Here is a 72,089-nt window from a genome sequence, read left to right on the forward strand (position 1 = left end):
CTCGTCACGAAAAATCCTTCGTAAATACGACGTATTCAGGGACGTTTCTGCGGGTTGTTTCAGCTGGTCGACAAAGGAAATCGACGATTCGAACAGGAGAAACGTGCTTCCATGTACGAGTGCCTTGAGAATCAACGGGAGACGTTGTAATGAGAAGTAGTTCAAGTTTTCCAGCGAGAAAACTAGTTCGAACGTAAACAATTTATAGTGTTTTTATTGCTTTCGTATATAGCTAAATACGAATGTTTGTGTCCTGTGAGAGTAATCTGCGGACTGCGTCTTTATGCAAGTAATATGAATGGAATACTTAGAATGTTGAGTGAAAATTGTGTAAATTTAACGAATGGAAATTCATTTTATAAAATATCAGCAATCTAGTAATTACGAAATCATGGGCGTAGCCAGGTTATCAGTCAGGGGGAGGCGCAAAAATCGTAACACGTCGATTGCCACAGTGAATAATGCTGTACGTAGTCAGACACACTTTATTTTGTTTTTATAGTCGTAAAGCGTTAGGCTGTATGGTGAAAACCAAGTGGGGCTTAAATTATAACTTATTTGACCACCATATTGACGGGTATCGTTGAAGGAATTGTTATGGCTTCTCGCTAGTTACGTTGGGTCGTAACATTTATTTATACATTCCCTACTGCTTCCAGCTATCATATTCTGGTGGAATTTATGAATTTAATGAATTAGAAATAAGTAGTAAGTGACCAGAAGGTAATTCGTTATTCATGTGAAAAATAAAAGATGTTTCTTTTGTACTGACGTAACGAGGAATATCTCGGCAGAAATAATGTCTACTGTATTTTCCTTCATTCTCGCGGATTATCATAAAGAGCTCTTTTCTTTCGAATTAAGTGGTGCATGAACGTAACGTTTATTACGCTCTTGATATTTCTTTCTTTGTACCGTACAAAAGATTTCTCTTTACTTGTGAATGGACAAGCTGCATTGGGAGTTTTTATAGAAAGTTTTTTCCACGAGAAATAATGACATTCTGTGAAATAAATCGCTTTTTAACAATAATTTTATTTGTACCTATATCTCTATAATTAACACACTAATTTCATCCAACTTTTAGTTTCACCTTCTACATCGTACCAAACTGATCGTTTAATGTGCGAAGTAACTTTTATCTAACACGTTAACTGCGATGATCGTTACCGGTAATCGGCGTCATTAAATCGTGTAACAAGCATTTAATTTCTAGATGATAACATTACAATTTTCTAATCATAATTAATGGCAAAATAGTCACCTTGTAAATTGTAAGAAGAAGCAGAAGTACGTTCGTTTAATATCAGAATCATTCAGAAATTTCAACTCCAATGTTAATTTTATCAAGGCGACGTAAGTATGTGCATTCACATTTATTGCAAGAGACGTGTGAAAAATTCGCATGAAGTACAGTAGGATCTTTATTTCTTTAACGTACTTCGGCTCTCCATTTTCCTTTTCAAGACACGCACCGTCGATATTACCACCATACAATCTCCGCGTTGTGAAACAAAGGGAATCTTTTCATACCGACCAATTTTCACAAGGTCAGCGATATGACCGTGTGTCTGGAACAGATCGGCGGCGCGCGACCGTCGAAATCCATATGCATACCTACTGGTTCACTTTTTCCTACCCGTTCGGATTCAGTTAAACAAAAACAATTACTGGGTCACCTTGAAAAGCCTGCATTTCGTGACGTACGTTGACGGTATGATTATCATTTTCGTAACACGGTGTTAGAATGTCATTGCAAATGCTCTGTTTGAAGGCAAAATTTCATATGCAAGATCGCATAGAAACAATGTGATAAATAAGAAATTAAAAGAAAGGGCATTATGTCCCCTGTTATGTGTAATGTTTCAGCGCCCCCTACCCGTCCCACCAATTAGTATGTCACATGTCTGCTTATAACTGTTTTAAAAATGTTTAATTTAAATTGGAATCGTGAAAAATCGACATTGAAGAAAGGGTATGAAAAATGAAGAAACAGAGTTTTAATGAACATGGTTCTGTGTCGTAACTTGAAGATAATTCAGCCTGTACAATTAGAACGTGAACATCTACAAGGACTGCTTTGAAAGACGAATGGAATAACAGTCCTCAAGGGAAGAGACACGATAAGTAAGAATAATGGAAGCGAAATGAAAAGCATACAGAATATCTAATTTATAATCATCTGTGCCATTTTCATCTCCATACTTATCGGTTCTTCCATATCTTGTATCTCTTCTTAGCGTACGTTGTTTAACATACGAAATTGATTGCAGACATTAATTTTACTACCCTCTGTGGATCGATTTGACCGGAAATAATATTTGCATAAAAACTCGCAAAGAAATTGTTCTACTTTGTACAAAATGAAATTAAGGAAAAAACTATATTACTTAAAATTTTTAGCGGGTACTTTTTATGTATTAAAGATAAAGAAAACTAGGATTAACAAGAAAAATATATATTCATATTAAATCTAATGCTATTTTTGCAATCTTTCGGCCAATTTAAGGTATTTAAGGCTTTATTAAATGACAATTCGGATATCTATTTGCATGACCCATTATTTTGAGCAGTATATTTTGATCTCGAACAACGTAAAAAGAAATACATACGATTTTCAAAGCAAAAATTTATTAAAGTACAATACGTACATATTAACTCACGGTGGGCACACTGGTGCTCCTTCATATTAAGATAAAAATTTCAATAGTTGAGTATTTACGGGTAAGCGAGCATACAATGGATCTGGCTCCACTACGTTAAATATGGCTGTCCCCTACAATATCAGGTAATAAGGACCCGAGGGTCATTTACGCGTTAGTCTTCGAAGGAGTGACATCGAAATTGTGCGTCGGTGTGAATTTGTATCAATGTGCTTATAACGGTTGCTGGCTTGGTGTTTTTCCAAAATTTAGGAGAAGTGTGAGACAGTTCAACAGCTTCATTTTGCATAAAAGTGAGTAATTTTAACATAAATAGTTATTTATCTATATTTTGTGCATTATAAACAATTATTTGCTTACAAACTTGTTTTATCTGCGATAACCAGAGATCAGGACTATGCATACAATGCACACATGTAGTAAATTATATTAGATGTAGGTTTTATATGCCCCGGTTCAAAGAATATTCCGAATCAAAATATTTTGTACACATAAATCATTGATTTTCCCTCTTATCTACTTTATTTATCTTTATTATTTTATCACTTTAAAAATACCAAATCTTCAGAGTGTGAAAAAAACGAATTATCTCGTCTTCCCCGATTAACAGGTAAACGAGACGTTTCTAAGGAAGTGTTTGCACATTCGTAACCAATAAATTTCAATGGTTTCTTCCAACAGAAAATATTCACCGATCAGTGATTTATTTCGATTTATAGAACGATTGCTCAATTAAACGGAAACGTAATAAGCCACATATCTTACATCTCGTTTAATCGACAGAGTCGAACATAGCGGACAAGTGTTACGCGTATCGTTACATTACGAGAAAAAAGAAAAAAAAAAGAGTAGGCGCGATAACGAGGCGCGTGTCGGAACTTCTAGGAAAGTGCATTTGCATGAACGTGCCGCTTCCAACGTCATTAATTAACGCGTCTGATCTGCGGCCCTCATTGTTTTTATTTCTTTCTATTCTTCATAGGCTCCCCGATGTATTCGTGTTTAATCGGTATTTTCCTGATAAGCGCCGTGACATTCGTGATGCTCGTAGTTATCCTTCGATTCCGATGAATCTCGTGATATTTACCGTCACGTGATTATTCCAACACTGTCAACTAGAATTACGGATACAGTAATTTCACGTTGAACGTGACAATTAATATTCGTTTGACCAGTTGAACTGTTTACTAACAAGTTACATCGACATTATTGCACGAATTGATGTAAACAAAACTGCGCAAGGACCCACCCCTTAAGAATTTCTCCAGCCAGTAATAGCAAATCGTTGTCGAAATTAAAAATTCATCACAAGGATACCAAATCGACGCCAATCACGAAACAGTTTACTTGCATAAATTTGTATTTCCAAGATAGTTGTTTTCCTTCTTTGTAACATACGTGTCAATCAATGCAGTCTACAACATAGACGTATTCTTTTTTAACAAATATTTCACAGAAAGCTAAGTCGGTATATGAGGTAGCGAACTACATACTAAGGCAAGTCGTATTAACATTCATAATACATACCTTGTATGTTTAATAAATTTTTGATTATAAATTCATCGTCTTTGCAAAAGCTACTTGTTTTCTGTTACATTATAAACCTGCATACGTTCATATTATCCACTTTTTTACGATTGTCTCTGTAATAATTTTTCGCCCAACATATCTTTTAACAAATGAAACAAACAGCCGTTGAGTTTCTATTTTCCCGTATCCATTTATTTCAAACATGTTAATTTATGACTTCGTTTGCAAAAGCGGAATTCACTTTTTCCGACATCGATGAAAGTACCGTGATACGGACGGCTATAAACGAACCATTCATGTGATATTAATTGAGCGAATTAACATAATTTCAACCGGAAAATATTAAATCAGGACAGGAAAGCGCACCGTTGCTGATTATTGGGAAATTTATTGTTAGGCCTTGTAGATAACAATCTGACGTGGATTTACTGCTATCTGGAGAAAACTGTTGCGAGTTCCAGTAAGGATTTCGTGAAGGACGAGACGTTCCTCAGCGTATCCGAGCGCAATCCGCGGACGTTGAAACGCATGTTCGCGTTACTCGTTTTCCCGCGTCTTTTCCTCTTTTTGTTATCGTCTCGACGATCGCCGCCGCTCCTGGCGAACTTCATACCGCCTGAAATTGAAAATCGAAATGATTTCCGTGAGGAGAATCGAAGATTCGTTGAGAATGTTGGCGAGCTAAAGAGACATGAGTTGCGATTACAGTAAATTCTTGATAAATGCTCGCAATTAACTGTAGGTTAAATACTCGTCCATTAACTCATTAACAGTCGAATAAAATTACAATTTGTAATAAGAAAAATGTATACTTTAATATATAATAATAATTTAATTATATATTTTTTTTTTATATAATATAATATAGTTTTTTTATTACAATGAAACTAAACTACTTCTATGCATGATAAAAAATTCGTATAATAGTACAGACATGAATGATAATCGACCCTTTGGTTTCCCACTAGCATAACATGTCAGAAAAGTTGAAAGTCGATGGTAGTTGAGATTAACGTATATGATCCTTAGGTCATTGAATATTTTCTTAAATTTAATTTAGCACGTCCGCTACCAACAATTGCCTTGGGAATCGTATTCACATGCTGCAATATTTCCAATGTTTTATTCAGTACGATGTATCTCCTTCATGAAATGTTAAAGAAAAAGTGTGTAATAAGTAGTTTCATTTATTCTCTGAATGTTACGTCACGTGTTACGATTTCAAATAACAATATACATGAAATTCGTTTGTCTTTTTTCATGTGACATAGAAAATTGTAATTGTCACAAAATGACGTGTAGTAGTGGACATGTTAATTTACTGAATGGTGTTAACCTTTGAACGAATATGAATGAAATCATGTTGTAAATAGATGAATGATTATAAACTAGTAATTACAAAAAACAAGTGTAGAAACGATTAATAGATATATTGAATGAAATGGTTCAATCTTTTCTCACGAGGAAATAAATATCCAGAATAAACGATATGCTTGTGCATCAATTTCACAATTGACTGATTTTTGTGTGAATGAAATATAGTAACGTTACCCTAAAGCATCTGCAATATATGCATGCGTGTACTCTCACGTAATTTAAAGACTTTCTATCATCTCAGATTGAAATGCTCCAGGATACTTCAAACCGGTGAAAGTGCAACTAGAAATGCCGGGAGCGTGCGATGAAGTGACGGATAAGTGTTTTGGATAATGAATGTTATATAATTATTCAATTAGAAATCATCTGCGATCGAACTCGGACTTTCGAATAATAATTGTTTTCCTTTTGCATTCTCGTACGTCGCGTCATGTAATGAATGTGCGTTACATATAATTAAACGGTGGATCTACATGAAAATTCACAATTTTGATATGCTAATTTGAAATTGTGGAGTTTTTCTGAAATAACTTACGTCGATGGAACGCGGATTCCGAGGAGCATTCCACGGATGCGAAGTTACTTGAGTCCGATTTTTGGGGGTAAGGTTGCAGATGCAGCCGAGGGAGGCGGACGACGTTGCCCAGGAGGTCGACTGACAAAGATCCCATACTTTCGAGGCGGTGGTTGAGGCGGTGGGAAGGACGGTTCCAAAATCTTAAACCACGAAACTCGGTATTTTTAACTATTAATACACCTTCATCCCGTAATAGTACCTTCAGCTTGATAATCGAATAACTTTCCACCAAAAATTCAGTTACAGACGAATAGAAGTGATCCGTTTTATCTTTCTCAAACGAATGCGAGTGAAGAGAATGCATTTCAATTCATAATATTTCTAAACTTGCCTTCTCCCACTTTCACGTAAAATTCTCCCGGTTCAATAAATGTTTACACTATCAAGATTCACTGAAATAATTCTGGATTTGCTACACGTTGCTCATACGACCTTACAACCGTAGTGTATCTTCCTTCATATGCCACTAGTCCATTACCAACAGATTTTAGTACTTTCTCTATAAGATATTACGTGCTGGTCGATACTATATCCAGTTACCCTACACAACCGCGACAAACGAATCGCGAACTTAATAAATCACGTATACTGAATAGACAATTAACAATCGCTAAACAAACAGAGAAATCACCGTCTTGCTCCAGGACCATCGCAATTACCACCAATCAAGGATTACCGGATTCCCCATTATTCAAACCCAGACATCATCAATATCACACAATTACATCGGGTCACAATAATCCCAACAATAATACCTACTAATCCGAAACGACAACATTGTTCCTTCGTGCCTGGAACATGCTACGTAACCACTGCGGTGCGTTGAATGCGTCTTAACTAACCCCCGGAGGTCCCATGGTTGTTTCGTTCAATTTCACGAACAGACACCGGGATATAGTAACTTTACATGTCGCGTCTATCAGTCGCGCTCCGGATCGCTAAATAGAAATTCACCTGGCAGTGTTTTGCGGTTTCCCTAACGCTCGTCGGAACTGTTACCACGGGGCCCACAAGCCCCTCTCCCTTCCTCTTCCCTTGATTGTAATAGGTAAACCGCGCCCAGAGCAATTTTCCGCGACAATTACAGCGCGTCACGTTGGGCCGAAATCCCGACCAACGTCGTTTAATGGAAACTCACCTTGAGATCCTCGAACGGGGCCGTACCACATCCTTCTGTGGCCGGCGACAACAGCTCGGCTTTTCGGTCAGCGACATCGCCCGCAGAACTCTCGAACGACCTACCCGCGGACTCGTACTGAAAAGCAACTACGATCTAATAATAATCAGCTGAATATCCTCGGGTGACCCGTACTCTAAACACCACGGATAATCGATCGATACTTTTTCGATGTTCTTGTTGAGCTCCGCGATTTTCTCCATGATTTCGGCCACCTTCGTTTCCATTTTCTGCACCTGTGTATCAGGAATTTATATTCTCCCTGCAGGTTCGAATGTCTGTATATGGAGGGTGTTGATAAAAGTGTGGGACACTTGCAGGGTTGGATTCTACATAGGAAAATATGATGAAAATCAGAATAGGAAATTTCGTTTGAGACTTCGTTTTTGAGGTATTATTTTGAACGTACGGGTAGAATTAGCGTGAAATACGTTTGGCGCGATAGATGATAACTGAACTGCGGATTTTTTGCATTTATCACCATACACGATCATTTATAACTAGGTGTGTGTTAAAGAGTTTAATAAATCGTAATGAAGTTTCCATATCGTCTGGAATTCTGATAGAATCCTTAACAAGGTAAATCTCTATTTGACTTCAGTTTCGATAAATTATTTTATAATCTCTATTTGATCTCATGTCACTTGATTCCCATTTTCACCAATGAATAACTCTAAAAGAACGTACTTTTGTTACTTTCGATTTTCGTCTAAGTTTTGCATGTAGAATCCATCCTGTAAAAGTGTCTCACATTTTTATCAACACCATGTACATATATGTACGGGGTTCTGTATATTCAAACTTTAAGTTACTTCGTTGTTGAGATCCATTGTCGTCAATGCTTGCGCTTCTTTCTGGAAGATTTTCGTTGGTATTTTAGTTCCTTTTTTGAGGATGTCACGTGTATGTGATACTTTATGGACGAGCCAGTATAGCGGGATTTATATTATTATGTCTATACAGGGTGAGTCATTTAAATCGATCTCCGCGAATATCTTCGAAACCGTTGATGATACCAACAAATTTTCAGATAAGAATTAAATTGTCTCGAGGGGAAATAACGTGATGTGGGTAGTCTTTTCGACATATTTAGGTTAAATTTGTTTTTCTTTTTTAATGGAATCATGTATATTATTTAATTCATTAATTGATGCAGCTCGTCATTCCTTATAAGATCTCAGACCTATGGTTAGGAATTTCTCTTGTACACTAACTTCTTTGATCACGGTGTCTTGGTACTCCGTTTTCTTATTTTTCAACACTGCCACTTCTTCTCGTCGCTGGAACAATCGTTAGCCTCTATACAAATGTTCACATTAATAGAAGCTTTCTTGGATACTTAAGGATTAACGCACGCCTCTGTTTTCATCCAGAATCTTCTGCTTCTCCATGTTGAACTTCTCCAGTTTTCTGACTACCTGTGAGTTTTAATATGTAGGTCAAACAGCTCAACGTAATCTATGTTTAAAACTCTTTCTCTTTCAGAATGTTCTCATCACATTACGTAACGTTCAAAAATTCGTATTTCGGTATTTGAATACTATTACTGAATACAATTATTGAATACTATACTATACATTGAAAGCTCGAACGAAAAACTTTCACGTTATCCATGGTTTTTCGTAGACATAACATCTTATTATATAATTAAATGGATCTTAATTTCCATAATCTCAACTGGCAGCCTAACACGTACTGTATCAGCAGCTGTATTTCGAGCTTTACATTTGCTTTCTCGATGTACGACAAATTTTGTCGTACTAATTCCTATCTCTCTGAAGAGTTCGGCAGGTTTAGTGTTAATGTACACCAAACATGTATTGTCAAGACAATTTGAAGTATTCAATAGGGAAAAATATACAAATTTGTCGTTCAAGCCGACAAATTTTGTATTGGGAAAGGAACTGATCGTACTCACCGTGGTGGCGAACCACACGGCCACATAGAAAATTATGTGCATAAGCAATCCAATGTACACATTGTCCAGAATGTACTCCCGTATGAACGACTAAAAACCCAGAGAGAATAGGCAGTCACTGTTAATGGCATTAGAACTGATAAATGAATACGGTTTACATGAGGATCGTAAATGTCGAAGAGCTTCAGGATCTTGTAGGACCTCATCAATTGGGAGAAGTAGCTCTGATTGTACCAGAACATCTTCGTGGACGCGACTTATCGATCTTTGGGGGGATCAAGTAGAAACGGAGACATTGGTTGATTAGAAAAATATCAACGATTACGAGGAATATTAAAAATATCCAAGGAGAATGTATAAAAAAGACTGACGATCGTCGAGGCGATATCGGTTTCTCGAGCGTGAATGAATAATTGACTGCTGTAGAATCGAGTTCCGAATATTCCGATTTACCTGAACGTTGGCGAGTTAACGTGATTTCATTGTTTTCACGCGGTCACTTCGAGACTCGAAATCTGAAACTGATGACAGCGACGTGTCACGCTCGCTATAATTGTTTCGTTTGTGAATTTTCACGCAGTGTCTACGTATAACAGCTTCTGTCATTAGCATGAGAGGTGGCGCAATGGATACATAAAATTTTAGTATCGTTAATTGGTGTGAGTGCAGCGGATCGCGGCTTAAAAATGATAGATTAGATTATGAAATTTAATTGAGACCGTAAAGTAACGCGTCCAACCTGATGTGACTCACCTGGCTCGTAATAGCTGCCTATTAGACGATAGCGTGAACCGTTGGTGAGTCACGCTATTTGTTTTTGTCTATAATCTTTGCAAATTACAATTATGGACGACAGTAGTATTGTGAGTAAACGCCTTCGATAGTAGTATTATTTGAAAAAAAAATTTCTTAATATACTTGGTTATAGTGGGTAAGTCAAAGTTGAGGATGTAGAAATTTGAGAAAACTATTGTATCGAAATAAGTCCAGTTTGTTACTGTATAATTTATCATAAAGAAGAAAACGTTGAACTTTATTTACTTTTTATCGCAATAGACTTTGCTAAATTGTAGTTTGTAAAATGGCCCATTCATTTCCCAGTAACCACTTTCCTTTAACAATGAAATACAACGAGTTCCAAAATGATGGAACTAAACCTGACAGTTTGTAGTACCTAAAGTTTACTAACCACGACGGCTTTAATTTTTCCCCTACACGTCACAAAGTCGAGTTATTCACATACGAAATTATCCACCTAGTACAACTTTTCTGACATTATTTCTATTGTGTTTCACAGACAATAACAAAAATAACAACGAAATTAAATAAAATATAAATGTACAATGTAAAAGTGGGAATGTTTTCTACAGCTCCATATTTACAATTAAATTTAAAAATAATTCTTACGTATAGGGTAAAAACTAACGAAAAATGAGGTTACCATTGTATTCAACAATTCCACATCAAGTAAATAAAAACAGTTTCACTGGGTCGTTTTAGAATTCTCAAAATTTCGTTGAACAGTGTTATCAAAGTGCAAACTGGTTCGTAACAACACGATTCGCAATTCCGTTCGACATCGCGATCAGACGATTATCAATGTGTTATTATGTAAAACACGTCTACGCGAGCTCCGGAGTATGACTTAATTTTATGATCGTCGTGTTATCGATCTGTCTTCGTAATAACGACGGTCGACAGCGTCGCTGATAATGTCATCGATAACGAGGCACGGCTGCGAGATAGATAACGTGACGAAGACTAGAGAAAAAAAAACGAACGAAGAAACGACAGAAGGAGGGGAGCACGTGAAAAATGGCATGCATTGCGAATTATTATCATCGTTCGTTAACGGACACCAACGAGACGAGATACGTATAGAGCCGGGGGGCGATCTCATCGTGGCCCAGGCTCGTAAAGTAATTCGTCGGTGATTTACGGAGATGCTAATTGGCCCGCGGGCGTCCACGCTTTTAGCGGACCAACGGGGCTTTATAATTTTACGAGGTTCGATTTCGAAACCGCCGGCCGTCGGAATTATCGTTGGAATAGTGCTCGCGATATATCGCGCGTTAATAACGCCCCCCCCCCCACACCCTGCACGCATTACTCGCTGTTTTCCTGGTTAATAAAAGAAATATGTATACGAAACACCGCGGCCCCGCGGTTTAATGCGCATCTCGAAAATGAAAACTTATTCAAATTCGGTGCTTAACGTTGGACGCCTATTTCATTTGCCTTTCGCCGTTTTAATCGCGCGGGGGATGGAAAAGAATCGGATTATCAGCGGCACGAGTGGGTTTTGTATGGTGTACAATCGAGCTTTATTATTTTAATTTCGGTTGCCCAATCGAGAGGTACGTTCTCCTCGTGTTTTGTCGGGAAAATAGAATTTTCTGGTCTTTGTTTTGCCCCTTTTATTATTTCGAAGTGACAGGCAGGAATGAGGGTAGTTAAATTATTGGTCGGATGTTCCGTTAATTAGAGTAAATGGAATATTAAATTTATTAAGTATTGGAGTTTACGGTTTGATTAGAAGTACTACTAGTGAAAGTGTTGTTCTGGTAGGAATGACCAACGATTTCGTTAAAGTGCTACAACCCACGAAAAATTATAATTGAATGCAGTTACTTTATTTAGCATCAGGAAGAATTCAAAAAAATTGAGTTGACAGTCATCTATCAATGAGATCAGTTTGTTTTGTGATAAACTGGTGGAGTATAGTCTACACTTCTACAGTCTATTGTACAGTATAATCTGGTCACAGTTCTCGTGCCATTGGTTAGAAATGTTAATTTATTTAATATTGTTCATTCACTGGTGAAATCTGTATGTTTCCTTCTCAATCTAATTAATTACATTTTGCAAAATTTATTAAATTGAAATCTATACGCTATAAAAAGTTACGAATATTGAAAAATCTAATTTTCACCACCCAAATATTTACTAATATTATTATCATTTAAAATTCGATTGTAATAGTTACTAAATCCCTTAAGTGTTCATTCATTGATGCTTTCACCCTACTACATACGCAGCCCCTCGCCAAACGGTTAAAATCTAAAATCACCCCCATCAGAAGCTCGTCGTTCCACGGGCCAACCTCCAACAAAAACAAGCCCGTAATTCACCGGCAGAGACCCGCGGGCCCGTTAAAAAATTCAGTACGACGCAACAAATTCCCTCGTGTACAATCTGTCGCGTGCCCTGGGATCGCAAACAAGAATCGATCATCGACATCGCGTCGATCCCTGCGCGGCAACGAATCCTCGCCTAATCCCGACGAACCGTCGACTGCGAAACGAGCGAAATTTCGCGGAGAAAAACGACAACGAAATACAGAACAAAAAAAAAAGAAAAGAAATCACACGTTCCGTAGAAACAGAAAACAGAAAATTTAACAAACAATCCCACCGGACGCTGGCGGATCCTGTTTGCGCCGCAGGTTTGTCCAAACAATCCTCACTCGAACGTCTGGGTGGGGAGGGGGGGGGGCACGGTAAACCATATTAGAAATTAATCCCCGGGCGATCGCTCGCCCTTTCGCGGAGCCGATCGGCGTCAGCATTCGATTAAATAAACAGGAATTAGCACATGAAAGGCCCGGGACATAGTGCGGCGTGACTCGTCCAGGGGTTGGAGAGACATAGTTAAAGAGGGTGGGGGGTTTCGTCGGCCACTTGTCGTTTCCCATCGCGCCTCGCGGCCCCGGCTTGACTAACTAAATACGAAGTTAACCCCCACCCATCCACCGAAAATGGGCCCCGCGGGCAGGGTTAAACCAAGCTTAAAAACCGACATGCTAACGGCCGAATTCCGCGCGCAAACACGGACGACTCGACTGCGAAAACACTTGAGACCACTTAGAGGAATCTCTGGCGTGTCGCCCTTTTCGCGATTCCCGGCTACCCACACCCCCCGCGTCACCGACTCGATATTTATGTAAAACAGTAGCCGATATCGAGCGCGGTGAAACGAAGCCCGGGGATGGCATCCACTTGACGCGTCAGAAACGTCAGTTACACCGTGCGCAAAGAGGGGGTTGGAGTCTCTAGCTGGGGCGGCGCCTTTCGTCTCGCTCGAGGGGTCGGGCCGAAAGAGGAGTCGCGTGGCTGAAGACAGTTGGAATTTGAGTTTCTTCGAATGGGGAGCAACGGTGATGTTATTATTTCGAGGGACGGGGCGAGGGTGGCGAGTCGGGATAAATGATTCGAATTGGGGATGGATATGCGCGGCGAGTTAGTCAGGTTTGCGTTACGTTGATGGTTCGTCGTTACTTTGTAGGTTATCTGGTTGGTTTGTGATAAGTAGAATGCGAATTTTATGCATTTATAGCACGTACAGGGGATTCACAAATATGGGTCGATACTTCAAGAAGTACGTCTACACATAGATTTATATTTATATCTATAAGTAGGAAATGTCATATAAACATAGGATTAAATTTTGGGATATTCGAGGATCAGTTGGCAAGAATTGAATCAGAGTTAAATTTTTGGGTATGTCCTGTGTACCTTAGTTTTCAAAATAGATTTGAGTTTATTCGAAGAATACCTGGTATTTTTGAACGATTGTGGAACTCAATGCTACGGCATGCAATAACGAGTGTTGAGGTATGAAGCGGGCACTTCGAATATTTTCTTTAATCATCCACAACTCGAAAATTAAAGTATATAGGACATTGACCACTTGAAGTATTGACATGCATTTATGAATCATCCTGTATAGAACAGTGTGTAATACAAGAAAAGACAAAACCTTCGTCAGATGTAACAAGTTTGTCATTTTATTCCAAAGCTAGTTTGGGGAAGAGGAAAATTCCTACGTTTGCTTTTGTCTTTATGAATCACTTTGTACAATATAATTTTTCATAAAAATCCACAATCCAGTGATAAACTAATGTATGGGGTAATATTATAGATTTTGTAAATAATTATACCTATGGGGTAGGTGAGGTAACTTCGATAACTTCTCTTCGATAATCGCGTGTCTACAACCAATATTTCACAAATATCATTAGAAACCTGTATGCTTACCATCAAATATAAAACCTCCCCCTAAACTCGAAGTCGGACAGTTTGACTCCTTGCCTCGTTAGACAGAATCTAATTATCCACTTCTTTTACACAAAATTTCATCAAAACCAGTGCCTAATACGTGGATCTCTCCCAAGTGAAGCCTACATTCCACGCTCCACATTTCTATCAATTCTTTCATCCCAGAATTCAATACACGAGCCCTTCAACTCCCCTTGTAGATATTGCAACCTCGCTACACCTCCAAGATCAAGTATCCCTAAAAGACGACAATCTCCCGAGGAACCCGAGGATAACGTTCCAAGAGCCCCCTTCCCCTGACGTTGGTTCATCCAAACAGCTCTTCACCGCAGGATAATCACGGATGCACGCCAGGTCGCATTAAAAAGCGCAAGCTCATATTCCTCGTTCCACGGGAATCAATTTCCAAGGCAAAAGAATAGAGAGGATCCTCGGGTAAAGCCTGCGCGCGCGCTAGCGTCGCTCAAAGAACCCGTAAGAACCTTTGCTCATAGTACACACGTGTACCCGGCTTTTCGCGCAAACGGTGAACGCAATTTCCAGCCGAGGGAGCCGCCTGTGTTTGAGCCGAGGCTAAAACAAACTCGCGTCGTCTGGTCGTTTCACGAGCGAGTTATCGCGCGATCGGCGTAACAGCCGAAGATAAAGGCGGATAGAGAGTAGACTCAGGTAGCGCAAACGGAAGGGGGAGGATCTCGACGTTGGCAGGGTCAAATTGGTCGGGCAGAGAAAACAGGATAACCGCCGGAGGATCGTCGATCCTGGGCGGTTCGTCCTGTGTCTAAATAGAAGCGGGCAATAGCATCGGGACATAATCGATTTGCCGTGAACTCATCCGTAATTCGGGGCCCCAGTCGACGTGACAAGAAAGTCTCGACGCCGGCAAAGGCGCCAGCGAACCGAGAAATTACTCATCGTTCTGATTGAGGTTAATTAATTAGATAATTAAGTCCCCCTCTGCCGTGCGTCGTCGATGGGGGACGACGAGGCCCGGAGACGTCGGATTCGCGGTGGCTTCTTCTTGTCGCTTGTTCGTCCTTTCGAATTTCCTTGTCTTTTTCAGTCGCTAAAGTCTCCCTTTTTCTCTCTCTCTCTCTCTCTCTCTCTCTCTCTCTCTCTCTCTTTCTTCCCATGGGATGATCTCGCGAGATGGTGATCCTCGTTATAAAAATGCGCCTCATTATTACCGGCACTACCCTCTCCGACCGGCTTATCTCATTAATGTTCTTACTCGAATCATGCCGTTGCTCCGATCTTGGCGGCGGCTCCGGCGAACCGAGACATTTCACGCTGGAATTGGTATTCCGCGTTAAATTGACATTTAGAGAAGGATTCTTCTTCTCTGGAGGACACTGTTTCTCTCTTGCTTAATCGCGGAAACGTCGCGAGTCGTGGAAATTACTTTCGCGCCGTAGTCGTTTATGTTTTTTCTTTTCACTTGTGTTGGAATAAATGTTTCCCTGTTCCGATGAAGATCCAAATTGTTTTCTGTGGAAAAATTCTGAGAAGATTTGTTGTTCAATGGAATATTCCATGTTTGCAAATTCTTGGTCTGTACGTACTGGGTTAATTATTGAACTTAGTCCTGGTATTCTTAATAAGCAGCTTGTGCAGAGATATTGTTGGAAAGCTGTTTTATTGTTTATGACGCTAATGAAGCAATTTAGAAATTGCCAGACCTTCTCTGATATTTCGCGATCTAATAAATAGCGTCAGCATTCATTGAAATTATAAATCTAGTTATCTTCTTTATCGTATCATTTCAGCGCGGGAGTTTATTTTTTATTGCATTCAATCCGCCATCTTCTTGTAATAAAACCGGACAATCCGGTAAATTTATACACTTACGATAACAAGATATTCTCAAAGTTTTAAAAAATAGGTACTTAAAAATTTCAGAATTTTCAAAAAAAGAAATATCCAACTAGGTTAAATAATTAGTTTTATTTATTACTTTTCTCAAAGTCTTTATTAATTGCCTATGTATTACAATACATGTACTAACAAGTAATAGACATACAATCATCGACTTTTAGGCTGTTAAAACACATTAAATATATAATTCAATCAGATAATTAATAACTAAACATTGTATAATCTGAATTTAAAATGTTTCACTCTTAAACGAAATTTCGGAATTTCAAAATAAACGTCAGGTACAATTTCACGAAAGAATGATAATCAAGTGACCTGTTTTTCATCGAACATCACGCGCAACGAAAATCTGTACAGCTAAAAAACGCCTGGAATTAATTTCGCCCCCGCGGCGGGCGCTGCAATCGAGCGCGATTATTTCCCACTTTGAAATTGTCGAGCGGGGCAAAATTACGGGACACATATTCCCCGGTTCACGAACGAAAAATCCCGACCCGGAGGCCTGTCGAGTTCAAATCGAATTTTCACGAATCCCCGGCGACATTCGATAAATCCTCGTGTCTCTTTATGCGCGCCCGATGGTATTTTATAAAACGAGCCGCGTCGCCGTCTACGGGGTCGTCGGGGCGGCGAGTTCCGCGCGTATGAAAGAACTCTTTACACGTGACACTTAACGAGAATCTCATAATCTTGCGGGAACGTCGATCCATCTCACTCTTCCACCCCCTTTTATCCCCCCACTTCCACGGGGCCGGAAAATCCCTTTGAAGCTTTGCCCATTGACGCTCGCGGTTTAATATTCCGTCACGAATATTAATGCCCTCCTAGCAACTGCTCCTCGTAAATCAGCAAAGCCTCCTCCGCCGATGCACTTTTCGCTGCGGTTTTCCCGCGTTTCTCCGCCCGCTACCCCATCACCGTTTCATCCTCGTCCTATCCTCGTCTGATCCGTAACTCCATCCCCTGTCGGCCCCCGTTTTCCTCCGTCCCGTCTGTTTCCCTCCTCGTGTACCCTCTTCCACGCGTCTGTCCTTTTGTCACCGTCCCACAGTCGTTCGTTCGTTTCTCTGTCCCTCTCCCTGTCCCGCTTGATTCTTGCGATACCCACCCTCTTTTCTTTCCCAACCCTTCCTCCACCCATTCGTCAGACCCCACGCGGTCGCTTCCTACGGGACGGAGGACAGTCTCGCTGATTCAGAATAATACGAGGGTACCAATTACTCGTTGGCATAAAGAGGAATTCATTAGCGGGAGAAACACGCCGGTGGGGCCATATCTCGAGCAACTGCACACACCGGTTGCACCGGGCGGCTTTTGTGCGATGGGATGCGACTCGCTACCGAGCACTTCCTGCATTGTATAGTTCGGGTGACACCGCGATGATGACGCGCGCGCGCGCGCGCACTTGTGTGCTTCCAGCAAGCTCGCGGTGCACGACACAGCGCGAACGACGGGCGTTTTATACGAGGGAAGGTCAACGGTTGTCGCTTGTTGCCCGTGGTTAATTAAAAAATAAGCCAGGCTCGGGGGGGGGGGAATGTTTGTCGCCCGTTGACGGACTGTTTGTTCTTTGCTTATTAGGCGAGCGAGCGCGTGACCGGTGCCGTTTGTTGTTCCGCTGATACGGTGTGTTTATGGACCGGGGAGGAATTGTTCGTTATTAGCTTCGGGCGTATGTGTCCGTTGACATGGTGGACCTTTTTTTTTTTTGAAACGTGTGGATGTAGTCTGATGTGCTTTCGTGGTGTTTCTAGTGAAGTCGGGTCTTTTGGTGCGGAGAATAAAATAATGGAGTGGATAGTGGTTGATACGTGAAAATGAAGATGGTTTGAGGCTTTCCGAGTAATGATTTATATTTTGGTGTCTAGTAAAGTGATGGTGAAAGGAGTAAGGTCAGAAACCTTAATCGGGTGAACAATAATACATAGAGTATGAATGTTTATGGAAATTCACAATTTTTTACAGAAGTGTATCAAAATCAAAGTTGTACAGAATTTGAGTTTCTGTACCATTAACTTGATTAAAACCTTTTTTTTATTTATTATTTATTACTACATTTCTTTCCCGTTAAAGGATGCTATGAATGCATGAACATTTTCAGTCCAACAACTGTGCAATGTCTGATCATAAAAGCCCTAAACTTCTACACGTCACTGAATACACCATATACACACTAGTTTCATGATACTTCGTGTTCACCACATCGTTGATACAACGCATACGTTTCAAGGAACGCCGTGTACTGAAGCAACTTTTAAATAGTATAATATTAACACGAGATACGAAGGACGACATACTACAACTACCAGGAACTCGTATTTACACGGTAATTCCTTGCTTAAATTACACAACAGGGAGAGACGTTTCACCCAGGGGAGTTCAGAAGAATTTCTTTGCCCGTTATCAAATAAGAAAGCTGGTTTCCGTCGAAGCCACGGTGCTCCACCGAGCATGAAATAAGTGTACACACGGATAGGGGGATAGATGGAACGCGTTCGTCGCGAATCCTCGTTGAATCGAACCGGAGATAAAAAGAATCCGTCGCTCGCCGGGACCCCGTTGTAAAGCCATAAAGGTGTATAATCGTTCACGAACGAGGGAACGATAAATATTCGCGGGGCCTGGGTCCGCGCGAACAGAATTTACAACTTTGCGCAACAGTGCAAATAAAAGTGATGCACGCGCGCGACCGAGCAAGACGCTCGATATATCGCAAAGATATTCATTCGATGGGAAGCAAAGAGAATGTTATTGCGTCCCTTTGTTGGCGAGAGGACATTGTACGCTGTGCAATTTACTCGAGGTCCTATCAACTCCATATTGCTTTTGGTAAGAATTAGCGACTAGTTTCATAGGGAAATGAGGAATAAATTTCTGTCCTTTGTGGTTGATATAACAAGTTGGTAATGCTCCGACAAACATACTAGTTTTGTTCATATATTTCCTAGGCAGTGTTAGCTTTAATGATATTGTTCTTGATATGTTTTACTTCTCCCGCCAAGCTAATGCAATTATCATCATCTCCTACTAACGTCCCACACCTCAGCTAATTTCCTCATCAAACGAACAGAAAACAGCGTGAACCATTAGACTTCATATTCATAGTAGACTTCATATTCACGCAAAAAGCAACCCTTCGAAGCAAATCCCCGAACTCAACGCGTACCACCACGAATCCTGGCTTTCCCATACTTTCTATTCCCACCGAATCTAATCCAGCTATTCATAAGCACAAAACTCCGACAATTCCACGCGGGACCACCGTCGGACAGCCTACACGCAGAAGTAATCACGCGATTAAAAGGTCGATCGCGAGCGAATCGGAAAGTCTAATCTCAAAACGACGGCCGAGTTCGTCCCAAAGCGGGGAACCGCGCCTAAACGCGCTCCTCCAATTACCAAATTAATTAAACGAGTGGCGAGCGTAACTCCGAGCCTCGATCCATCGGCCCCCTGAATCATCCCCAACGTCGAGATCCGATTCAACAATAACACTTGCTCTGTCGGCTGTCATCCCGACTGACGTAGCCGCACCTACCGAGCGTAACAGCGAGCGTGCGCGCGCGCGCGCGCAAGTGTTCAGCTGCGGCGCGGGGGTGTCCTGTCAGTCAAGGGCCAGCGAACCGTAAGGAGGGCCATTGTCGACGAAAGTATAACAGAGAAATAGAATCAAGGGTGTCGTTGGAACAGGGAACGGTTCCCGATCGAGGGTCAAACGGTCGGTACATGCCGGTCTGATTGCACGTCAACCGGGGAACACGTCAAATCGGAGAATATGCTTTGACTTGAAATTAATTTGAGTGGTTTCCGGGGTGGCGCGCGACCGTCACCGGACTCCCTTGGATCCGCTGGACCGCGATGACGGTGATTGGTTCAACATACGAGGCGAAATCATGGACATGTTGATTGGGTCGCGATTAGGGAACCGTCTTTCCGGAAGATCGAAGAACGCGAATGTTTCTGGGAATGAAGGTGGGTTTAGGGGATGCTGGGTGTGCTTGAGTTTGCGCGGTACGTATTGGAGATCTGGGAGTAGTTGGTGATGATCGAAGGATGTATGTTTTTAATGTGATTTTAAGGATCGTGTGAGTTTCACGAATTGTGGATGGTTTCTAGGTTTTTTTTTCAGAGGAACGATTGTTTTAGAGGGTTGGGTCTTTGGAGGGAGAGAGTACTTGTGATGGTTGATAGCGATCATTGCGAATTTCGGGTAGCTGTATATTTGTAGTAGTACTATAGTATAATAAAGGTGAAGTAATTGATTGGTTCTTTCATTTGTTAACGAACCCTCTGTTTATTATGCTAGCGACGTGTAGTTGTTTCTTTCATATGTTCAGTTGTTTGCTGTAGAATTCAGTCAGAATGTGTCCACGATATCATTTTAGTGAGATATTCAGAAAAATCATCGAAATAATAGGAAGTAGATTTGAAAGCTAGTACATAAAAGAATAATTACAATTTAGATGTAAGTATTACATACGATTGGCGTAACTTCTAGTTCGAAATAAAAGTGAGAGTAACAAATAAAAGAAAGATTTAAGATAATTGCGATTTGAGTATCAACGAAACCTTTGGCCTTTTTCTGATCGCAACGGTGCCACAGTTCGATTCACGCGGACCAATTAGATAATTATATATGCACGATAAATACAATAATGATTAAGGAGCAAAATTAACATTATTAAGAGGTTCCATGGTGTAATGGTCAGCACTCTGGACTTTGAATCCAGCGATCCGAGTTCAAATCTCGGTGGAACCTGCATTTTTGTTTCTTTCCGGGTTGTATTATGTTATTAAATACACAAAATGACAATATTAATGAATAATAATGTACGTTGTTTAAACAAGAGGTTCCATGGTGTAATGGTCAGCACTCTGGACTTTGAATCCAGCGATCCGAGTTCAAATCTCGGTGGAACCTGCATTTTTGCATTATAATGGCCTGTAATTATATTATTAGTTTTGCTGAAATACCGAAGAACAATAAACAATAATGAAAATTGTTTAAATAAGTGGTTCCATGGTGTAATGGTCAGCACTCTGGACTCTGAATCCAGCGATCCGAGTTCAAATCTCGGTGGAACCTGCATTTTTGCATTATTATGGCCTGTATTATATTATTAGTTTTGCTGAAATACCGAAGAACAATAAACAATAATGAAAATTGTTTAAATAAGTGGTTCCATGGTGTAATGGTCAGCACTCTGGACTTTGAATCCAGCGATCCGAGTTCAAATCTCGGTGGAACCTTGATTTTTAAACTTTTGTATTACCAATAACTAAAGTAAAAACTGGAAAATGCTGAAAACCTTGGAAAAAGTTGGGTATGTAGGGGTTCTATGGTGTAATGGTTAGCACTCTGGACTCTGAATCCAGCGATCCGAGTTCAAATCTCGGTGGGACCTACCTTTTTTTTATCATTTAAATATTAATAACAATTTCAGAATATATTGAATACTAATGAATCAGTATAATTATGTATTTTTTCCATATCCCAACTACCAGTTGCAAATATCCTTTCATTTATATCTATAATTATTTAAAAGCGACTCTAAACATGTACGTTGTTTGACAATCATAAAAACAATAAAAGACCTATCATTTCACATTCAATGAAAGTAGTAATAGTTACTACTATGACTCAATGGCAATTTTATTATTCGTAACTCAATGCCTTGCTTCCAATTATTAAATGGTTTCATTTGAATTTTACGGAAAAAATCAATTCGAACTTTATAATATAATAATTATCATTATTATAATGTTGAAATTAACGATCGATCGACCGTGAGGTTCCATGGTGTAATGGTTAGCACTCTGGACTTTGAATCCAGCGATCCGAGTTCAAATCTCGGTGGAACCTAATACCCTTTTTTGTAACACTTTTAATATGATTACGAGAACCGCTTTAGCTCTGTGATAAGGGTAACAAAAACTACCCCTTTTAACAGGTCCCATGGTGTAATGGTTAGCACTCTGGACTCTGAATCCAGCGATCCGAGTTCAAATCTCGGTGGGACCTTTTTCTTTTTGAATTGATTTTTTTTTAAATTTCAATTATGAATATTCTGTTGATCATACAGTGTCAGAAACATTTGTACTTTATTTTAATAATAACCATAGACATATCAAGCAAAATACATTTCTGTCTTGCATTCGACAGTCTTCGTTTAAAATTCTCTTTAGAATAAGGTTTATTTCTGAGTTCGCTAAAAATAACCGTTGCCAAATATATTTCAGCTGGAGATAGTTCCATTTGTGCTGTAAAGAAAACTTCAATTTTCTCTGGGGTTTCTATAACTCTTAGCTTGTTTCGAAAGTTATTTAGATTCCTATGGAATTTCGATTTCATTATTAATTAAAAAAAATGTCTAAATAAAATCGTAACTTTTCCATTTCGCACCTCGTTGCTATCGATTCATAGTTAAAAAATGTGTTTCACGTAATTGTACAATATTTTATATGTATAATTTGAATTATTGTATAAAATATTGAAAAATGGAGTAATCAACAAGATCGTTGTAAATTTGTTTAAATAAAACTGAAAAATTGGGAAGAGAAAAAAACATTTCCTTCGAGCCGGATTCGAACCAGCGACCTATGGATGTCCATTCGTAACCATTTCAACTACAGTCCACCGCTCTACCAACTGAGCTATCGAAGGATTGGAAGTCGCTTCTTATTGATTGTATTTATACAATGACCTTGTACTGCATTTGCAATACGGTATTCACTTGAAACAATATTCATAACAAATATAGAAAAAAGAAATTATAGGACTATAACATAGTGGCAGAAGAGTCACATTGTACTGAAATGAACCACTGCAACGTACCTTGCACCTAATTTAATTTTTTTTCTACACCATATGCCTTCAGACCACAATTATCCTAACTTTCTTGAAAACAACTAATTTTACCAATACAATGTACAGAGCATAAAAGATAGCATAAAGATGCAGAGTATCACATATCACATTTCTATTACAATTCTGCATAAGACATTATTTTAAGTATACAGTTGTGCAGACCATTGTGAAAGGGAACTTTTAATAAAACTGTAATGAAACCTCCGTTCTATTACTAATCCTTCAAAACTTATAATAAGAAAAATAAACAGTGAGGCTTGTTATTAAATGCTGTATCCCAGTCAAATCAGTTACTAGTCAAAATGCAAACGCAGTTTCATTATATTAACGGACTTTGTTCTATCAGGGCCCAATATTCGCTGCCTTTGAACCCAAAGCGCCACACTGAATTTTCTCGACCTATCCCTGTTGGTTCCTCGCGTTTTCCGCGTGGCGACAGTCGCCACCTCGAAAAACACTCGGAGGATCGCCTGCCGATGCGGTTTAATCTTACGTTTCGCCGGTCGGCGATACAGTTATCACTTATTTACGACGTCTCGAGGCGGCGAGCGAAAAAGAATTGCGTGTCAAAGCCGGCCGAGACTGAGCATCGTGAAAATTTTATACCCGTCGAGGTCCTCTCTATCTCGGCGTGCACGCCAATCACCATCAAGGCATCGTAGCTTCCCGTGTTTCATGGCCCGATACAGTTTACATAAAACTATAAAATTATGGTCGTAGCCGAAAACCCCCACGAGGAGACAGAGAGAGGATCTTCCCGCGTAGCATAGACAGCGGAAAGCTGAAACGTGGTTGGGAGGATGGCAAGGGGGTGGGAGGCTATATCGTAAAGTCGATGGGGTATTTTTACATGAAGTCATTAAACCCGGTTTACTGCGAAACAAAGTGCCTCCTCAGCGCTCTCTCTCTTTATCCCCTCACCTTCCCCAAACTCTTCGTCGCGCCGCTTAATTACTCCTCATCGCCGAATTAAGGAGCTAGATCGCACTCTGGTTTAATGAGAAACGAATGTTTAATGAGGCATTCCAACGGCCTCGTATTTGTAGATCCCACGACAGTTTTCACGGTGTAAAGGAAATTGTACCCTGGTCTTTTTTCTCTAGAGGAACGTCGATTGAATGCTTCTTTTTACCTCTGAGATTTCAAAATGGAACGACTGGACTTTCGTATACATTAAGAATTTGAGATTTTCGATTGATAAACTTTTGTATGTTCATTCGGAAATGATACTGAAAGAATGATCATTGTTATTTATTTGTCAATTGTAAATTGTATGTTTTTGTAAATAATACCAGATAGATTATAGTTCCTTAATCCCACCACTGTTTTTCTTCACTATACAGGACCTGTTATGTTTCTGATATTAGTACCCCATTGATAAAATTGATGTCCTGTATAGAAGACAGTGAGCGGGGTTAAGTTATATTAATAATACTAAAGAAAATATATTCAGAAATAAACTCAAAATATTAATATAATCTTTCTAGGACACATTGGAATCTACATAGGTTCCTCTCCCCACGAAAGTTCTTTTATAATTCCATTTAAGTGACCGACTTTCTTTCTCCGTCACCCTTCACGTTGTCCTAGCTAAAACGGGACCAAGTAGAGTTTTCCAGGTCATGGTCAGACACGTAGAATCACCGAAAGACTGTTCCGTCGCCCGTGGTACGTTCATTTTCCTCCCAAAACTCGGTCACGGGGATCGCAACGTTCTATCTGCAGTGATCTCGAAAAGTATTCGGAGTATGTAGGTAATAGGGACAATCGACGCAGTGAATTTTTATACAAAACGAAGAAAATTGGCTTGAAGCTTACTGAATTTACGGCGTTGCGTCGAAATAGCGAATTTTTATACAAAAGGAAGAAAATTGGCTTCAAGCTTACTGAATTTACGGCGTTGCGTCGAAGACCGAATGGAAATACCAAGTTTTTAATAAAATGGTTTGTCCGACAAATATCGTCTTTGGAGGTTCCAAGTAATATACTCGAGTGTCTTCTGTTTCTAAATTCAAAGCTTTTCGAATCAAAAATGCAGGTCAAGGTTGCAAATTCTCTGTACGAAATCCAGAATCAAGATTCTATTACGTTGATGCATACAAAATATGTTTGAAACCTTGAGTTTTGTAATGTCGCAAAGCTTATTGGATGGCGCTCTACTTTTCTGGTATTATATACATATTCTGTCAAAGAAAACTAGGTAAATGTTTCTTCGAGTATACATTTAATGGTAGATGTACATTAACAATACATTTGAACTATAATAAAGTATTTCAACGAGTTATTATTTTACCACGAGTGCATAAAATTTAATATATTCGTCTCAACAAAGAATTAAGATTTCACGGATCCTCCTTTTCTCGCAGCAGTCCGCCATCATGGTTCCGCGCATACATTAAAATCCGCCTTAAGCGTTCGAAACGCAGGAAGTAACGGGGGCGAACGAAACGAGAGATCGTATAAGGCCCGTGTTGTTAAACCGTCTTGTAGACAAACAATTTTTAAGGGGCAGTTAAATTGCGACATTGTGCGCCTTCGTCACGGTAATCATTCGGTACCGGGGGAGAGGGTCCGTTTCCGGGGCCATCCGGCAACGACACTGTTTAGATCGTTTCGGGCCGGCCTCTTTTACACCGGCGCTGTACTTTCGACGTATAAAAAATTTCGCGTCTTATTTAAACGTTCCACCCTCGACGGAATTCTTTCGTGTCGCGCGACCCTCCACGGGGAACCTAAGAACGAGGGACGCGAGTTCTAATATCGTTTTTACGATATAAGTTCGACGGTGTGTCGCTGGAGCTGCGAAGGGTTACGCCTCGAGCGCGCGCGCCACCTTTCGAATGAAACGGATTATAATTGACGCGGGCGACGGCTATAAATCTCGAGTATTTGGGGGGCTTTACGGCGAAACGAGAAATTGGCCCAAGAAGCTCCGGGCCATTAAAAATATGCAAAATTTCCAGGCGATCGAGCGATATCCGGGGCCTGTCTTTGCTTGGCATCGGTTTTATCGCCGACTCGGAGGGATCCGGGGACATAAATTGCGAACGGTGATCGAATCACGGCTAGGCTTTTGCATTCTCCTGATATTTAAAAGATTTTGTACGGTGGGCGATTTTCTTCGATTATCCGTATCGTTGATTACGCAAAACATCGAGGCTTCGAATCTTGGAATGCTTGCGATGTGTAATGTAATACTAGTACTGTTACTAGTATTATTAGTACTATAAGTTACTGCATTCTTTGCTTCACTGAGTAACATAGTACCACGTTCTTGAATAATAGAGAAATATCAGTTGCTTAAACGATGGACTTCTGGCCCCAAAATATCAAAGATAGCTATTTCACGTTAAATTCATATACGTTTATAAATATACTTTCAATGCAAAATATTTCCGAAGTATATTATTAATAATAAACTCACCGTACAAGAAGACCCTAGCCTATCTAAGAAACACAACAGATCGCTGTCACTACTCACTGTATATGTATATCGTCTCACAATTGAAAAAAGAATCGTGGACTTGTGGGTACACCTAATATATGTATTACGAAAAGCAGCAAGTAATTTTCATACGCAACACAATTTTCACGCCCCAAGAGGCGCCGTGTTATTGACGGCACCAAAATCCAACCGACTAATTTCCCGCCCCATTCTCGAGGCTAAACGAAAAAGCCTGAACGATCGTTTTCGCTCGCACGAACGCTGGCCGCATAAACGATGGGGCTGGGGGATGGGGGAGGCAAAGTTACTTTATGCTCCGATTTAAGGAATACGCCGTGGTCATAAACCATAAAGATTCCAGTCATAACTCGAACGGTATCGCATTTTATTTAATTGCCCCCGCGGCACACTCCGCGCCGCGAGTGACGGCGGTGGTGGGGAGAGCGCAGGGGCTCGCGTGCATAATATTATTTATTGCCGAAGAAGCTGTTAAACTTTAATGCCGTTCGAGCGAGCACCGCTCTCAAAATTAAACGCGATAAAATGTTTGTTATCCAATCGAGTCGCGGCTTAATGTCCCCGCGTCCCAAACGCGCTACCCCCCTCGATTCCCTAAAGTTCACGAGAAACGCCTCGCTATCTGCAGGATAAGACGGCCCACCATTCGGAAACACCGCTTTACAGCCACGTCGAGAGTTTCGGAAATATAGACCGATCAGAATCTGCTAGTCCAAAACTACGCGACACCCATCCACATGTAATAACAACAAATTGAATCTAACAAATGAATACTGCAATTTATTACAAACATCTACGATTAATACAGCAATAGAAATTTCCGCGACAAACTTACGAAATCTTTATAAAGCTTCGAAGATCGTATGAAAGATTTGCAAGATACTGACGAGGGAATTATTTGCGATGGATAAATTTCACATTTTATGCAAATAATATTATAAGTTTATTGTAAAAGCAGATATATAAGTAGTATTTAAGGCAACTGTTATTGAATTTATATAAATATTAATGTAAATTGAAACAGACAACTACAGTTAGTGTAGGAATGTACAATTTTTTCAACATGGACAGTATGATATTTAAAACTGATTAGAGAGACGATATTGTCGTTTGGTTAATACAACTGAACCTCACGCGATAAAACGATAAAACCGATTTAGTATGTAATTCATTTTTAATTCACCGTCATGTTTCTTTTACTTGGTTCATTGTACCATTTAATAGCCACCGTAGTACTCCTGAAGTTTATGATTCCGATCGGAATGGCACTTGGAACAGTGAACGGTTTTATTGAGCAATTGAAGTTGGATGGTTCTTCGAATAATGCAACAAATTGCGAGGATCAATGAATTATTGTTGTACACATCAGTACAGTTACGGTAGAGATCACATTTTCCTGCAGACAAAGTACATGATACAGTGTATTTCAATTTATCAGTACTATCATTAACGTATTACTAATTAACAAGGTAATTTTCAACAATGAACACTCACATGCACACAACTGAAGACGAATAGTTATCATTAGACTGTGGAGTTTTATACAAAGTGTCATTTTACGAAGAGACTTACAAAGATAAAAGTAAAAATTGAAAACACTTCTCTCAGGGATTTTAGAGGGATGGAAATAATATTAACAAATTCTTAAACGTAATCGAATTTTTGACCTTTACAGACCAGGTAGTAAATACGAAGATCTCTGAATATCTTCCCATTATCTCTGAACCCTCTCCTGGCGAAACAATTTCAATGAATTCCCATGGAACGCTCGCGGTGGAAAAGAATAGAATGGCTCTGTGGCCCGAATTTCACCGCACAGAATGATCCCACGGATCACGGCGATCGCGAGGAATGGAATAGGTCTGCGACACTGTCCCGACGACGACGACGGTGTTCCTGATACCGTCTGGGGGCCCCGTTGGAACGTCTATCCGCGGACGATGCAATTCCGCGGGCGAAGTGTCAGGGACGATGGCTCGTGTGACTCCCGATTACACGTTCCGTCATTACGCGGGGGTATTTTATCGTCCGGCTGAGTTACGGGGTTCCGCTCGTTAACCGGAAACTTCCAAGGGATCGTCTCGCTCGAATTTAAATTGAGAAAGTATTTTACGAGCGCGCCAGAGTTTCACGGTAGCGTTGTCACATCTTGATGAACTTCCGGTAACGATCGTAGGAAAATGTCCTCCGGTAGTAGTCTGCCACCCCTTCGCCCTCCCTTCTGCCCCTTCTGATTTCGCTATCCACGATCGTTCCCGGGAATCTGGTCCACAAGAACCGACCATTCCGACGGGATTAATGAGCGTCGATCACTTACACGGCCCATTTGTTCCCGATTGCCGAGCGCCGACGACGCGGTTACCATAACCGATTATTCGTTCGCTGATATCTTAGAAACACGATATCAACACCTGTGGATTTCGGGGATTGTCGAATGATGATCTGGTAAGACGAAGTGCGGGGCGTAGGTTATCGATTGCTTGTTTGAATTGTCATCACGAAGGATTCTAAAATGGAACTTCTAGATCGTGAACTGCGGTGCGTGACGCGGTGGTGTTGAATAACGACTGAATTGCAGTTTTTATGCTTATGTGGTGCAAATGTGCTTGATGGAATATAATAACGATTTAAATGTGTATTAACACTGAAACTACCAACGATATACGTATAGATATTTTCATCGGATCGATCAATATGATAAACTTTTTAGAATATACAAATTTATAAATTAATTTATTTTGTCACTTATATGTCGCAATCAAAGTTTTAAACATCTGAGGAAATACATTGTTGTAACATTTTAATGATCGTTGTAAGAGTATATTAACCAGTCAGTATGATTGCTTTGGTAGTGTTCTAGTGTTAATGAATTTCTTCTGTTACACTTTATTTTACATTTTATGATATAAATGGTGAATTTGAGCTTTGCTCTGATGTTTTCAAATAATGTAAAAAAATGATAATTTTGTCGTTTCTTTTAGTTAAGACGAGAAATTTTTGTAGTGTTACTTATTGATTCAAAGATTTAATATTAGATGTGACATCATAAATGACGATGAAAAATTTATCAAAGCGGAAGATCGCCGGTCGCACCATCTAAAATGAATTATTAATACAATTCTGCTCCAGTATACGCCTCTTGGTGTTAATTCCAATGGCTTATAAAAATGTTTATCAGCGGATGTGATGCAGCTGTAATAAAAACCCCGTGATGTGGCATAAACGACCTCCATTAATGTCCACCTCCGTGTTTCAGGGAAACTCCTCTTTCTTTGTGGATGTTTATCCTAGCAATAGCGACTCGTGTTAGCTCTTTACTCCTTCGTATACCTCGTTCCTCTATTTAGATCGTAATGTTTCTTCTGTAATTATTTTTGCTCGTAAAGATTAATAATTCTATTTATTATTCTCAACCGCGATGGCATGAAAAATGGCCCTTATAAAACCTAATACTTCTTCTCTGAAAAGACGAAGTAAATTTCAAGCATGAATAGGCCATCACCGTAGCTAAGGATATTCAAGACACGCTAATATTCAAGATAATACAGGGTTACAAAGAATAACATTTATCATTGTACACTCTTTGAGAGCCGTCTTTCATTCCGGTCAATATAACATCCATCTACTAACAAGCTATTTCCCACCAGAGAGACACAAAATCCGCGGCCTGCGTGTCGTTTTTCCACCGAAAAATTAGCTCCAAAGGTGAACGGAAAAAAAAGTGTGTTTATTTCACGGCAACTTGTATAAATGGCCACCTGCGGGGCGTAAATGGATGGGCAAGAGAGCCCGTCCCACCTGACAATACGCTGTCTCGACGGAATCGTAAAGCCGCTGTTTACGCGCGCCGCGGATAAAAACGCGCGGTACGGCCATTTTTGCCCGGCCAGAGATTACGATAAACTCGAGCGTATATTTCACTGGCGGAAAACGTCGGTTAGAACGATCAGGAAAACTCGTCTCCCCCCGCCCCCCAACTCCGTTCCAATTTTGCTGGCGGATCGAACGGCGCAACATTGACGGAAATATTGGATGCTCGCCCGGTTGATTAATGTTGATACTGGGAAACGCGCGGTAATAATGCGTTCGCGTGTGTGAAGAAGCGACGGGAACAGGGAGGAACGTGTAATTTGCGTAATTTTACTATTCGCGTTTGGCGTTTTGCGATTGTGATCGATGACGGCCGGACACGTTAGCCAACGGGATTGAGGATGCTTGTCGCATGAATCGATAATTTCTGTCGGCTGTGCCCGATGGACGGGGGGATGCAAAGTGTTTCGTAAAATGCGAGCGTAATTTCGGGGGATACATGGAGATGATGAAAGATTACTGATTTCGTCAATAGTGACGATAATTGGAGATTTATCTATTTGAAGACATCGTGTTGTTTTACGTAAGTTTAATGCTGAAGAAAGTAGTGTTATAATTTCATAAGTTTGCACAGATGATCAGGATGTCGTTAACTGTAATTCATGTTTGACTTGGACAGTTACCATTTGTATCAGTATTCTACAATTAAATTACATTCAGAGGATTGCAAATGTGACTGTCTAGAAATGTTAGGTTTTTTCTGGTGTAATCAGTGACCAGGTACTCAACATTAACGATTAGTTTTCTGCAAAGTATATTATTTGTAAATGTCAGAACTACAGAACTGGTATAAAAGAACTCCTGGGGTCTAAAATTTCTAATTCTTACCACAAGTGGCACATGCTACAGCAATTGTTCATATAATATGATCATTCTTAAACTTCTTGCCCATAAATAATTAACCATCGAAACCATTTCTATCATTTCCGAGAAAGTTTTATTATTTATTGTCACTACGAGATACAAAATCTTTTGACTTACCATATTATACAATGCTTTATACTTTCTACAGTTTCACAGAAAAGACTAATAAAATTGTTTAATCAATTATTGCCACTGAAGAATAGAAAATCTTCTGGCTCGCTAAAGCCACACAAAATAATTGACGTGTTCTCTGATTCAGCCCCGGGCAATAATGTTCCACACCACTTTGATCGTGCATCTTTTTATTATCTAAAGTGCAACAGCGATCGGGCGACACACAGAGAGCCGTTCGTGACTGAATTATTAAACGTATACGCGCGTGTTTGTAATTTGTCCAATTTTAATCAATTCTTTATGGCAGCTTATGCGGAACGTAATCTGTCATCGGTACTGCATTACTTACACTGTTTCAACATCACCACGGGGCTAACCCTTAATTTCGACTACCTCCTCGATAATTGGAGCGTCGATGTATTTTTGATTCCGCGAGCCGCACGACAGGTAGCCACACACGATGCACAGATTCGAGATAAGCCCCCGACGACGACGCGTCCGAGTCCTTGCGAGTACCTGTACACGTGTTTCGTGGAACCGTGCGATATAACAGGACCCCGTGTTCGCCTCCCGTGAATTATCGAATTGCATGTATAATAAATGAATTATCGCGATTAGAGCCCAGGCCCGCGATGGATCTGGGCGTTATATAATTACCGATCGACCGGGGCGGCCAACACGAGGATTTCCCGCGTATATTGAGACGTGTCACGTCGATCGGTGACACGTGAGACGTGACGTGTCGCGTTTTAATCGGCTCCCATTAAAAATAATTGAGCAACGAAAATGCATTACAATATTGCGATCGCGCGATACGACTTGTACCGTGTGCTATACCGCAAAAGAGAATACGAAATCCAAGTCGACGACAAAGTTGTTCGTCGACGAGAATGATTTTTTTTTTATCCATGAATGCTTTGGAAAAAGTTTATTGTAGGTAAAATATGGTGACTAGTGGGAAATAGATGATATTTTATTGGGAAATTCGAATGAAAAAAATATTAGGTCCCACCGAGATTTGAACTCGGATCGCTGGATTCAAAGTCCAGAGTGCTAACCATTACACCATGGGACCGTCGTGCTAGTGTGTGCTTCGTTAGGTTCCATTTTCCGTCGGTCGATACGAACAAATCAATGGTCTTGGGTTACTGTTTATTGTGGTTCTATTGTTATATATTGATTTGTAATAAGTAATATGACAAATAGGTTATGTTCGTGCAGACTTTTCTGCTCTAAGCGATACCTTTAGTGTAAGAGTAAAACTAAAATGTAAATGTGTCTGAAAGTTTAGTTGATTATTTTGCGTTAGTCTACTTCGTATTCGTTTATATTATTTATTAATCACGGTATAACGAATATTATAATGGTAATAAGAATAGTAACGTTATTTATTACAAGAAAAACGTAAAAAATTATTTTAAGTCTATGGCCAGGAATGTTCTATTCATTGACCTAACTCTACTTATTACAAAATAGAAAACTTTCTTACATAATGACGTTCGTATTTCTGCATTTTTATACACATATAAGAAGCAATACAAGCAATTTGAATTTTCATTTCTTTAACCAAATCCAAAATACACACACAATGGAAAAGAAAGCAAAAATTGGTTTTCTACAGTAGAAAAACAACTGTTAAGCCTACATCTACAAATCAACAAAATCACAGTATAGAATAAACTACTTACGTATCGCCTCCTCTATTTTCACAGATCGTTCATTCAATCGACAAATCCGAGATTTTCCCTCTCAACCCCTCGATCTGGCATCAAATCCGACTATAAGCCACGACTAGTGTCACGGCCCGGTCTCGTTCATTCTTTCGCGAACGCAAAAAAAAAGGAGAGAACATAATGGTAATTTACAAACCCCTTCCCACATTCTCGACACCCCCGACCCCACGTCCCCGTCACGGTCGTCGGGGTGAAAAGGGAGAAAGAAATCCTCTCGAGCCATTTCGCGAGTGTCGTCCCGATTCGGAAGAGGGCGAATAATATATAAATTCAGAACACACCCTACCCTGAAGGGGGAGGGATAGGGTGAAAGTGAACATAGATTTCGAAAGCATCGACAAGCCAAGAGAGAAAGCATCGCCGCCGAGGGGGTTGGAAAAGAGGACGGGTTCAACAGGGTAACCATCCCCCTTCGCCGCGGCACGTCGTGTCAACCCCTAATTGAACGGAAGCCGGCAATAAATATTATGTTTCTTTTCGTTGGGGCCGGTTTTATAATGGCGCGTACTCGTCTCTCCCGTGCCCAACGGCGCCGGAACCGGATGTGCAATCAGTGTGACATGTGCTCGTGGACCCCGTGCCCACACGAATTTATTTTCCTCGCGCCGATTCACGGCCGAACTATTGCACGGTGACTGCGCCCGGGCAAACGATTAAAGAGAAATCGTCGGTACGTAGGAAACATCGCGTAACCCCCACTAGGCTATTTAATGGGCTGAAATTACGTGACGTCAGGGTGGCCGGCAGGTGTCGATTCCGTTTTTCTCACCGGTTGCTTCCAGAATCGAGATTCGACTTTATATTAAGTCTTGTCTTGTTTTAAGGTACGAATGAGGAACATTATGCGTTTTGAGGGGTATATGCCTTTGAGCTGTTAAATAAGAGGGAAAATTAAAAAATTTTTTTGATATGCAGAATTAATTTTTATTAAAAATTCAACATATGTACATCTTATTATATGTTATTTCCTTAGCAATTTCTGAAAAATTTAGCTATATATCTAACAACAGAAGGGAAGTTTCACGACTATCCGCAGTCTAATAATGAATGTGCAACCTAACACGTAGATACTTGTATTGTTAATAACAAAGACCTGGACAAACGCACCTTACCATGACCCAGTCACAAGAATAGAAACTCCGATATTCAAATGTGTAAATGATTCGTAAGGTGTAATACACTATGAAATAAACATTTTAATTACAAGTAACGTAGTAAAAAATATATCATTTTGCTATCGTTTAACGCTTAAACAACCGACAAGATTAAGATCGAGTGGACACACTGTCGAAGAACACAATAATGAACTCGAAACTGCATCTTCATCCCTGTAACACCGAATCGTCTGTATATGAATACACCGTGTCCAAAAGAAACACAAAACACAACCCGTCGACGAAATTATATTCCTCCCTCTCGATCACAAATTACTCGTAGCCTCCGAACAAATTCATTTGCCATTGTGCCCGAATCGAATATTAATGAAAGCCAAACAAACCGCGATCTGAGGGGGGCCCATGGACACATAACATACTTGACACCGATCATCCTATACTGTCAATATGATTAATGAAAGCGGGCCGGGTATATACGTGACCATCCGCAACCGCCATTCATCAAAGGGAGCCGAAAGAACAGGTGGGCCATCGATCCCCCCCCTCTCTGGCTTTGTCTTTCCCCGTGGCCTCTCGACATCCCCTCACGCGACCAACGACTCTCGTTCGTTCGTTTTCCGAGCGGTTCCCTCTGTGCAACGCTCGAGCGTCGCAGACTGCGACTTCCGGTTCCTTTCCGATAATTAGAAACAGCCTCGTCTCACGACCAACAATAATGCCGCGTGCTGCGGCCCTCGAGGGCAGCGACAGCAGCTCGTTCGACATCAAAGCGACGCAAACCCTCCCCCCCCGCAGACGTCCTATGCATCAAGGCATCGCTAATGAGATTCACTTTACGGTTTGCATTTGATCATTTCGACGATAGGCGCGGCCCCCGTCGACGACGTTTCTCGCGTGCCTTTGACGCGATCCCGCCGGCTCCTGACGTCTTTTCACACCGACCACGATATCTCGCGCAATTGAAATGATTCCTGAATAGGTGCTGATACGCTCGAACCCTCCTGTTCCGACACGTATTGTTCCGGGAGAAACGGGATCGATGGGACGACGCATCGGTGGTCCTTCTTCCCGAAAAGCTGACCAAAATTCATAACTTGATTGGATTTTTATAGAAATCGGTATTATCGTGTTTGTGGGGTTGCTGAATTCGAATATCTTGTCAAAAATGCAAAATTCGCGAAATTTTACTTTTCTCGATTTTCATGAAAAATTCAACATTTCTACGTTTAGAGGGTCATGTATGTAGTTCAAATATGTTGTCGAAAATAATAACAAATAAAGTAAGAATTGTAAATATTGTTTGGAACGAAAATGTGCTGGTGGTCAGGCATTTATATCCCACAACCTAACAAGAATTAAATAACACTAATAATAAGTGTACTTACGTTTATTCCAGTTATGTTCCTAAATTTATAAATAAGATAATCAATTAAGCGTATGCATTAAATATTCTTTTATTTACACGCGACTCATTTTCTGAAGTCTCACAAACTTCGATAATACGATAAACACATAGGTGAAATTGTTTAGTTCCAGTTAATTAATGCTTCGATTTAATACAGCATATACAGAACCGGAGGACTCATTTCGCCGTGATACCTGAACGAATGGAAATATCCGTTTGGTGGGATGATCCTCTAATTCCGCGGCTGGAACATCTTAAGCAGCTGCCGTTCGCAATTTATTAAATCGTATCCTTTTAACGATTCAACGTCACCGCCGTAAAATCCACGCGAATTTCCCTAAAAACAAACCGGCCACGAATTTATCGACGATATTTCACTGGATGTTATTGCGGTTCTTAAATTGAACACCACTTACCACGGAAGATTCATCGCCCGGTTAACCAGGCACTTTATTAAAGATTTTATCATTACGCTGCGGTATTAGCCGTGGATGGGAACGATCGTATATGTTACCAATTATACGCACGACCGTCTTTAACCATCTCTAGATACGATTATACATTTCCGTTACATCGTGTGCTTAATTGGATCGATCATTTCTACCTGGGTAATTTCAGCCTGACGTAGCGTACATCAGCAATCCCCGCGTATATGTACATGTATGTATTGCCAATCTCACTGGTGGAGGTGGCGATCTTGCGTATACGAATCGAGTCGATTATCGCATTTTCCTTATTTCCTAATGTCCCCAAGGTCGGGTGGGAATTATATTCGGATCGTTACGAAGGATCGCAGGATATTAATTCACGCTTTCAATAAATCAACGATAATAACCGATGCAATTACAATGTTAAACCGACACTCGTCATGTTTATATAGGACGGTCCCGTAACGTCTGGACATCGATACGCGGATAAATTCAAGGTTCAATATTCATTTAAAAAATGTACCATTCGTGAGCAAGGATCTGCAATTTTACACATGTAAAGTATATCTCATTCGATTCAAGTATTCCCTCTAAAAATAAATTTAAAAAAAAACACTTAAGAATATATAGATTGGTTTAATATCGATATTTTCGACTTCAGAATAAGAAAATAACACATATGTATCAGTCTCATAATTGTGAAATAACGATTTAAAGTTCTGGATGTTAAAGGGTTAAAGGAATGAAAAAAAAGTTTTTATTTCGCTGTCCAATGCGTTGTTTCGCTGCTGCGAAAATGATAAAAATATCATAGAAGTGAATTTTCTGAGATTTTTCATAACTTTGATTGCAATACATAAGCGAAGGAATTCATTAATAATTAACGATTTCTGTATTTTCAACAAGTTGTTCCTTTTACCAACACGATAGAAATAGAGACACGTTCATCTTCAGTACTTCTATTGTTAATAAGCGTACCCATTCGAATCTGTTTTTCTTCTATAGTTTCTGAATACGTGGATAATAGCGATGATCAAGACTTTGTAACGTCATGAAAGTATATAATAAGTTGGAAGGGAGAATCTTTCAGAGGTCGGGAAAGTTCCTTCCGCAGGAGTACTTAGAGCGCGGCAGCTCTAGCCGGTGAACTCAATTACGACTTGAGAAGCCCGGAGCAACGAAGGGATAATCAAGCTCAAGCTTGAAATCGCTCTAAAGGAGTCGACCGAGTTCCAGGACGTGCTCCAGGCAACTCGGTGATTGAGTAAACTCGCGTCGAAGAGAACGTGACCGATCTGCTCCATTCTTTTCTGTTCCTTATAACTTATTCACTCTCCCATCGGATACAATTCAATCTATAAGTTTTTAATTTAACAAATAAATATTTGTTTACGTTGATCTATGCGAAAGTTCGTCTTACTGTAATTCTGTCCTGCAATGAAAAAATAATCCAATGATTTATATTTACTTTTCTTGTGGATCTGTAATTAATCTAGCCTGCATACTAATGAACAACCCACTCGACAGTAACAATTTAGAAATATTTAGGTAAAAATATTTAAATATTTTAGAAACACATCATAAAGGACCTATAAATTAAATGGCCGGTAAAACTGTGGAAAAAGTGTGCATACAAAATGTTTTCTATCCAATTGCATGTCCTCTGGTGCGCACATTCCTCACTTTCAACAGACGTTGAAGACATAAAACATGCCAATAGTGTTGTGTAAAGTTCACTCGTTTGGGTTCATGGACGAAAAGTGAGAAGTAATCACCAAAGAAAGTATTATTAACAAATTGATGGTTAGATGATTGAAGAGTATGTGTCTCTTTACTAGAAAATCCATCTGTCCAATTTACATAGACATATACAATCACAGAGAAAATTTATTTCCGGCACAGAGAATGAAAAAAACGTCTTCGATATCTAGTCTTCGACGATGAATGACATTTTGGGTTCCCGTTTAATCCATCATCGCTCGTCCAAATCGAAACGGCACAGCTCGGGGCGATAACGGGACGCGGAGGACGACCATTGCGGTGATAGTTCATTAAAATATCCATGAATACATAATGCTCCGCGCGGAGTGCACCACGGCCAGATAAATCGATGGACGCCGGGCGCGGAAATCACGATGGAACAATAATTCCAACGGGTCCGCGCGATTAACCGTTCACCGACGAAAAATATTCTATTTCGCTTCCTGCCCGCCCAACCCTATTAAAATCACCGATTATTTATAAATGCGAGGGAGAGAATTTGCCCCGCGAGAGGTGACACGCGAGTCGAACGCGTTTCAATTTTCACCGCCCAGGGACATTGCAAATTGTCCAACTTTTCGTCATTATCTATATCGTTGACGTGTAACTTGTTCAACTATCGAGTAATATGGCTAAAGATTCGTATGCAGAAACTCTTCGGTTTCATCAATAATGAAATTCGCCATTTGGAGCGAGCTTGAAGACCTTTCCGCCTTGCCACGAATGCTGCGAAACGGACCCGAGTTCGTCGCACTTATCGAGACATTACTCCACCACAAGAATCTCCACAAATTGATAGTTCCCAAATACAAGCTTTACTGTCTAAAGCACCACGAATACATAAATTATCGGAGTCACCATAGAAATACGCCCATGCAATTAACAATCCCAATTCACATTAAGTGTCCCTATAATTACCACATTCACAGGAACCGGAAGCGTTCACCGAGCAACAGATTCAATCCCCCAAATGCTAACGCAACAATCCCACCGAAAGAAGTAATAGTCGGGGTCGTCGCGGCAAATTGTCTAACATCCTGCCATTAATAATATCGACGACGCGTATACGCAATATGCCAGGCGATTTTCCAGCGACTCGACAGAGACCCGTCTCTCTGTACGAATATAAGGTACGTTAGTCACGGGCCATTTTGCCACCAGGCGTGACCTGCACGCTCCTTTTATTTTCCAGCGTTAATTCCCGCCGGGGCGGGGTCGGTTGTCGTCCTCGAGGAAGTCAACCCCCCCCCCTCGCCCTTCCACAACCAACCCTCCCCCTTTTTTCGTTCCCGCGCGCGTTTTAAAATCCGGCCCGGTTCTCGCGGACCCGGTCACGTGCCGTGCGACTGGGGTGCATCATAATGCGAACGTCGCAGCGTCACAGCCGTTTCGGCTCCGTTGCGTCCCGTCCGCGTATCGGGATGCATACGTAATTAACGGGAAGCATTAACGGGAATTAACAGTCAGCTTAACGACGTGGAAAACTAACGTGGGACCGTGCGTGCCTCGCGAACGCCTCCGGCGCCGACGACTCCTTCCGTGTTCCTTTCTTGTTGGAACCGTTTGAACAGTGTTCGAACCGAGAGATACCACTAGCATATATTGTTTAGTGATTTATTTGACAGTCTTTCTTTTTAATTAAAATTCAATAGCAGTGGAATAGGTTATAGTCCAATGTACAAGGTGTTCACGATATTACTGGCCAGTGTTTTCCCCGCAAATGGTAAATATTAGAAAAACAGGAAAGAGGAATAGGTTTTACAGCTTTCTTTGGCCAATGTAATAGCGTACATCAATTTTTTACATTGGCAATGTTCTTCGAACAAGGAAGGGGACCTTTAATTGTTTGAATGGAATGTTGTATATTTTTTTTTTGTTGCATGGAAGCGTGTGTCAAGACGAATTCATTAATGTACTATGGTACGATCTTCAAGGTCGTACAGGTCATACGGTTTACCTTGTTAAATGTGATTGATTTTGTTGTTTTCATGCTGTATCGAAGTTGTTTCTACACATTTACGCCATTTCTCGGGCAGTTGGCTCTCTCGAAAAAAATGACGACGGTTTTGAGTCAATAATTAATTACGAAGTCCACGAATTAATGATCACACCTAATAAATCCATAGCAAGACACTAAGTTAAATAAACCGTGAGAAACAAATTGAATCATCTATTCAGCTGAGATTCCCAAAAATTGTAGTTTCGCAACATTGGAACGACGAAATACGCATAAACTTTTTCCATTACATCCCTGGAGAACCGGTCCTCCAATGCCCCGCGCGTTCAACATCGCCCCATTCGTATTTACCACCATATATTCGGCCATGTCGTCGAAAGTGGGTCAAAACCTTAAGGGGGATCGAGGGTAGGACCAGTAGTAGCTATACCATTCGTGTTCACGTGAAACGGAAGCGTCCAATCGCGCTACATACATCCGCCACTGCACCCTGTCGTCTCTTAGTTCCCTCTCTCTCTCCCTCTTGCGTCCCCGTAATTTTATCAGCGCGAAATCAACGCCCGCCGTGACAAAAATGGAGTACAACAGATGCCCCGATGCGGGTACAATCTGACGATGGCATCTGAAACCGGACCACGCCCATTTCGGATCATTACTCCAGTTGCTCCTGGTTATCATTTTCACTTTCACCAGACCGTTTCACCCTGATCATGGGGAGGGCCGCGAAGCGTATTGACTCCGATCCCTCTTTTAACACGCTCACGGTGTTAGGATCCCTTGTGTCCTCGCGTTTCTCTTTCGCCGACTTGACCACCCGCCGCGCGATTGTGCCCAGGCCTTAATGGTTTTTCGCTCCTACAGTGTCGCGGAGAGACCGAGCGGGACGGAAGTTCAAAGGGCAGAGTCGAAAAGGACAGGGGGAATGGGGTGTACCTCTCTCAGTTTCGCTTCTTTCCGCTCGGTGAACCGCGCTCGAGTTATTAGCTTTGTCTTGATGGAGATGAATATCTTTCGGGGGAGGGAGGAAGGGGGGAGGCGACGGTGTGTTCAGCCCGCGAGAACGGGTTATAAGTAACTTTGTGGCGGATACAGGAGCTGAGACACACACAGGGCTTTCACGCGATCGCGGGCTGGCTTGAATGCTTGGAGCTTTTTGTCCACGTTGATAAATAGATAGATGAAACGAATGGTTTCGTTGGGTGGAAGGTAGTTTTCGTGAAAATCGGTGAAAATTTCCAACTTTGGGGATCTGTGTTGGTTAAACTATTTCGGAACCAAAGAAATGATGAGTTAATCATTTCATGTCCAGACCCTCAAATCGTTATTTCAAAAGTATGAAACTGATATATATGTTGTATCTTGGTATTTTGACGTCGAAGATAAGGATATTAAGCAGAGCTATTTTTTTCATTCTTTTTTATTATTTTTGTATGGAATACTTGAATTTCTCAACTTAAAACGTGGAGATTTACTTCACAGTAGTGGAACTACGGATCCTTGCTGACAAAAGTTAAGTATTAACCGGTCATAGAATTTGACGCATTTTTAAAATGTGTGAAGCACCAATGAAACACTGGGCGTTAAAGTATTAAGCATCCCCTTGTTTCCGATAGACTGTAATATATTTCAATTGCAGCAAAATTCCAGATATCGAGTAGAAAATTGATTTGCTTGTCTTCGAATGACCCATGCAACCTCGATAGACGTGTACAATAAATCTCTTTAATGATAATTTTGCACATAAAAAAGAAGTGAATGTGCCACACGCGTTATTACCACTTTTGAGACAAACGAGCATCGACATGTGTTGCTCGTTATTCCCAATCTCGACACAAATAAGGAAATAATCATCAATGTTGCTTAGCACGTTATCGCAGCGCAATGCATTAACTATAACTCCAAATCAGCCGCAACAGAAAGCAAATTCGGTTCCGGGTAATTTTATAAATATACTGAACACATTCCCTTTAACCAATTCCCTCCATAATTAAACGCGCCACGCACCCATTGCACGCAACGTCCCGTAAAGAGCCCCTATCCTACCTAGGATCCAATGGACAACTGATTTATTAACAACAACAAGAACGTTGAACGGCTGGAAAGGTGTTTCGAAACTGTCGATAGGAATTGTCCGCCAGCTTGACAAATGGTCCAAGGGGGCAGTGGTGTGGGTGTCCCGGGTCCAGCCAGTGGATTCTTGTAATTTTAGATTACACTTGGCTGGCCGGCGGCTATGGTTAACGCATGGCTAGCCAACCCCCCTCGACCATCACGGAGTATCTTGTCCAGAAGGGTTAGATTAGATACGTCGTTCACTTCGGGGCTATATATCTGTTCGAACCCCGTCTTTCCATCGCTATGTCGCATGTGTACGCACACCTATCCTACGGTGTGTGCATTTATTGACCATGCGTGTCCACCCTTATGTGTGTTTTGCCCGTACCTATGATCCCTCATCGGACTTGGCCTGTGTCCATGTCTGTGTGTAGGTGAAGCCTGTCCACGCTAGTGTATAATACGTATACGTGTGTGTGTGTGTTTGTATTCCATGTGTGAGTGGCGCAGTGAGTTACGGGGCTGCGGACAGAGTGATGCATTGCCGTGGAACCGAGAAGGACCAGATCCCATGGGAATCGAACGGGGGGAGACCCTTACACCTCACACCATTGCGCACCGTGACAGGAACCCCGGTGAATTATTGGAATATCGACGCCACCGGGCATTAAATGCTTCAATTACGATTATTATCGAAATGTATTGGAATTACGCGGGCATGCGTCCGCGCGCGCGATATGCATACGTACTCTGCAACGGAACCGGAGAGTCTGCGATCGCACGGTGCATCGGACACGCGATCGCAAAACTTGAGACGATTTATGACCGTCCAATTAAATGTCCCGAATTTCAGCCGATACGTCTCGCGCGGTGCACGCGGATTTCGAACGAAATGTGAACCCGATAACTGCTCACGTCAGTGTTTTATGTGGTGCATACGTGAAACGAGCAGTGTATTAGCCTGGTGGAAAATAAGTACTGTAGTACTGTAATCGACTCGATGTTGTCTAGCAATACTCGAGGACTTGCAGTGTACGCAAGAAATCACTTCGAAAATATTGAATGAATACGTATATCCTGAAAAAGAAAGAAGTATCTTGACACTATCGCAATTTACCAATCAGCTTTGTGCAGTATAACCTTCGCAATAATGTTAAAAATGTACATAAATAAAATCTAATATGAAATCTACTATTTCTGCCAAATATTGTAATAATATACAACCAGCACTGGAGCAAGGGGAGTCTAGGGGGGCTGTAGCCCCGTCCCCACGTTCCAGGGGGACCCCGTTCTGAACCTTCCACCATTTCGTTATGATAAAATGTTATTTAATTTTATTTCAATTAAATTTCAATTTTTGAAGATCTATGTATTTTGTTATGCTGTATTATAATAAATCCCCTCCGCTTTTCAACCAAGGGAGTCCCCGAAAATCGGATAGCCATGAGCCACAAAAAATCTTAATCGGGCCTGTATATAATATATAAAATATTGTTTGAGATATTTCCTACCTCATCTGGCAATACCTGACGATTTACAGTTCAATCCTGATTAAATGGACGCGTAGGAATCACGTTACGAAAACTTTAGTATCCCATGGGTCTAATACCACGGGAGCATTATCCGCGTTTTGGCACGGAGCTTCGAGCAATTTGAAAACCGTGTCGCGCCGGCCGCGAAGCTCATGTATTTTCTGGATAATAATTTCGTCGGGTGGGACGGGGTGTTTCCCTCTCTTCTATTACCGACCACAAATTACCACGGCACCATGGCGGTTGGTAGTTATGATATACGATCCATACTCCTCCGCGATCAAGCGCGATTTATACGGTGCAACAATAACGTTTACTCCCTCCCATCACCCCTTCTCACTCCCACCCTTCCCCAGTGTATTTCATCGTGGACAGTTTTACCACGGCGAAACGCAACCAGTGCGAATCCATAACCATCGCGGTTTTACACACTTTATCTGCATTAGCAGCGCCGCCGCGGTTCTATATTTATTGCGCAATACAACTTTTATTTTATTTGCCCAGAACCGCTGATATATCCTTTATGAGCCGCAGAGACGCGAAATTTCGCTTTACGGGTGCCCTCTTAAGGGGGCACACGGTTTAATGATGATGAAAAAAATGGCTCTCGCCGGAAACACTTTTCGAAAATTTACATTCCCGACCGGCTACCCCGTTTATGCGCCACTATAAAAAGAAATAGAAGGGAACAGGGCGAGGGGAATCGTTTAAGTGAATACGCGCGTGGCCCCCGTAAACGACGATCGTCGACAGATTTTATATTTTTTTATTGGATTTTATCGCGCGTAACCGCGTTTTAAATGCTCGTGAAATTATCTGGAAAAACAAACTCAACCGTGGAGTATGAGAATTAATGTACTTGTGTGTGTGTGTGCTTTTGTTTTTAGTTGAAGTTCATTCGGGAAACATATTGAAACTATAGAGACAGGTGGACATTAAGGTGTGTCTCCATTATAATTATACAGTCTCGTACAAAAGTATTCCATGATTGTTTTAGGGTGAAACAGAGAAGACGATGGCCAATAAGGAAAATACGTGTCAAATATTTTTTGAAGAACTATCTCCCATATACACTCCCGGTCATAAGTATCGGGGCACTTACCGAATATGCAGTAAATGTTACGAGGCATTACGAAATTGTGAGAAGTTCGAAATAAATTTATTTAAGGTATATTGAAATCCGATGGAAAACATTTGTGCTACTGTGAAGTACTGAGCGTGGCCTAAAATATATTGTTTCCATAAAACATTAAATTTTCTTCATACATGCCAACTTTACACTTACGAGCGGTAGTGTAAGTTTCATTAAAACCAGCCTGTGTCGTTTCCGTATGTTCCCTGATGAATTAAAGAAAGAAAAAAAACAGAAATATATCCACCAAATGTAAGAAGCCACTACGAAAGTATCACTGTCTCACCTAGAGATCACGAAGTCTTTGACACAGAGGTAGTTTCCGTTATGAACCCTTCGACTCGTGCCTCTATACGTTCTATCAAAAATTCAGCGACTCGAAAGTAGTAGGACAACAGACATGGGTACACAGCGATCCTCCGACATCTAATTGATTCCGAACGGCTCAAAGTCAACGTACGTCGAAGGGGACGAGGTACACGCGAAGAGTAGAGAACCGAGGTTGAAAGGAGATTCGAAGGAGAAGGAACACGATGGAGGGAAAGCGAGGTAGAATCGGTAATAGAGAAGTTTCCAACCGAGCTCGTTAAAACTAACTCTCGTAGCCTTTTCCCAATCGCTAATGCGTCCATCCGGCCGCATCCAGCGGTACTTTATTTTTATTTAAAGCGACGAAACCCTCTAGACGTGCCATGCCGCCGCCGTTCGACAGGCTGGATCGCGGCCCCCTCACTCTCTCTCTCTCTCTCTCTCTCCATGTTTCCATTCCATTCCGGCGGGGGATCCGATTCGATCGATTACCGCGATTCAAATAAAATGTAAATGCCGGGTACGAGCGCGACTCGTGTGTTATGCAAATTTCGTTCTCCGGTAATCACTGAGTGGAAGCTGATGTCTTCCTACGGCTGCTAATGGCCCGGGAAAATGAAAAGAAGAGAAAAAAAAACTAGGAGGGAAAAAAAGAGACGAAAGAAGAGTCGAACAGGGGGAGGAGGGTGAAGAGAAGCCGATCGCCCGAGGAGAAAATAACGTAAATACGGGAACCGGTCCTCCCTCCAACACCCATCCCACGTTTTGTTGCGTCTGTTTACGCTCGTTTCCCGTTGAGAACGCATCGGTGTGCGTACTCCACGCGACAGTACGTAACCGTGGACGCGAAAGAATGGAGAACGTTTCCTGTGAAACGTTCCAGAGGGTTGCACTCCGGGGGCCACTTGACTTCAATAGTTTAACGAAATTGCCGAAGACACGTGGATTCCTCGTCGTTTCGAGTTGATCTGATTCCCGGAGCTGCTATGATATTTATTCGACTCTGGCCCTGGCCTGGCTCTCTCGTCTCGACTACGAGAAAAACCGAACTCGATCGTGCCGGGCAGCTCCGATATACACCGGAGAAATTGGATTCCTCTTTGAAATTGGCGAGTCTTTATGTTCACGGACGATTTCCCTTATTTTCTTATATATTTTTTTTCTTTTGTTTTCTATCGGGCGCTTCTGTTTGATGCCGGGAATGGCTGTTGCTCGACTTGTCGCGCACCCTGATGGGAGTAACAATCTTTTGGAAAATTGATAGAGAAAGTGAACACGGAGGGTTGTAGTTTCGAATTGGATGGAGAACAGAGTTCTTAGCGGAGGAATTGTAGTAAACATGTTGGGTCTCGAACAATACTCTTCGTTTTTAGTTATCTGTACATGTGGAGGAAATTTCCTTCCACCATTAATCACTTCAAATCTACTCTCTCTTCAGTTACATTTACAGGTCGCTCCGACCATTAAACTTTCCTTTATATAAACAAAGATTTTCCCTTATATAAAGCAAATAACTTCTCAAAGAAACATTCCTGTAATTCAGCAGTCAATATATTCATCCTCCCCCAAAGGTCCCGAGATCCCGAATCACACTCCTGAACAGAGAAAAAGGCCATCATCACGAGTGAGCCTGCCCCGGACAAATCGGTTCATCCGGCACGCAGGAACGCCGGGCGCGCGAGTGGTGCGTACACACATCCATTACATTGCTGTCCACTGATTTCCACCACTTACCCGTTGTAATTAATGCCGCGTCCAGGCCGCCTTCTATCGAAACAATCGACGGGCTCGGGCCGGTGGAGCACCGCGTCGCGCCGGTGACAGTAAGCGTGACGGGGCCGACTCACAATCGGGAACGGTCTATGGCGTGTGGACGCATGTGTGTCGGACCGGGCCGCGTGTGAAGGAAGGAAGGAAGGAAGGGGATGATGGTGGGTAGCTGCAACAGTGCCGATAGGCAAATGCAATGGGCGAGGATCGGTGCTCGAGGGTGTCCGGTAAACAAAGACAGGCTTCGATCAGTCGATCGAAAGACGAACCTATCGGTGCGATGAAGAGAGACAGATACAGGGAAATAGATCGAGAGATAGAGCCAGGGCACGAAAGGGATGGAACACACATACGCACAGAGAGAATGAACGGACGCAGTTGTCGTAGCACGCGCGCACGTTCTCTATGCGTGTAGACACATGTCCGAATCGAAAATAGGCGAGGTGCATGCCGGTGCATTCATTGGGGCCGGGTCTCTTGCTTGGCTCCGACGCCGATGTCCAGTTCCGCAGGATGATTAATTAGTTGTCGTCCGTTCCATGCCACCGTGTCACTCTTGTCACGGCTTTGTCACTTCGCTGCAAATACCGGGCTGTACAACGCCGCCACGGTATCCGTTCTCCTCCCCCCTCGCCTCTTTCCAAGCCGTACTCGGTCGGTGGTGGCCTCCACCCCATGTCCCTAAAATGCAAACACAGTTGCAGAAGCTCGCGCGCGCGCCCGCGCGGGATATCGTGGCCCGGTGCAAAGCAAATTGCATTGTAACCGGGGCTGCAACAGGCGCGCCATTAATCAATGCCCGATCCACGGGGTCCGCGGAACGTTCTGCCAATTTCCAGGTTCTGCGACGGTGAGAGACTCGGTCTCGCGATACAAAACACCGGGGGACGAACGTGTACCGTTGCGGATGAGTATGGAAATCAGGTGGGTTCGGGGAGAGGGGGAGAGGTGGTGACGGTGTAACGGGATCCAAGGTTCGCTTTAGACCGATGTGGATTGGACGTGGGATGAACAGATAATTAAGTAGGAAGCGAATGACGGATTAATTGCACGAGGACTTTGACGAATAATGATTAGAAGGAAAGACAGAATATTTGGGAAAAACTTGTGTCTTGTGACATGCCCAAGCGTGAAGGGGTAGCATGCGTAGGTAACTAAGCTCTTGCTGCTATACAAACTTGAACCAGAATGCCTGAATGCGAATGAAGGGATCAGCTTCAGGGTTCCCTTGTTGGGGGAGAGTGCATAAGGAGAGAAAGTAGCGATGCAAATGTAAAATGACTGTTTTTTACGAGAAGGAGGGAACATCCAAATTTTCTAATGCGTCCTTTACGGCTTATGATCCCTGGTCTTGTCCGCTAGACATTTCGATCTGGGAAGTTTGCGGTATTAAAGGTTCTATGAGGTTCCAAAAAAAATCGAAACGTTATTATACTTTATCAAACATTTCACCATACGGAGTTTTCGACAATCGTGTCTTTTATAAATTAACAAACATGCGAATTCTACCAACAATATACAAAAAAGTTCCATTACAAGGCTACGAATTGTCCAGCATTCTCAGTGATCGAAGAAATGTATGTATGTAATTCCATTTGGAAATAGTAATTCATCGGATAATTTTCCACGGTGGCGATCAATAGAACATAGCAACAGATTTGTAACTAATTATCATGGAATCGGTTAATTTACCATTCGCTTATTAGGGCATCGCGTATCAGGGCTCGCTGTTCGATTGCCGTGACCGCTCAGATAGGGACCTGTAATCAGAAACCTGAAGCCTCTTAGTCAATGGGTCGATAGTTTGAATACGGCCGTGTATTCGATGCACCGGCTACGCACCGGTGATAGTCCCGAATTCAATTCGGCTAATACCGTCTTACGGTCTGAACAATGAGATCCACGAGAGTCAACTAACATCCGTCCGATCCATTCACCACAGATCTATTTATCGTCGTTCCGTTTTTAAGCGGACGTGAAATGAAAAACGGTTGACCGTCCTTTTTGAATAGTGATCTGTCATGAAATTCCGAAACAAATTATTTCAAATAGTTATTTCTAATTTTCATTTCAAATAAACTTTGCCCCGGTCTGATTCAGATCAAGTCGAAAAACTGTATAACTCGTAATTAATTAACGTAACTAACATACTTAGTTAATGTAGGACTTAAGTTTAAAGAAACGAAAATGTGATTCAGTCGAAACAAACCCGTAGCGGTATTAAAAACAGCTCCAATTGGACCAACAAAATCCCCAACGACGCACCGACTCATCGCCGCGTTCAAAGAAAAGAAGCAGACACGAAGTTTCGTACTTTGACGGACAGGTTCGCGAACCCAGTTCCGGTCTCCGGTTCTCCTCCGAGCTTAATTAACCGCGAGTGCCTCGTCTCGAAAAGGAGGGCCGACTGTCGGCCCCGAATCTGATAAAGAAGCACATCCGGCTGTGGACACGGTCGTCGCGCGACGAGGCTTCGCCTCTTTTGCCGCGTTCAGATTCGCGGGAGAGGAAGCCGCCAGAAATTTTCGCGCGATAAATGCGTAATTACGTCGACGAGGTGAATCACGGCACGAAACACGGTGGATGGCGGCTTCGAAGGTGCACCGACACGAAACACAAGAGAGGTAGGAAGAGGCCTGTGAGACGCGTTAAAATGGAGGGGGGTGGGGGAGAGCTTTAACCCCTTTCATCCGCTCGTTTTCGTTTCACCACGCGGAAACCACGCTCCAGGACTCGGAATCCCGTATATACGAGTTTTATTATTTTGGTCGGTCGCCGGATAAAACGAGGAAAAATAAAAATGAAAGAACGACGAGCTGGTCCGGTGGTCTTTAAAATCGCCTTCGAGCGAGGTGAGCACACGGCACCCTCACAATCCTCCACCGTAAGCTCGTACCACGATAATTGCATCGCGATTAGTCGGTAGGTTCAGCCTCCTTTTTTCTTTTTTTTTTCTTTTTTCGAACCGTTATCTTCGTCACGTACGGTCGGGATGGAGAGCAGTGGGAAATGTATTTCGTCACGTCTCGATGCGATAACGCCGGAAAAAGAACAAACGGGGGAAAATCGTCGTCCGTGGGAGGAAGCATGGAAATTTGATAACGCGGCCCCCGGTGTGATTAAAGTCGGCCTCCCGGTTTATGGGGACCGCGGGATTTCGATGTGGGCAGACCTCGGCCCGCTGGAACGGAATTAACGTCTGTTACCGTGTCGCCGTTTTTGCGGACGAAGGCTTGATGGTTGAGGGACGCGGAGCTTGAGGGAAATACATTTTAGCGAATTTCGTGATGTTTGTGGGAGAAGCCGCTTTTTTTTAAGTGGCATTGCTAGTAATTAAGTCTGAATTGATAGTGAGTGTAAGGATATTAATTTGAAACGTTTATGTGAAGAATGTTTGATTGTCGAAACTACTTGAATATGAAATATTTGTGCAGTTTATAAGGTTTGTCAATTTTTACGAGTATTGTGGAATACGTAATTTTCGAAGGATAGAGTAATTGATGCAAATTCATTACCGTAAATTGGGGTAATTTTGACTGACTAAATCGGTTTTGCTGCTCTACAAATTGTTAAATTAAGTTGATTTTTACGGGATTTCGTGTAAAAGTACCTGCAAAAGAGCTGCAAAATCGAAAATGATCGTTTTTTAACTTGTGGACAAAGTTGCCCTGACTGGGTCAAACTTATGGTAATTCATTGTTACCTTAACCACAGTTGTAGTAATGCCTGTGAACACTTTAAACGATCTTTGAAGTCCTCTTCTGTAAACAAAAAGAAGAAAAATTATTTTGTCAGCAGGCCATACAAATTTAATACATTTTTTAATTTGCAAATAAGAAATATTCAACTACTCCCATTCAAACTCCCGCAATTTTAACCCTCACTTGTCTATGTACTACGAAGAACAATAAAATTTCCATGCTTACAACGTCACTTGCAGAACAAATTCATGTCTGACAAAGGGTTAAAAGTAACTACAGATCAAATTTGGTCATCGCACTATAAAGCAGCTTCAGAAAAAGGCCTGCTCCTTGTTAAGATAAAAAAAAAGCCGAAGTGTCGATCAGCTGATACGTGCGTTTGTCCTCGCGCGACGATACGAACGGTTATTATGTTTACGTAGCAGACTATGTGCTATCAGTCGTACCAACCGTCCATCAATCACATTTATTTATGAAATATCTTCTCCCCATTAATTCCACAGAATCCACCCATCACCAGTCTTCTCTCAATACATCCTCATGGTAATGACATCAGACAGCAACAATTTAGTTAATTATCTCATCTGTAGACACCACCTATTTTAGAGATACCCAGTACCGTTCCCTCCGTGTTCACACCAGCCCAAAAACGTACACGCTAGAAATAATAATCAGCCCAAAGAGCCGGGCCTCTCCAGGCTTCCGGGTCGAAAGGAACCTGAAACGTCACGCCGGCCCTCGTAACCCCGTGTCGTGACCTCGCTCGACCTCGTTCAACGGTGTCGTCATTAAATGATCCGCGGGACTCGCAGCGAATCCTCGGCTTTAAGATCTCAAGCTGTTGCCAAGGGATTGATGGTGTTACCATGGCAACCGGTGAGGGCCTATTGTTGCACCCTGTCGGATCCCCGTGTGCCACCCCGCGCAACCCTCTCTCTCCCCCTCCGCCACCCTCTGTTCCTCACTCGCATGGCATATTTATTTGCGTGTAATGTAGGTACGACTCTCGTTTCGTTCGCCCGCAGCCGCGTCCACGCAATACACGCGTGTTCGAGTAACACACGAATGGAAGCGTGCGCGTGCTGCCACGTTTATGCATCTATGCCAGTGGTACCAAACCCCTTGACGAGAGCACTCAGGGCAACGTCCTACCTTTAAAGACGAGGGAACGAGGCGAAAAAGTTTCTTCGAGCCCTCGAACCGGTGTATATACACGATTCTCAAGCCGGGGGGCCGCGGTTGCGGTTCGTTCGCGTACACGTACACCTTTACGGAGGGCACGCTCGAAAGAAGATTTCCTAGACATCCTGATTCGACCACTCGTGATCCACACGGGTTTTAATGTATTTGTAGTTTATTATAGGTGTGCTAATAAGTAATCTACTGTACCTAGTCAAAGGTAAAACCTTTTTTTTTCTAGGAATCAGAAACCACTATTGCCATTTCAGTAATATTTGTTCTTAGTTTTCGAAGCTCATCTTTGAAGATGAAGAGGGCAGACAGATGTTTTGAATTTAAATTGTTAATGGTTTATTGAAAAGAAATAGTGGACTATTTATTGGTGCATTTAGTAGAATAAATGAAAATTTGGGATGTTAAATATCTTCGAAACTGTTACACGTTCATGTCTGAAATTATATACAGGGTGCTTAGGAAAAATTTTAACACTTATTTGGTAGTAACATAATCTATCGTGTTAACAAATTTGATTTGTCTTCGAAAAGTTTCCATTTGTTCATCGTAATATATTTCTTTCGGTATCGTTGTGATCATATTTGCAAAGAAAAAAAAATACACGTACAAATCCTGCATATGAGTGTTCACAGTTGTTTTTAAATACTCCATACAGGCGATTGGTTTTTGTTCTAGCAATCGAGAGTAAAATTCTGGATTACTGGTGAAGAATGCAAACGAAGACGGGCAGAAAACCGAAAAATGAGACATACGAAGAATGATGGTAATTTTATGTAGAAAACATAAAAGGTGGAAGAAAAAGAGACTACGCAAAGGTCTCCTCCATGCTCGACTGGCCTAATTACACACAGTAGATTAAGTAAAAAAATAGTGTGACGTCGAGCGTGGAAGTGTAGGGACAAGGTGTGTACACAAAAGACACCTGGTCACAAATGGGGTACACTTCCAATAAATTGATTTCCCCACCGAAATTGGTTACCCTATCACTGCACCTTTGATCCGGACAATCTCTTGATTCAAACAGGGTCGATTCAATTCATCCGCATAGAATTACTCTTGTCTGATCATTCAAAACCATAATTACATTTGCCCCGTTTCAGGTCAATAAATTGTGAAAAATCGACCATTGGAATGTTCGTCGATAAGCGAATCGTTTCCCTATAGAAATCTACATGGTTTTACAGAGGGTTCACTGACCAAAGTAACCGGAAACAGTCGGCTTTGTTGACGATCCCGAAGATTGAACTGGGTCGAAAGAAATCCCCCGGAGTTTCCCCCATTGTTTTTAGCCCAGGGTGGTGAGACGTCGGTCGCGACGCTGAATTGGAGTTCTTCGTTCCAGAACCAAGCCGCATCCCCGGTTTAACACCCGCCATTAAGCCACTTCGGGAACGACGTTATTACGTCGAAGCCTCGGGCACGAAAAGTTCGAAGAATTGCGTAAGAACGTGCACCGGGTTAATAGGTTAATCGCGGACTGGAGATCCCCCTTTTGGTTTTTGCTCCAGCCTGCATGCAATCTACGCGACGCGAGAACCGAAAGAAGAGATGGAGTCACCCGAGCGCAGTACCCTATCCTCGGTTTTACAATCTAACTTGTTTAATGGCCACGGCGTAGATATTGTTGAGAAAAACCCACATGGATCGCAGGGGGACGATGTGTGTGGATTGAACGTTGGAAACTGTGAACGTTGGTCGAAGAGTTTTAATTGTGATTCGTTAATTTTACCGTGCAGCATGTTTAAATTGATACAGTATATTTACGTTGCAAAAGTGAAAGATGTTTCTATGAAAGTTTTGTAATAGTTTCAGAATGAGGTTCATTTAGGGGATACTTGGGCATGTGTAACCAAGGGAATGACATCATTTGTATCGTAATTTCTATGTCAGGGACCTAATTTAATCTATATGTGCAGACATATTAATTTTTAATCTATTATATGTCATTGTAATTATATATTAATTTTAATCTATTCATATACAATATTAATTTTCTTTTTAAATTCTTTTTATCAAAATAAGTCTGTAATGACACTGTTTCCAATAATTCCTTGTGTTCGAAAGACTTCGTGTCTTATACTAATTGTACCTCCTCAGCATTGCGAAAATCGAAACAATAAATTATATTAACCCTTAAAATTCACACTTTTCTTTCTTGACGTAAACTTCACTCTGAGGTTTTGCAAACCTCAGGCTTATTTTTTTTTAAATTAGTACCGATTGGGGATAGTTCCCCAGATATTTATATCTAAAATTGAGAAACCTAACTAAACTGCACAACTACCCAAATAACATCTACAAATCCTCACGATTATACAAGAAGAATTACTAACGCCCAAACATTTCAACCCCAAATAAAACGTGTCACCGATATTTATGGATACTTAATAAACACCATGTATCTTCATGCTCGAGCTTTTTCCACGATGAAAAAAAAAAAAGGAAAAAAAAAGGAAAATGTCTTAGGCAGGCGCATATGTGTCACGCGTTGCTCCATTTGAAAGGCGAGCAAAGGAAGCTGGCGGGCGCGTGTGCGTCACCGTACGCACTTTCATCCCGCGTAATTAAAACCACGGCGTCATCCTTCGACTGGGGGGAAAGGACAGAGCGTAATGACGCCGTGATGCCACCAAGAGACAAGAAAGAACGGTCCTCTCTTCTCCGTGTACGCGTGCGAGAAAGAGAAAGACAGAGTTCGGTGCGTCCGCGCATTTTCCGTCTCTGCGCCCTCGCGGCCCCGTGCGTTAATGCTCGCTCGAGTGTGCGCCCCGATGCGCTCACCGCCGCGAAACTGCTGTCCCGACGCTTTAGCCCGCGCTATGGTATGTATGTATATCCACGGGCGTCACGGGAGAAGGTAATAGCCGTTGTCGGGAGTGACCGTCTTTTCTTCCGGTCCCCCTTTCGTTCTTTGACTCCATTCCTTTGAACGGAAGCGTTAGGCCTCCTTGTGTACGGCCAGAAATTAATCTTTGCGGGCTCAAAGTAAGTTTTAATGGAGACACGAACTTCCTGAAATGGCTTGTATCGTGTGGAAGAGTAATAAACGTGATAGCAATACGATGTGATTTAATGCGATACAAGGTTTGTGTGATGAATAGACTGAGGATTTTTATAGAAAATAACTTTTAATAAAATGTTTGATAGGGAAGAGCGAATATAGGAATTTATTTCTTCTCTCAAGTATCTTATTGGGTTCAGAATAAAATAGAAACCTTGTTGCATCTGATGAAATTTTTCGTCTTTATAAATATAAATATATAATATTATAAATGCACAAAATCCGCAGTCTAGTGATGAGTTTGATAATAATTTTTGTGGCATGGCAATGTCACCATTCAATAATACTGTTCTCGGTAACTCTATGAAAATCTGAATTTCTAAAGAACTTTTTTCTATCTTTTTTTGCTAAATTGATGATAATAACAGAAACAGTAATGTATGGAACAAATCATACATGATTAATAATAAGTTGATGCGAGTCTTTGAAAAGAAATTTCTTTTTGACCACTTGAGCTGCTGAATTATGATTATGAACCATTGTGCAGTGATTGCAATATTCAATCCTCTAATTGTTTTTAGCAATCTAGTATGTAAATATGTACACTAAAGTCGGGACGACCCAAGTTGTTATGAGTGTGCCTGGTCTACTGCCACCGTATTAACTATCACACGATCTTCTTTTTTACCATCCACATCCAATGTTCACTTCGATGTCCTGACATTCTATCCGCTAAGGAACGTAAATAGGTTGCTACGTGTGACGCCATTACTCTTCTTGTATCGATCATCTTTTGTTTAATCGAGGTAACGTCACTCCGCCTATCAATCAATGCCTTTTGCGTTTCGTTCTATTAATACACGGAAAAGGAAGAAGACGTAAATCAGTCCCCAGTATTGGACACTACAAATTAGAGAAGTGACAAATTCGCATATCAACTCCGACTGTCCCGACTTTAGAATCTATAAGTATTAGAGTATATCTGATGGCACTGTGGATTTTCTGCATTTATAATAGATGAACTTATCTAAAAGGTTCAAGGTAATTACCACCAACCCTTATGCCCAAAATCTAATAAATCTATCGACAAAGCAACCAAGCTTCTATTCAATTTCCGTTTTTATAAGTCACTCCACAGAAACCTGAATTTCGTCAGTTCACATTCAGCAATTTAATCGTACCAGGATCAAAACCAGTACACGAAAGTACTGATTGCAACACTAAATCTCTTAAGCGGAGCTTAGGAAGAAGATAGTAAAACACGATATTGAGATGAACTTCACGTTCCGAGTTCAATTCGATCTCACACCGTATGAGCACAAAGTGTAGAAAAAAAGGGTTCTTCTGAAAGATTCATTAGAGAAAACAACTAAAGCATGGAAATGGGATTATCTGAGGTAAATGGGAAACTAAATGTTCGTAGAAAGGGGGTGAAATTCCAAGAGGATTGATTCATATTCACCTAACTTAATCGTACCAGAATTAAGATCGGTATACGGAGCTACTAATTGCAAAATTAAACCTCCTAAACGGAGACGAAATTATTCACAAGGCAAGATCCCCCATACCGGTCCACAGTAATTGGGTTTCCTTCTCTCCGCGACGACGACGCTGCCGTCGTGAAACCGCCTCGAAAGCGAATTCTTTCCCGTTCGGTTGCAGTAATGAGTGCATCATCCCCTATTATGCAACCGGGCCGACGGCGTGTTCCTTCCACGAACGCGATGCGAGAGAGGAATAATCATGGGAACAAAGCGAGCGAGAGGCAGCCAGCGCGTCCCGGAAATGACGATCCTCGAGGAGAGCCTTCCTTTCCATCGTCCTTCTGCGAGGAGCGCGGGTGTCCTCGGGAGGAACCCGCACAATACCGCCCCGTCGTAATACAAATCGGCAGGAAAACCGATGACGGCGTGTTGTTGCGCGTCCTCCGAGCGCCGAGCACACAAAAGCGCAAGCATCTAGGTAATAACTTGGGGTAATCATCGAACGAGCATCCCGCACCAACACTGACGTAACAAACGTCTGGAAGGATATGTGCGGAAACCCCCCTCCCCCTCCCTCTTTGTTCGTTACGGGAGCATGTGGACTGACAATCACTACTGTCGTCTGAAATAATTCGTTTCCATCTGGGGACGAGGGGGGAACGCGGATGAATGACGAACGGTGTCGGGGGAACTCGGTTTTGTTCGTTTCTTTGGAAATTTATCACCGTTTTTAACCATCTATCGGCCCAAATTAATTTTTCTTGGGGAAATATTTACAATAAGCCACCTCCGATTTCGATGGTTTTTGAATGTGTTATCGAGGTCGTCACACTGAGTAGTTTTGTGAAGGTTTTAGTTGGGGGTTAACGCGGTTGTGAAAAAGTTATTATTAAAAGCTCGGGTCAATAATCGCATGAAAACGGCTAATCATAATTTCTGTCACTTACCAAGTGTCTATTGTTATATACTCTTGCTAAATTTAGAACATAAATAAAGATGATGAATGAAAAAGTGCGAAGTTGTAACAATATTATTATTATTCCAATACAATTGTACGTAGTACTCACATTTTAATGGAATATTATCCGTGTAAATACACACGAAGGCGAAGCCAAATTACAATATACTTCTCCCGACAAGTCTCTCGAACACAGATAGAATCAAACACCGCGGAAATCAATTAAAACTTCACGCCAGTTACGGAACGTATTGACGGCCGACATTGACACGATCGTGTAAATACACACGAAGGCGAAGCCAAATTACAATACTTCTCCCGACAAGTCTCTCGAACACAGATAGAATCAAATACCGCGGAAATCAATTAAAACTTCACGCCAGTTACGGAACGTATTGACGGCCGACATTGACACGTGAACAAAGGGATATTGTATCGTCGATTCGAAACTGGGGTCCTTTTCGTCCCGTGTTCGATAGTTAAAGTTTTTCGCCGACAATTTCCGACCGTGACACGCAAATTGCTTTCCTCTCGGGACATACAGTACGCGTTCAATTTCGAACGACATGGTCCGTAAAGAAATTGAATACACACTATTACGTCTTATTTTATTTTTTTTTCAAAAACAAGAGAAAGACCAGAAACAATTACCGACACATGGAAAATACTTGCCGGCTAGGCGATCCCGACAGTGTTCCACGAAATTTTCATAATGGCTTTTGATACCGCGTTAATTATTCTCTGTAAAAAGCTAAGCACAAAGCCGGGCCAAGAAGCGACGTTACGAGACACGGACCGGAGAACCTCGGGCTGGAAGCCTCCTTTGTACTGGAACGAGGTGGGGGGTGTGAGGGATAGGTAAAAAAGAGAGCCCCGTTTACACCCCTAAACTGGATCGTTTCGCGTGCACGGTGCACGTAAACACGACCCCCACTCCCTATGAAATTATAACGAGTTTCTGAATAAACAATAAAACGAAAGAATACCTCGCAAGAATTTCCTCTTTGCTGTCGCCGCGAAATAAGCCGAGACACGGGGAGGGTGAACGGGGCTTTACGAGACACCCCTGACTCCTGGAAACCATCTCTCTCACCCAACGCCCTTCAAAGCAACTTTCTTAAGCATAAAGCGTGGCCCGTTAACACGCATAACTCCGTTATACTTAACAGCCGTCGACGAGCGCGAAAACCAGCCCGCTTACTTATGAATATTGCGCCGGTACCAACCCTTTCCCCCGACTCGGGTACCGTCTCGACTGGCTCGAGAGGGTTGATAACTGTAATTGAAATGGATGTTTAAAAGCTCCGAAACTTGCCTGACCACAGTGTCGATTTCAATTCGGTACATCTTTCAGTCTGATAAAAATGGTGCAGAATGTTGGTAATGAATTATTGTAATTATCAAGACATCGTAGAAGGAAATATTGAATTTAGAAAATAATAGTTAATTACTCATTGGTACACTTATTGAAAGTGTTTCCTTTAAGATTTTTCTTACCATGGTTTTATAAGTTGTTTGAAATTCAGTGTCTTCTTTTGAATATCCACGTTACTTCGGCACAAAGCACAAAACACGAAGAAAATAAATAACCTAACAAAAATATAAGATTAATATGAAATAAAGAATATAAAGAATTTAAAGAAAATTAAAAGGAGAAGCTAAAACGAACAAAATCCGAATATTCTGAACGTCTAAGCACCGTATTTGTAAAAATCACTCGTCGATGTGAAACGCACGGATGCTCGTGAGACACTGACAACCTTATTGGAACCTTCGAAAGACTACCTGCAATTGACTTTCTCGGGAGGTGCTGGAAAATTTGATCACAAAGGAACTCTTGAACACCGTACACACATAAGACCTTTTATCATTGTACGATTTTCTCGGAACTCATTAACCATATGACACAATGCACTGTAGTACCTACAAGTTTTTAAATTTACGAAAATAAAATTCAGAACTACAAATAAGATTGTAATTCCTAATTTTTTTCCCAATTTTTTGTAGGAATATTTTTCTGGCATAAATCCTCCAATAGTTTGGTAAATTATTCTCATTCCGTATTAAACTGTCACTCCTCAATAAATTTCATACCAATCGAAAGTTTGCTCAATACCCAGTATATATTCCCTTCGACAAGAATTTTAAAACCTGTGTTTCAAAAAAAAGGGTATCACTCGTTCAAAGTCAACGATGTAGGGGGTAACAAATACTTCAGCGCCTCACGTGTGCACGTGCACATGGAAAATTCGGAATCGAGGAAGACACTCGAGGTATCGGTCGGTCGATAGGCTCTCGATTACCCCCCCCTGGTTCGCGCAGCGGAATCACCGGGAAGATCCAATTGTGCGATGGGGTGAGGAGGTAGGGATATTATTTTGCGTGGATGGTGCGCAGGCCGGGACGGACGTTCCGAGGAGTGGCCGCGTATAAATTGTTCGGACAGTCGTCGAAAATGGGAAAAATTTTTACGTAGCTGGCCCCGATCGTTCATCGCGGATGAAAAGGGGTTGGGTGGCAGCAGGGTACGAAAGTGGCCTCTTTCTCTCGCTCTCTGTCGAAAAAAAGAAAAAAAGAAAAAAGAACGCCGTTCGCGCTCGGCGTGTACGCGCGTGTGCATGCACGGCCGAGATACGAGGCCTCTTTACGAGCAATATCTAATGGATTGCATCGGCCGAGCGCAAACGTTAAATTTGACGTTCACGATTATTGCGGCCCTCCGGGGAGGCCGACGGAACACAGCCGGAAAGGGGGTGGACGACGCTCGACGTTAATTTTATAATCCTGGCGAAAAAGTTACGACCCTCGAGTCGACCGAGTTCGGATCTCTTTTCCTCTATTCCCCCCGCGCTTTTATACCCCACCCCCATACACACACAACTTCCATAATTTCTCCGCGATTCCCGGTTTGTCGCGTTTTATCAGTGGATCTCGCGGATTTCAGAGTGTCTGAACGAGATTCTTTTTTAAATAATATCAATCGTACTGATAAATTATCCAGTATATTTTTGGAATTATCAGGCGACGTATTTGAAGTTGAAACTAGCTTCTTGATAATTTTACCTTGATACCTTGAAACCTTTGGGATATACAAGTAGGATTCTTCCTCTTTACAAACCGTTCCCCATGTAGGGTCAGATAGTTAAAAGTTTTTGAGTTCTTAGCTTTTGAGGTTTTCCTACGTAAATCTGAAGTTTCATAAATAAATCTTTAAATTCAGAATTCATCGGTTGATTTGCATGGTTTAACTATTGTCGATTTTCCAATCTCGAGACTGATTAACGAAGCTTAATTCTTAATTCATAACGTGGTCGAACACGAAACAGAGGTTACAACAGTCTCCTGTCAGGAGATTGCACTCGGAACGATTACGGAAACTGATCGAATTGATAAAACCAGCGACCATTAACGTTAGTGCAGGAAGACAAACAGTGGAATGGTATCTGGGAAAAAAAAAGGTAAAACCTGAATCGTGCCGAATCGAAGGGCCGTTTGAACCGTTGCCTGGGTAGTTAGCCCCGTCAAAATCGCTGCTTGACTATCGCCTACGCCTTTCCATCGAGACTCTAACCACTCGGAATCGATGGCTGCTCGCGAACGTGTTTCTGGTCGGGATCGTTACCCTTCCCTCCTGTATGTACGTACACGCGGCGCGTAGGGCATATTCGACGCTTGATATCACGTTCGATATCTTAACGATACATCTGCCTCGATATCGTGATCCGACTAGCAGCAATCCACACGGATGTGTATCGCGCAAACAGCCGCGACTGCGAACCGTGGTCAAACACGGATCACGATAATACGAGTACTAAACACCGAGTGTATAGCTGCATTATTGCTCGTGCGTACACGCGCCGTCCATCGGGGATGTGCGTGCCGGAGGAACGAGTAAAGGGAGAGACGAAGCTCGCGCCCCGAGTCAATTCTGCTTGAATCGAATCGAACAGGAAATATACAAAAATGATGGGTTAGATAATTCTCGGAAAACATTGAAGATTTCGAGCCATGAACTTCAGGCTTGGAGTTTAATTTTGACTTGCAACACATTTGCACGTAATCTAAGAAAAGGTGATTTTCTGAAATATTCTGTGGAGAAACAAGGAAAGGGTGCAAATGGGGTTGTTTGAAATTATCTTTGCAAAATTGAAAAGACATCGCTCGTATTTTCATTGCAAGTGAACGTTGTTATTTTTCGTAACAATGCTCCACACTTGAATTCCATCAAATGAATTAGAAGAAGGACTAACAATGTCATATTTTACTAATCAGCTTTTAAACGCACATTCAAATTTGTGTCATACCGTCTATCCAACACTAGAAGAAACTATTAAACATTTACAGATATGAAAAAAAATGGTACTAATATTTTATTTCATAATTTTGAGTACGTAGCTATATAGCAATATAGGCAACAGTGTGAACGAAACACAATCTAGAACACAATTCCGGAATTTTTAATTTTCATAATTAGAGATTTAGAATCATCCCTCTACTATAAGTTGCCTGCATAAAGTCTCAATGCACTGTACTAGAATCTTACTTTTCCCATACTTCTCCCAAGTATCCCTCTTCAGAACTGTCCGATAAAACTTCCCCCAAAACCAGAACCTTTCATAAAGAGACCACCCCGTAGAATCACTCAGACCTGCCGAAATTTCACCATCGGTATCGAAAAGTACATGTTAACATGATCATACGGGGGTTTTTATGTCCCCGGTTCGCCAGGTTCACCCCTATCGATGCGTTTCAACAGACCACCCCGTACTAGATCCGGGTGGAAAAATTATTTTCCCGGCCGCGTCAAGCCGTATACGCGGGGGCCATAAATAATTCGCGTTTACGAGCGCCGCGGTTTTCCTCGTGGCCGGGAATTACGGTTAATTCGTAATAAAGCATCCCCCCCACTCGGTAAAATGCTCAGTCTTAAGGCGGCATCTCCGAGACGGCTCGAGTTAGGTCGCGTAGCTTCCAGGTGGATCCAGTTATGTGCACATACGACGTCTATGTACACCGAAACGGGGCGAATCGCGAGAACGGATCTCTCACGTTTCCCGGAGAGCCGGGAAACTCAAAACCAGAAAGCCATCAGACGCGCCGCGCGCCAACCGTCAGTTTATAGCCGGACGTTGCCGATGGCAGGTGAAACGGAAAACGCTGTCTACCGAAGGAACCCCGTGATATTCCGTTTCAAACGTTAATGGATTTCTTTGGAGTTCTCTGATCCACGAGCTAGTCAGGATGCGGGACAGAGGATGATGGGATGATGAGTTTGTGCATTGTAGACACGGGGATGTTTTGAACCATTTACCTTCGATTGGCGAATGACCTGATAAACGGAGATGGGTACATACATTGTCTAGAGTCTAGAGTTTCGAATAACCAAGAAAAGATGAAGAAAGTACTTCGTCATTTCTCATTGGTGGAACGTGGATATTCTAATTTTTATGATAAAATAATATTTCTTTTTGAACGAGTAGGTACTTGGAAAAAAATTCTTTAATCTCATTAACTCTTTCGACGTCAGGATTACGATCCGAGATAACTGCTGATGTTTATTCTGCCCAACTCTCTGTCCGATAGTAATGGTTGATGAACGAATATTCGTTCCGATTTATGGTAACACTTTTGTTAGACGTAGTTTTGAAGAAGGAATTGCGTGTAGAATTTTCTAAATGCGTCAGTGTATTAACCGTTCGAAAACAGAAAATACAAGTATTTCTATTTCAATACGTTCTGTAGCTTCGATTCAAAAACTAAAAATCACACAAAACTGTACTATTACAATTCACCTTCACACTGTTCGTGTTCATCTCGTTTATCAGTCCAATGTTTCCAACAGAACCGAGCATCGAAAACGTCACACCATTTTCGAAAACCCAATTCCAAATCGAGCATACATTCGCTGCAGCGAAATGGTCAAGGAGGATTAGCCGACCAGGTCGCGCAGTCGATCGAAATTAAAGCGGCCGTGCGAAAATCCCAGATTTATGTCCATCTACCAGTCCTCGAAGCCATAGTTCCATATCCTGGCTCGATGATCTGGCGTAGCAATGATTCCCGTTTCGGGCGCCGCTTGAATTCTCTCTCTGTCTCTCTTTCTCTCCCTCTTTCACCCCTCTGTCCAGCTCGCGCGTTCCAGCCAATATGCGATGATGAACTATGCGGATTGAAAGCGATCACGGGTGTTAACAGCGTTATAACATCCAGCCTGGCACGGTTATATTGCAAAGCGACGCGGGTCACGATCACCATGGTGTTTCGCGTTGGCGGGTGGCGGCGTCGCGGAATCCAGGCGTTTACGTGTCGTGATGGGACCCAGCCCGATGTGCACTCGTGAATATCAATCGTTTAATATATTCACTGTCACGACGGTCACTGGTGATCAACACCGAGAATTTTACTTAAGCTGTGACAATAATTACTGAATGACACTAAGCTTTTCTTTTAGGTCAACACGATCGCCTATTGCTCATACTTAGCGTTCTTTTCACGTTGTAATGATCACCAATCGTGGACACTGACAAAGGATGTTCCCGAAGTGATACACACCGATTTTTCTGTAATTTTGATTAATTGTTTAAGGGACCAACCTAAGAATTTTGTTGTATACCTAGTTAGTGCTACTATCGTTTTTCACGATGTAAAGTGTATCGAAACTTTTTTTTCACGAGTTCCAAGCGAGTAAATAAAAGGATAAAACGGATGGCTTCTTTCTTAATCCTTCTGTGCTCCGCGGGTCTAAATGACCCCAAAATGAAGATAATATTTCAATATAGATATAATATTCTTAAATATTCGTTTTTAACATCGAACGTAATACAACACCAGCGAAAATCCCTACATCAATTTTAATTTTCTCCAGAACCGCGAGCGGATCTCCTTTCATCGAACGAACTCCCCGAACAAGCGACATTCGATTTTCTACCAATAATCACACCATCCTCGAAAAAGCAATTACAGCAAGCAACACATTTATATTCCCGTCAATCTATCGTCGCGCAAACATTTCTTCCACGATGTCCGTCCGACACCGTCAATTTACGGACGCGCAACGCCCGACGTAACAGATTTCCAATCGGGCGCGGCGCGAAATATTGAACCGGACCAGTTTCATCGTCAACGATCATTTTCAGCCGAGGGGATTTCGAGGCGTTCCGCGACAATCGGAATCGTCATTCTGATCGTTATCCCACCGCTTTCCGATTTCTAGGCGGTCCACGGGAGTTGGAATCGTCATTGGGATCGGTATCCCACCGCTTTCGGATTTCGAGGCGGTCCACGGGAGTCGGAATCGTCATTGTGATCGGTATCCCACCGCGGGTGAGATCATCAAGCCCCCAGACATCGACGGTGATTCATCCCCTCTTCACATCTAAAAAGGGGTTCTACGCTCACCGATGGCTGACCGGCGGGTATCTTTTCGTCGTTATTTCCATGGTAGTTCGGCCCCATTAAAGCCTACGCCAGCGCTCGCCATTAGCCGTATCGCGGACCGTTACTCATCTGACGCCGATGGATTCCGTAATAGTGATCCACCGTGGCCGCGGCGGCTGACAAATAACGCGTAATGACAACGTCGGTTTACGCTGGTAATTGCTTTCACCCCCGGCTGCCCGGCTGTTCATTACGCCCTCTAATGAAAAGACAGAAAAGAGAGGCGAGATCAACCCCCGAAACACCGGGGGTGCATCGTCGCGGTTGCGGGCGAGATATCAGGCTCGAGGGCCACAATGATGATAATCATCATCGTCGTCGTCGTCGTCATCATCATCGTCATCCACGATGGACGGACGTCGCACCCCTTGACGAGGGTCCGCGGCCTGAAAGCCTCGGTGATTGCGACTCCTCGATTTATTGAACCACGCGTGTAGGTATAACCACGCGTTAGGCCGACTGTCCACTAAGGCGTCTCGTCGTAGACGCGTCAGCGTAGCATACAACATGACGATTATGCTACACTTGAGTTTCTGTCCACTTGAGTGTGTAGAAAGTGTATAGGAAGCTTCATTTTCCTTGTTTGCTAAGGTGTCTAACGACGAAGTGGACATCACCATCCTCAGTCGACAACGCTTATGCTATTATGAAGTGACACACGTTACCTGAAGTATACATAATTCTTACGAAACATCATATGTTCCTCATACAGACCAGGTGTCCTGATACTTACGAGCGGTAGTGTAGATTGACGTTGATGCAAACGGTTTTCTACGCTTGATTTCGTTACTTAGAGAATTTTTTCAATTTCTTGCGTTGTGTAATGAGGATTATTATGTCGATTAGACACTTGATTGTTGTGTATCGTGTATTGTTGGCCAGAGCGTGGTGCATCTTGGAAGCGAAAGTATCCCCGAAACAAATGACGAGAATAATTTTTTCTTCCATTTTATTTATATACATAATATCTCAATTTTTTTTCCGCCGTACCTCAAGTATCGACAGTATTCGCGATTCCACGAAACAGAGCGTTGCGCCCTGCAGATTTATTTCGTCGGCGCGGTAAACAAGCCCGTAGATCAAGTCGCCCGCACGCGTGTGCACGGGGTCGAAACGACCGAGACCTCTGTTCGAGCTGGCGAAAAACTATCACGGTATGCAACTGAAGGTAGAAGAAAGACGGCCTGGAACGGGCAGACAGGTGGAAACAAGGGGACGAAAACCGGGGGGAAAACAACGCGAGACAGAGTGAATTTCAGCCTCGACGATTGTGATTTTTGCGAACGATTAACCAAACTTTAGGTGTTCGAAAGCACCAGTAACTATTATAGTGGACATGGAAAGCTAAATATCGGCTATTGGTGACCGTCAGAACGCTGAAAGGAACGCTTACAAGGGATATTCACGAAGTGATACACGTTGGTTTATCTATACTTTTACTCAATCGTTTATGGGACCAACCTAAGAATTTTGCGGTATTTGCTTGATTTTACTTTCAAACAGTAACCTTGCTGTTCTATACACTTATTCTTCACGTTTGTATCCCCTCGAATAAAGTTATTTTAAACTTTGAAATGATTTATTCCTAAGAAATGGGAAAGACACAAAACGTAACGTAAAGTTTAAGTACCTACTTTATATAGTAAACACATAATACCTATTAAAATATAATTTCCACTTTCGGTCACACACATATCCCCGGGGAGAACAGCATGGCAAGGTTAAACGGCCTATGGACTATACGATTTATCGTACAGCTTCAACGCTTGTGGCGTGGTTGCAAATGCTAAAAATCTATCGATCCGTCTTTGCAACAATCCATGCAACTTGCACAACTTGAAATACAATAAATCGCATCGTATAAGGGCCCCTTTACAGAACACTCCACAAAAACCCACACCTCCATGTAATTCCCTAGCGGAAAACGAAACATCCCAGTAAAAAAACCGATACAAACATCCTCGAGTCCAGGCGCGAATAAAAAACGAAAGAGAGGAACGAGATATCGGACGCGCGAATTCGAGCAAAAGCCGCCCGGGAAAACAGTGATGGTGCACGCTTCAGCCTATCCCCTCTGCCCTCCTGTTGGGGGTGTAATAGCTTTAGCGGGGAATTTTTGTAGAAAAAAAAAACACTGGAAAGCTTCGCGTAATACAGCATGAAAGGTCTGTAAAACGAAATGGCAGGCGGGACGTCGTTTGAAAGCGGACGACACAAGCCTGCTGCGCGGAAACACACACCGGGACGGGGGAAAATTTCGGCCGCGGGAAATCCGCCTGGGTTCGCGGGTTGCTCGTTGGGATGGAAGGGGAGTTGGATGAGTTTGCGCAACGGGGAAGGATCTCGCGATGCCAGCCCCCCGACGCCGCCACGGCCCCGGTTTATGGGCATCGCGCTTTCGGCCGTGGCGCAATCAAAGCGAGAATCGAATGGCGAGCGAGCCGGGACCGGGCGCAATTTCACAGGGCATGAAACACTGACTTCATTATCCGGTTGTTAATCCCACGTCACGCCGCCCTTCGCCAAACCCCTTTTCCGTGTCGTGCGCGCCCTTCGCGCGACCCGTTTCGCCCATCGGCGGTCGCGAGTTTCCGCGGGAAACCCGCGAGATTCGAGCGGGTTTGGTATAATTCCACGCCAAGCGGATGACAGCTGTGCATGATGTCTAGGATTTTGTTTAAATTGAAATATGTTACGGATTAATGTGAAAATAGGACTGGGTTAAGTCATCGTTTTGCGGGTTTCGAAATTGTTTAGAAAATACAGACCCCCAAAGTTAGCATTTTCATTGATTTTTATTGTTATCTCATGTGTTAATCGTAGCAGACAATTAGAGAACCTGACAGAAATTCATAAAACTGTAGAATGCCGTTCTACCATTTAGATAGACAACGTCCCGTCGACAGTCGGGGTTCGCTGTTAAAAGATTCATCGTCCTGTCAGAGGATTCTTTCGGATTTTGTCACGAACGACAACGGAATAGCTCGATTTTCGATGAAATTCCACGATATTCTACCTCCTCTATTCGCAACAAGAACATGCAAAGCTCCGTTACACGTAAAAATTATGAACCAATCTACTATAATAGTTATTCCTCAAGATTTCCTCAAACAAATTTTCATTATCTTCTATAATCACTACTTCAACCCATGCTAATCAAAATTGTTACACAAAGAGAGGACCTTCCAGCCAGTAGAATATCAACAGAAGCTCTTCTAGCATCTTCTAAACAACTAGAAACGATTTCCTTAGCTCCATGTTTCAAGTTCCATTTTCAAAGAAGAACGATAGTTTAATATTATTTGTCTAACAAGGAAAAACCTGTCTTGAATCGTTCAGCTACCGAAACAAAAAATCTTGGACATAACTCGACCCACATCAGCATCAGTCTCTCATTCGATGCCTCGCGAAACCAACGGCAATTCAGGCAATACCTTAGAATACTTTTCCCCAATACACGATTTTCCTCTGAAATTCTCCAGAGTAACGACAGTAAGTTCTGACACTACGGAAAACAGCCGCAGCTCGACCCAACGACGAGGATCACCCTGTATAGGAAGTAATAAGCAGGGTGAATGGTGGTGTATTCATATTGTATGGTGGTCTCCTCTTCCCCTCCCCTCTTTTCGTCCCACATCTCCTCGTTCTCTGCACATTTCTCCTCCCTTACTTTTCACCGCGATCACCCCTCCTTCTCCTCTTCGTCCTCCCGCGGATCGCTTACCCTCACCGTTCGGTTCCACCCCTCGACCCCTTTACCACGCTCCCTTACTCCCCCCTCCCCTTACCCAGACTTGTACAGCAACGTGCACCCTTCCCATTTTCCTATATAAGACTGCACTTAACGCATTCATTGCGCCGCTCCAGCATTGACCGGATCAATGCACTCGAATACGCCCGGCACGCGGTATCGTTGACGCGTTGCGAAATCCCGATCTCGATCCCGATGCGATTTCAACCGATAACGCGTTAGCGACGCGGAATTCCAGCCCCGTGGTACTGCTCCCTACCTTTACTAGCCTCGATCGACCGTGATTAATATCTGATCACGGTGACGATCGAAGATAACGGGGATAGTTGTTAAATGGGGAGGAGGGGGGTTGAGTTTAAATATACGAGTTGTACGATGGTAACACCGCAGACAATGTAAAGACAGGTAAATGACAAAGTGGTAGCAGTTAGCAGGATTGATTAATTTCGGCAGTATGAGAGAATATCGATATATTGCAGGTGATAGGTGGGTAAAGGACAATGATGGACAGGATTTCATTTAATCTTTAATAATCACTGTAAAAATAATCCCAAACTTGGTTGTTACATTTATTGCAAAATATAAGGGAGAACTGATTTGTTCTATAATAATATTATCGTTATTGATAATATGAATAAGTATGTAAAACATTAGTGTTACCAGTTGTTACGATTTTTAATAGTATTGAAATGAAATTTGCACGGGGTGAAATTTCAACTTCAGGTGATCGGTGAAGGAAGAAATTAATTTTCAGATCTGTTTCCTTGGATGTGTGCTCTTATTCGATTCGACAAAGTAATGCCTATTCTTCTGACGAGAAGCTTCCTTAATATTTAATCCTGATTCGTCCCTTGTGGCAATTTGGCGAATTTTTCTCCAAAAAGAAAAGGTATTTATTCTGGTGAAGTTCCGTGATTTTTATTTTTAAAGAATTTGTAAATTCACCCTATTCATCCTTGCATTGTACGAAATTCTTTTGCAAAGGGTCAAATTAAGTTGGGAATATGGGAAAGGATGGGGATCAAGAATCACTGCAGTCTGTTACTCCAACTAGTTCCATAGATACTGCAAAATATTCCGTCTCACCCCGGGCAAGAGTTCAACTTCCCGTCTCACCGTCCACAGACAGATATTCAATAATTCACCATTAGACTCGATCCCCGAAAGATTCTCTGTTCCTCGAAAAATATATCTGGTAGTGAAATGCGTGGGAGGAAATCGACTAGGCGAATTTCATCCCCCGTCCGGAATTTCGACGTCGCGCCGACGTACCCCGGGCGAATCGTTCCATCGGGGCGAGCGGCTCGCTGAATAATTCACCGTCTCGCGTTCTGGTCAGCCACGTCGATAACGGTCAAAGGACGACGACGAGGATTCAAGAGGCTGTCCACGGTGAATCGAGTCGTACAATTTACATATACCGTGGTCGTCCCGTCGAGTGGCCCGCGCAAATAAACGTCTTTCAGGGGTGCGCAAGACTCGCGATTCGCGAAGTCCTATATACAGGGTGTAACCAAAATGTTGGAGGGCCTGGAAATGGGAGACTCGTGAGATGATTTGAAACAAGGTTTTCCTTAGCAAAAATGTTATACGAGGCTTTGTTAACGGTATATTAACGAAAAACGTTAGCTACCAATCGCAGCGCGTGGTCAGACACCGCGCTCTGATCGGGGTTTTTCGTCGATATACCGTTAACAAAGCCTGAGATAACATTTTTGCTAAGGAAAAACTTGTTTCAAATCACCTCACGAGTCTCCTATTCCCGGGTCTTCCAACATTTTTATTACACCCTGTATATAATAGCAAAGGACGAGACAACCAGGTTGGCGTGAGAAGAAAAAAGAAACGAAAGAATCCGTTTTCACGAGGGGAGAATGAATCTTGCGACTCTCACGGGTCCGTCCGTTTATCCTCTCGTTTTTCCGCGGGCGCCGCGCCATCACCTACGGGTGGAACGGTGTCGTCGGCCGACGTAGACGCACCACGGTCCTCAAACGTGTCGTGGTAATGCGACACCACCACTACCATTACCAGCCCACCATTACCGTGCCTCTTGCTCCTCCCGTTTCGCTCTTACCCCCGGGTGGGAACCCCATGTAAAAGTCCCTCTCCTCGGGATTGCATCGTGCATTCTCTCGAGCGTGCACCGAGCGCGTTTGCCGTGCGGTTCAGAGTCCGTGTAAGGACCTCCGTATGTGTTTCACCAGGTCAGGTCAACGTCCTGTCCCTGACAGCAAAAAGGGACCGGAGAAAACGGAAAGGGATGCGAGCAGTGACGGGAGGAGGGGGGGTGGTGTTGTAACGGCGTGGAGGGATCGAAGGGGGTAAGGGGGGTGAAAAAAGGAGGACGGAATGAGGGAAGGAGGCTCAATCCTCCTGATACGCCGCGCACCCCTCCCCTTCCCGCCCCCCTTATGCCCCCACGACGATGAATGCACTTCTTCCTCTGCGACGCCGCGGCAAAGGGTGCACTCCTGGACTCTGAAGCCCCCGTGCCACCGTTGTAAGGGTGCGATTGCATTTTGCGAGTCCACGTGCGACACCGCTACCACGACGCTGTTCCCTGGCTAACGCCCGGATACCGCGCTCTCAGGGCCGTGATTAGATCGGGAGAATGATCCCTTGTGTTTTCTATTGGAAAATTATTACCGAGAACGAATCGTTATCCCTCACAGATGCAATGTTTTCGTTGGAACGTGCATTACGACGATGACCCGTCTTTGGCCTATCGGCTACAGTAAAAAAAAGGGCTTCTAAATTTTTAATTATACGGAGAATAGCGGGTTTACTTGGCGTATGTTCACGACCGAAAATTTCTCGTAATTTTCTTCGCGTTTGCACAACGGACGATTGATTTTCACAATAAGTTTTTATCATAATGTCGAGACGTCAAATGTCCCATGATAAAGTTAGACGTTTCACACTAAACGACTCTCAAAGGAAAATCTGTTAACGAATTTATTATCAATCATGACAGAAAACGATTAAAATATTATCTACATAATATCTAAGTACTCTTGTCCAGCTAGATTCGTCAAATGAACCGTCGTGTACAGTTTTTATTGGCTTTCAGCCGCTGAAAGGAACAGATCCCCGGGACGAGGAGTACGATCCTGGCCGGCGACCGTTAGAGAGCAGAGAAGCCGATGAACGAGGGAAAATGAAAGCGAGTGCCTGATCTGCGAATTGATTCGAGGAGCGAGAAATCCCCATCCCCGTGCCCCGTGTTTCGCGCGCGTTTGTAACGCCATCAAAGAGCCTTTCACGGGAGTTTTCACCTCTGGATTCACGGGTGGCGATAATTTTTCGCGCGAGTATCCATTTGTCACGGGAAAAGGATTTCGCGGAGATGAACTCGTTCTTTCATTCTCTATTCTTCTTTTTTTTTTTAATGACGTCGAAGCCACCGACGCTAATGGTCGCCCCTACCAGGTCATTGGCTGGGCACCACAAAGGGGAACGTTTTATAAGCGGAGAATATTCAATCACACACGCGCGGAAAATTTGCATGATACGATTCGTTTCGTGTTATCGATGCTTCTGTGCGATCTAAGAGTCTTGGTGTTGAGATCACTGATGATTTCAAATAGGGTCAAGATACGGTGATTCCTGAGTGTGGAATTATAGAAACGATTAAAATTATTTGAATTTGTCACCTGGTTGATATGAGCCATTCGAGAGTCAAGCTGATCAAGTTCACTTTCAATAAACCTTGCAACTTTTGTGTGTTTTACATGTTTGTTTTTTAATATTTTACGCGTCGTAACATAAAATGTATATTTGAAAATAGTGTTCTATGTAATTCTTAGTCGTTATAGCTACCAAGTATCTCATTTTTCCCCATATGAAATTCTTCAGTAGGGAGTCCTGTTCCTAACAGTCCTGGGCCCTTTCACCAGGGAAAACACGAAGCTTCTGGATAGTGTTACCTACATAAATTAGAAGAAGAAAAATAAGATTAATATAGGATAAGAATTTTCAAAAAATCCATGCATATATATGGCCACCAAGTA

General features: G+C 42.1%; 1 protein-coding gene and 9 non-coding genes across 10 annotated transcripts; 7 read left to right on the forward strand and 3 right to left on the reverse strand.

Annotated features, from left to right (window-relative positions):
* Window positions 1-6,149: 6,149 nt before the first annotated feature.
* On the reverse strand, window positions 6,150-9,484 carry LOC107185771. The gene is made up of 7 exons (XM_015573528.1): window positions 9,401-9,484; window positions 9,239-9,332; window positions 8,680-8,738; window positions 8,539-8,604; window positions 7,489-7,560; window positions 7,312-7,402; window positions 6,150-6,301 (listed from the first exon to the last, which is right to left on the reverse strand). The coding sequence occupies exons 1-7, from the start codon at window positions 9,482-9,484 to the stop codon at window positions 6,150-6,152; spliced, it is 618 nt and encodes a 205-aa protein (XP_015429014.1).
* An 11,377-nt stretch (window positions 9,485-20,861) lies between these two features.
* On the forward strand, window positions 20,862-20,933 carry Trnaq-uug. Its single transcript has one exon. It is a non-coding gene; the product is annotated as a tRNA-Gln (tRNA).
* A 90-nt stretch (window positions 20,934-21,023) lies between these two features.
* Trnaq-uug lies at window positions 21,024-21,095 on the forward strand. Its single transcript has one exon. It is a non-coding gene; the product is annotated as a tRNA-Gln (tRNA).
* A 93-nt stretch (window positions 21,096-21,188) lies between these two features.
* Trnaq-cug lies at window positions 21,189-21,260 on the forward strand. Its single transcript has one exon. It is a non-coding gene; the product is annotated as a tRNA-Gln (tRNA).
* Window positions 21,261-21,352: 92 nt separating this feature from the next.
* Window positions 21,353-21,424, forward strand: Trnaq-uug. Its single transcript has one exon. It is a non-coding gene; the product is annotated as a tRNA-Gln (tRNA).
* An 83-nt stretch (window positions 21,425-21,507) lies between these two features.
* On the forward strand, window positions 21,508-21,579 carry Trnaq-cug. The gene has a single exon. It is a non-coding gene; the product is annotated as a tRNA-Gln (tRNA).
* A 386-nt stretch (window positions 21,580-21,965) lies between these two features.
* Trnaq-uug lies at window positions 21,966-22,037 on the forward strand. Its single transcript has one exon. It is a non-coding gene; the product is annotated as a tRNA-Gln (tRNA).
* An 87-nt stretch (window positions 22,038-22,124) lies between these two features.
* Trnaq-cug lies at window positions 22,125-22,196 on the forward strand. The gene has a single exon. It is a non-coding gene; the product is annotated as a tRNA-Gln (tRNA).
* Window positions 22,197-22,744: 548 nt separating this feature from the next.
* Window positions 22,745-22,838, reverse strand: Trnay-gua. Its single transcript has 2 exons — window positions 22,802-22,838; window positions 22,745-22,780 (listed from the first exon to the last, which is right to left on the reverse strand). It is a non-coding gene; the product is annotated as a tRNA-Tyr (tRNA).
* A 9,518-nt stretch (window positions 22,839-32,356) lies between these two features.
* On the reverse strand, window positions 32,357-32,428 carry Trnaq-uug. Its single transcript has one exon. It is a non-coding gene; the product is annotated as a tRNA-Gln (tRNA).
* Window positions 32,429-72,089: the final 39,661 nt, after the last annotated feature.

Source organism: Dufourea novaeangliae, unplaced genomic scaffold (assembly GCF_001272555.1).
Source record: "Dufourea novaeangliae isolate 0120121106 unplaced genomic scaffold, ASM127255v1 scaffold56, whole genome shotgun sequence".
In the NCBI taxonomy this organism is placed as follows: domain Eukaryota; kingdom Metazoa; phylum Arthropoda; class Insecta; order Hymenoptera; family Halictidae; genus Dufourea; species Dufourea novaeangliae.

Bases quoted from the DNA above. Each gene is read 5' to 3' on its own strand.
- LOC107185771 (XM_015573528.1), bottom strand. From the start codon at position 9,484: ATGTTCTGGTACAATCAGAGCTACTTCTCCCAATTGATGAGGTCCTAC. The intron at 9,333-9,400 runs GTAAACCGTATT...CTGGGTTTTTAG, and splicing joins TCGACATTTACGATCCTCAT to TCGTTCATACGGGAGTACAT. The intron at 7,561-8,538 runs GTTAGTGTACAA...CCTGATACACAG, and splicing joins AAGACACCGTGATCAAAGAA to GTGCAGAAAATGGAAACGAA.